General features: G+C 33.2%; 1 long non-coding RNA gene across 1 annotated transcript; it reads left to right on the forward strand.

Moving 5' to 3' along the window:
- Positions 1–1,645: 1,645 nt before the first annotated feature.
- On the forward strand, positions 1,646–36,431 carry LOC117064486. Its single transcript, XR_004429490.1, has 4 exons — positions 1,646–1,685; positions 3,406–3,440; positions 5,193–5,224; positions 36,140–36,431. It is a non-coding gene; the product is annotated as an uncharacterized LOC117064486 (long non-coding RNA).
- Positions 36,432–72,089: the final 35,658 nt, after the last annotated feature.

The raw sequence follows: 72,089 nt of genomic DNA on the forward strand, positions 1-72,089 counted from the left end.
GAAGCCACAGAGTGGAAACTATCATTTTGACAATTCCATGTTTCTGCTTGAGAGTGACATAGATCACTCCCACACTTGTTTCTTTGCTAAAGTAAGTCACACACACATATGACATCAAGGGAACAGGGAAGCACACATTTCTCTTTTACTCAGAAGTTAAGAAGGACCAAATATTACTGAACAGTAGTAATGCTACCATATTAGCCCATATTTATGAGACTATATGCCAAATTAGAAAATAATTACTTAAAATAAAATAATAGATTTATTTAAAAACAAAACAAACAAACAAAAAAAACATGAGAAGACTAAAGATTGCACCTAGCCTATGCTGTGATTGTTTGGAAGAATGGCATTAAAATCCCCAAATGACAGCAGTAACCATTATATTACATATCACTAGAAGATTTTACTACAAAAATCTAGTATCACAGCATAGCAAATATTCCTATAAACTTTCTCTCCACAGATAAGGCATTCTGATTGCTTTGCATTTCCCCATAAAATCTATTTTTCAAACTTCGCACTGAGAAACACTTGTTACTTTGCAAAAGGCTTTACAAAACCTTCAACTTCCAATTCCTTAATTGATGAGATAAATGTAGTGGAGAGTCACAGGTAGTCCACAGAATTATTTAAATTTTCTGCCTTAAACGTATTGCAAGGATGATGACATGTTACAGGTTCTCATTAACTGTCTTCATAGTGTTATAAATTGATATCTGGCAAAGAGCAGTTTCTAATATACATGAATAATTTGAGAAGGATGGTGGAGATGGTATACTGATATGGCTGTACATACATAACTCATGAGCAGAAAAGATAAGGCCCAAATAATGCCTGATTTAGTTTGGTGATGCAAGATAAAGCCACTAAGATTTAGTCTACTAAGAGTGTGGAAAGTGTTCTAATATACAAAGAGGTTTGTTTGTTGAAGTTTTGAACTTTTAGAGACAGAATTCTTGGTGTTAATTTAGGCAAGCAGCACATCCCAAACCTACACTAGGACCTTGGTTAGCTGCATATTCTGGGGGAAGATTGCCACCTACTGGAACACCAGCACCATTCCCTCAGGTTTTATGGACGATGTAAATATGGCTCCTTTAAAATAACATACCTTCTCACATTTATTTCAACACAAACTCCTAGATATGAAATTAGTGTATTTTTCCTCCAAAGTAAGCTCAATATAACCTGCTCCAACAGTCAGCTGCTACTACTTCCTGTTCCAGATATCAGTCCTACAGTGCTTTGGGAGAATGATAGATGAAATTCTGGTTTTCTTAATTGCCAGATAGGCATCAGTTGATATCCTGCTTCAGTCAAACCCAGCTATTACCTGATAGATAACCATTCTAAACAAACAAACAAAAAAGCATGATATTTAAAAAATTTGACTGCTTAGAACACTTCTACTGTCTAAAAAATGTTCACCTTTGAAATATATTTTTGACCACATATTACAAGTTTGTGAACAAGAAAAATAATCCTACAATTTAAAACGTATTCATATAAGCAGCAAAATTGTTGGTGATTTGTCTAAGCAAATGGCCTACAGTCAAAATTATACTTTCCATTCCATTGTCACAGTGTGGACTTTTGTAACATAGCAAGGGATTTCAATGCCATCTTTTGGGTATTGAAGGAAGGGTGGGTTTGAGACCACTCCATCATCAATTTTAAAGGTAAAATTGTTGTGAATGTTATTGGGTTGATAAAACTTAATGGTTTATGAGAAGAGGATTTAAAGACACAGACCAGCAGCATGAAGAAGAGTAAACTGGAGGAGGAGATCCACAATAAGAGAGGTGACTGATAAGAGAAAATGAGATAGGAGTAAGGGATTAAGGATAGCTATTAGAAATTAAGGTAAAAAGCTGAGATAGTGTCTATGGAGGAGGCAATGTGATATAGAAAGAACAAAAGAGCAAAATCAAAACTTCGGAATTGCATAGACCTGGGTCATCAGCAGGTCTGCTTCAACTGCTACAAGCTGGGAATAACAGTTTCCCCATACTTTTACTTCTATTAAGTTAAAGAGTATCTATGAAACACGGAAGCTCTTGAAAGATAGAGTAAACATTTCTCATTTCAATAACAAGTTTAAAAGAAAAATACAAAATTAATAAAGATGAAAAGAAAGGTCAATACAAAAAAACTTTGGAAAGAAGAGCTGAGATGAAAAGAATTAAAATGGCAATAGCGATAAGAAAAATCAGATATTGATAAGAAAATTGATGGGATAATAAAAACAGTAATTGTTCAACACGATGCCAATACTATCAAAAGAAAGTAAAATATGCAGGCAGACAACACTTGCGTTGATCAAACCACACCAAATAACCAATTTAGCTAGTCGCATGACTTTCTATCCATGTGAAAGTAATTTCCATTTATCAGCTGTAAATTTTTAACTCCCCTATCTTTGAGCTACACTTTGACTTTTCAACGACTTTCTGGACATTTCAGTTTAAATACTTCACCAAAATCTTCAAATGCGAATGTCAATAATGAAATTTTGTTATTTTCATTATTAAACTTGACCCTTTCTCCCTGATTCTTTTACTTGATAATTAGCATCACCATTCTCCCAGGACAGTAGCCACTTAATTTAGTACTTCTACTTTTCCTCTTTTTCTCTCTTCACCTTTCCCATGTGCTATATTTATGGTGGTGATAATGATGAAAACTAGAATGTATATATTATTTTAGAATTTATCCAACATTATTTAAACTTTTCCTAAAGATTCTTCTGATGAATCTATTTCTCTATATCTGTTTGAATTTTTTTCCTTAAAATAAATTATATGCTTCTTAACATGTCAAGACCTTCCATGATCTTATACAACTTGGTTTTTAGATTAATTCTCTTTATATCTTTTCAATATCCTGTTCCAACCTGTTTTTTCTCCAAGATAACTGGTTAAGTCTTTCTCCCTGTGTACTGAAAGCTCATTCATATTTCAATACCCTGATTTGATGCTATTTTCTCTATGATCACTTCCCCAGTAGCAGGTCAGCCACCCAGAAGTTGCCAGATGCCAGTTTCTTCTACCACTCAGAACATTACTAGAATTAACTAGAATTGTTTCTGACTAAATGGATACATATACACACACATATACATTCTCAATTACTCATAGTGATTTAAATTTAATGTTATTAAGAAATTCATTACATTGCTCCTTTGAGGCCAAATAATACATAGTGTATCTCTGCTTATTTGAAATTAGTGATCTATTTTATAATAGAGATGTTAAGTCTTCCCAAGTTAGCTATCTATTTAGAGCAGGAATTAAAATAAATAAAAAAAATAAATAAAGAGGCAATAAGGACCACATAGAATTGGTTAACTGTTTTTTTTGTTTGTTTGTTTTATTTTGTTTTGTTTTTAATTTATTTCAGAACAGTGACTCTTCATTGGCCAGTGGAAGAAATTGGTAAGTGAATTTATTTCTGTATGTAATATTTATGAATAGAAAAAACATTTTCTGCCTGTATCCACTGAGTAAATACTGAACAAATAATTAATATGTTTTGAAAGACCTTGGCTATATTAGACTTTTTAATGTTTAGATTCCTCTGAGTTTATGTTTCTTATGATATTTACTCTTGCTTTTTTTTTGTTTGTTTGTTTTGTTTTGTTTTTAGAGTTTATCATGGGTTTTTCTTTTTCCGTAAGTCCCAGGAAGGCAGATTTTCTATCTTAGATAACACTGTGCTAGAACAAAAACATGAACAGTTGAGAAGTGGAAGTCAAGAACAATACTCTCCATGTTAGTTTCGGGGCACAAAGCCTAGTAAAAATTGGCATTTTGTCTTATGGTTATCATTGGTGATATAGATGAAATGAGTTATGAAAACTTAATAATTAATTTGAATTTTAGGTTATTACAATAACACTAATGACATAAAATACTCAGGACTTCTTACACACACATAAACACACAAAAAATCAGATTTAACAGTAGAAATAAGCTCAGTCTGTTTACTCAGTAAAGACTATTGTGTTCATAAATGCAAGTGTTAAAAAACGAATGTACCCTCAAAGCAGCTGTATGAGTTTTTTAGTATTTTTTTCTGAATATTAGATTTATAAAAACCATGTCTCAGCTGCTACCTTTCAACAATTTTATCCTGAGGCAATAAATAATTCAATGTGCTAATTTGACAGATGACTCTCCAGGAGCCTCCTACCATTACTAGCATCATTAGGCCATAATATGCGTGACGAGGACGGGCCATTCAGCAAATGTCCTTCACTTGTTTACCCCTAAAGAGCTGTACTCTGCACAATTAACTAATGAAGCATTATGGGCCTTTTTTTTTTTTTTTTCTTCCCTGCTATTTCAATATATCAATGCAGAGAGTCGAGGGAAAATACAGTCTGTTTTCTTTTGCTAGATCAGTATTTATGGGACGGTTAAGACTGCACTGTAGCTCCCAGATGAATAAGGTGAAAATAATAAGATGGTCAAAATGGATCATCGCCATCATTACTATTGCTTCCTCTTCTTTCCATGATTTGTGAAAAAAATGTAAAAGGAATTTGGTGTTGAAATGCAAAAACAAAACAAAAAATACCCAAATCAGTGCTCAAATTTTCTGCTTAATATTTGCTGATTATGAAGAATTTGTACAGTCTTCATCAAGTTAGGTAATTTTATGTTCACCTAAAACCTTGACCACATGTGAATTTTCTCATATTTCTATTCAAGTTTAAAATTAAATTCCAGTTAAAAAGTTTTGAAATAAGAGTGTGAATATGGGCTTTGGTGCGTATGAATCTCCTCTTACGGTCCAATTCAACAAAGCACGTGCCTAAAAAGGTTCAAATGAAGTCACTAAGTCCACATCTAAACAGTTTCATCCTGCAAAATTGGGTTAAACAAAGCAATATCATCTGACTAGACTGCTGTTATTGTTTCAATGAATTATTTAATTGCCAAGACATTTTGTTGCTCAGAAAAAGTGTCTTAAGGTAAAAGTGAGTTTAGGGACCCCTTTCTTGCATTTACAGAGTGTATTATAAGTTCTTAGTTTAAAAATTATCACATCTTTTACCATTTCTAGTATTGTTTTGTGCTTTAGAGTGAAAAAAAAACTCTGCTCGAATCATGTCAATTGACATAATAGTTGATATATCCTAGGAAAAGGACAGTTACATTTTTCTCTTTCCAATCTTCATTCAGACCCACAATGATGTAGATGCTATTTCCAAGAGGTAAAAGTCACAACTATTCTTCTTAGATGTAAACTATTTTATCCAGTTGGAAATATAGTTTCAACGATAATTATTATCATGGTTCTTTTTCCCCAAAGAAACTAATAATACATAATAAGCATTGTGATATTAATAATAATAAAATAGCTATTTATTAATAGCTAATTTATTAAGTGCCAGTTTAATCTGAGTCCTTTGTTACATGCATGACAAACATGAAAAAATGGTATGAAGGGCTTGTTGGTTCTTTTATGTACTTTGAGGCTAGAAAAATTTTCACATTAAAAGAGAAAGAGAACCATTATATTTTAAGAGTTCTGTAGACAAATTCTGGTAGATTATCAATATCCTGTCACCTTTATGGGAATTCTCAAAATCACTACTACTATATACTATATATTTCCTTATACTATTCCACTTGAACAATCAATCTATTCATTTCTTCTCTCAGTAAAATCAATTTTAAACATGCTAAATCAGTAATGAGCAAATTTAGTGGAAAAACAATTTAAACCCTTTTTAAATATAAATGTTCCCAGTGGTCTTACTATAACCTGGTGAAAATCTGATATTTCTGATATTTTGTATTTAAAACATTGAGTGCTGTTAACGTTTTTAGGTATTTGCTTTTCAATCCACATATAAAAGTGGAATAAAATTAGTAGAGCATGTAAAATGTATTTTTTCAAAATGTACTTACAAATGGAAAAGACTACTTGAATGCCAAGGAAAGCAGTAGTTTCTTTGCTTTTATATTGTAGAGAACGCCATGCATCATCTCTATGGAACATCCTATCCATAAAAATCTGAGGAACATTTGTAAGAAGTGGGAACATTTCCAAAAAACCATGCTGGAGGAATTTCACAAGACTGAGTATATTTAACACAAAATTTCTTTAGAAAACATAAAAATCACCTTTTTGTACCCATTCTTTTCTTTTCCTTACTTTCCGCGATCATCCTTTACATATGAAACCTTCCATATGGTTTGTTTAAATTCTTCAACTGTAATGAAAAATTATTATCATAAAGGTCCAATACATACTTCAAATTACTATTGCTATTTGAACTATGTATTGGACATTTTGGTTTGGTATTTGTAACTCAGATACTTTATTAAGCAGAAAAGAGATCAAAATATGGAATACTTTGTTGAATAATTAAATGCTTTGTAAATACAGAATAGACAACTTCATTTTAAATATTCCATTATTTTATCCAAAAGAGCTATCTAGCAAAAATAATATGGGTCAGAATATTATATAATTAATACAATTACATGAACAATTTTAGGATTTTGGCATTTGAAATGTGCCAAGTATCGCTAACAAGCACTGAAAATTACTTACAAATACTGCATATTAAAGAATATTTAAAAATGCAATTTCCATAACACAAAAGCTATAAATCAGTACTCGATGAGATTCAAAAATTACAAGTACTAAAACAAATGTATATCATTTCCATATAAATTTATCTATAATCAACAACATTTAACCAAAATTATCTAAAATTTTATATTTCTTCTAATGAAATGTGTTCCTGCTTTGTGTAAGAAAAAATTAATATCTACATGTTGTATTTTTCTAGAGCTTTGCTCATTCTTATGTAGTAATTTTCTTTTTTTAGTGTGACTTTGCTAAAAATTCAATAATGTACCATTAAAAAAATAATACTTATACTAAATACATCCAAGAGAGGCACTCTCCCATACATATGCCACTTAACTGTAGGCTCACAGTTCATCGGAGACATTTCTGTTTATTTTGATATCTTTTGTTAAAGAAATCCACAGTAACAATGATGACCAGACAAAGAGAGGAAAAAAAAAGCCATTCATCCATTCATGGGTAATTGAATTCCCTCATATTTCATAAACAGACTGCCTATCTGTAGGGTTGTGTTTTATTTCAATAACTTTCTTTAAAATGCTTTTCCTTATAAGATGGGGAATTACAGTAATGTTTAAGAACTCAAGGTCAAAACAGTTTTTAAGTTAGTTTATTTGATGGATGCATTGCTGTGAGAGGAATCACCCCCTCCCTTTACTCTCCCCTCTCCCCTACAAATTGCCTTTAGACTGGATGTTTATTGCCCAATGTAAAGAACAAAACAGGGAAGTAATTAAACCTAGAATTGCCTGCTGGTGCTTATGATAGTCAGGCCATGGGCCTAAGCCTAAGAGTCTACCCAAATCTGCAAAGAAGGAGCTTTGGTTCTGAAACAAAGCCAAGCAGCAAGACATCATTACTGTTAATTACCTGATAAACAAAAAAGACTTGGTGTTGTGGCAAAACACCAAACTCAGTGTGGCAGCTGATGCTGTAAAAGACAGTTGGCCTTACTTTGTCCTGTTGAGCATTGTACTGTGAGATGATCCACCTCCATAAAGAGCTCAAGTAATTATACTCCAACAACTGTGTTTATACGCTCTGTACTCACTATTGTGCTCTACTAACAACAAACAACCTGTCCTCTGGAAACAGGTGGCATCTGCTAAACATCAAATAGAAGAGAAAAAAACATGCTCTCAAATGGAAATTTATTAATTGATAAGCCAGAGGACAAAGTACGTGAAAGCAGGTGAAAAATATGGAAGTACATTGTTTAGGTCCCTTATTAAATAAATGTGAACTAAATAAAATATGAGATATATTTCTCAAAATAATCATTGGCTTTTGTGACCTACCTTGGAATATAATAGGACAAAAGAAATATTTTAATAAGAATGTTATTTATACATTGATATTTATATTACATATATGATATGTATATATGTATTTTCATTTTGTTTTTATATTTTGTCATTACAATTTTCATTGATTATGAATGAAAATCAACAAAAAAAAGTAGTTAAATGGAGTGGAGTGGCAGACACGATTATGTCAAGCTCAGATGAGATTGTGTCATAGAATCCTATGTCCATACAATTGCAGGACATGGAGTTAATCAAGTGGATTTGGGTGCCTTTGGGAGAGTGATGTAGCATTAATGGTACCATCAGATAGATCTGGTTAGCTTCTTGCCACCTGGGGCATGGCCTTAGGTGAGTTAGATTTCTAGAATCAATTTCTTCATATGTAAAACAAAGTTAATCATATGTTTCTCTCAGCATTGGTGTGAGGAGTCACAGATGTAATGTATACGTTCATTTAACATAGTGCCTAACGCATCCAAGGCTTTCAGTAAATAGTGGTTTTCTAGCCAATTGGAATAAATTAGTCATATTTGAGGCAACTGGCTATTTAAGACAACTAAGAAACACAGAGTGGGCCGAATCATAGTTGATTTGGTAAGTATGGGCAGGTAAACAAGTCATATTCTCCACCAGTAAATACCCTATCAGCTAAGGCAAGAACACTGAAAAGCTCTGAGGCCCAGAATCTTCACCGCTTCAGTCATTCCTCATGTGCTTTACAGGATAATGGGATGGTTAAAAGTAGTGAATTTTGATTTCAGAATGACCTACATTCAAGTCCATGCTTTGTGGGTTGCTATTTCTGTGTGCCTTGAAAGATGACTTAAAATTCATAACTCATGTTCTTCACCTAAAAAGTGATATGTACAGGTCTAATCTCTTTAGAACATGAACTACCTAAATTTGATTCACAGTTTCACGATTTACTTAGTTACTTATCATATCTCTGATTTAGCATCCTCACCTTACACTGAGAACAAATATTATAACTACTTTATAGGACTGTTAGGAAAAATGAGTAACTCACTAGCCCTTAAAATGGTGCTTGGAACATAAGAAATCTGTGCTATAATGTGCTTTTATTACCAGCTATTTAGGAATTTTTGAGCTGCTTTTGAGACCTTACCTACTTGTGATAGTAAATATTATTCGTAGTAATCCCTACCTGTGCATGGATGCCACCACGTAGCATGCTCTCAATCCTCCACGTACTTTTCTGAGAGACTTTGCAGTTTACCTTCATGTTTACTTACAAGACAATGTCACCAGTATGCCCACTACAATTACCACATGACGCTCCCCATGTACTTTCCCTCCTGCTTTGGCTCACCCTATTTTATATAAAGTCTTGACAAAGTAACTTGAAAGGGCTTCTCTGTTGCCACTGCTATTATAAAATCTCAAGGGTCTGTCATTCAAGGCTCTGCAAGTGTCCTGTTCTTGTAGTGAGTTTCTAGCAGACATGGAGAAAAAGATACCTCCTTAATTCTCTGTCACACTTTGTCATCTGGACCTACAACACTCCTCATGCCCGTAACTCTTTATGTCCATAAGAGCTCTTGTGAAATCAGCTCCCAACTCCCACTTCCCTAGGCCTCCAGTCCAGCCCACTCTCAGAAGGGAATAAAGCCCAAGATCATCCTGTTCACTGCCACGGGCTCCCCACCACATGCTTCAGGCTTGTAATGACATCATGCTTAGTGGGTGAAAAATGAAAAATTTATTATTGTTACTTATGTGTCCTCTCATGTAGGCCAGCATAATTATTTTTTAATTTGGAATTCATGGAAGTTAATCAAACTGAATTTGCATATTTGAAGCCTCACAGACTGATTATTTCTGAAGAACCATATGCCAGTGGCTGTAAAATTCTGCTCCTTTGTTATACAGTCAAATGTCTTGCTTACCTTTCATGATAAAAGAATTAGTCTGACACAGCACTCTATTCACTACTATACTGTTGAATAGTAAACTTTTCTGAGCTTTTTATGACTGCCAATAATTTACATAAATAACAAGAGCATTGAAGTGCACACACTGCAGTTCTAGGGTAATGAAAGAACCATTACATTTAGCTTAGTAAGTAAGCATCCTGAATAAAATCCACCAAGAAATCACTAAAATAACAACACACAGATTGTTCTTTATATTTTTGTGTATGTTAGCTCATGTAATTCTAAATTCAGAAGTAATAATTCAAATTCAAATTCTAAAAGGTGTGTATTCTGAAGTTGCCATCATCACTTGCTTAAGAACAATCACAAGCTTTAAGTAAGTTGTTTAAAATTTCTACATCTCTTAGCAGTAACTTCTATCCACTATTCAAAAAGGGGCTTTTCTATGTATTTTCTACCATAGAAACTTTTTGCTACAGTGTGTATGCATACATGATATTACAATAAAACATGTGCCAAATAATATTAATACATTGTAAATTTTGATTAAAATGGTCATTATATTAGTATTTATATGCATTTATATGTTAAACAGAGGACCTAAATGACTTGTTTTAAAATGGGAAAAGTAAAGGTGTTATTCAGGTAATATAAGTGAATTTTCAAGTGTTAATGAAAAGTTGAAAATGTCACTAAAGTGCCAAGATGCTTAAGATGTATGTTTGGAATAGAACAATGGAACCTTGTAGGTCTTGCAAAGCCAGTCTGTAAAATTGAGGTAGATGACGCTGAGTGATTACAGCCAGCCCACCAACCTTGAGCAATACTTCACCAAGACATAGATTATGAAGGCATATTCCTTACTTTCTAATGTCACCTGCACAATATTTTCATCAGTGAATGCAAAGCTATTGCCATTTTCGTCTTTCTCTCACTATACAGTTTACTCATGTTCTCCAAAATACACTGTCTCCTTAAGAAAGTTTTATAGTATTTATAATAATAAAGCACTTGGAAATAGAATAGAAGCTACTTTCTTTATAAGTATTGGTATTATTTAAATCCTAAGCAGGAACTTGGGATTGATATATTCAAAAATCAAACCAAAATTGTGATTTAATATTAACTATTTTTAAAGATTATCATCTAAGATATAGTTGTTCTAAATTTCAACAATTTTAAATATTTTTTATTAACTTAATACATATATTGAAGAGGGCAGGCATTTTTTACACTAACCAAGTTATTTATGCTGACTTATCAAATATTTACTGCTGTTTTTGTTATATGCCTCATTCTATTTGTGTTAAATGACCTTTAGTCTCTAGTCTAAAGCAATAAAGTGAATGCTTCCTGTCCTATCGATTAGGAAAGGCCTATTTTCACACTAATAAAATGGGAAGCCTCGTTTAATAAAATACTTTTTTCTGCCAGTGGCCATAGGTGAACTGGAGACTTGACAATGCTGGCAAAGGGCAACTGAGAGGACAGAGGTCAACTCTGCGGTAAATCAACTTCCAGGAACAAATCACTGGACACTATAAAAATCAAAAGTGGTTCTTTAAGAGACCAACTTGACCCTCCTTAACCAGAAAATAACATCTGACCTGGCAGTGAAATTTATCACAACATTTCAATTAAAACTTGGCAGGCACACTAGCAGCTTACTGTTCTTCTACAGTTGACCTTATTATAGAAAAAAAACAGAGACAGGAGGGGGAAAATGGATATTCTTGATTCATATTACATAACAAATATAATCTGCACAGTAAGATTTTATCAGTTACATGAAGCTTTCTAGAAGCTAGATTAATATGTTATGAGTGAGTAAAATACAACTTTGCGTAAATTATTTGCTGTTCAATTGTTTCAGATATCTGATTTTTTTTATGATATTAAAAAACAGCCTGTCAATGTTATCAGTTAAGCAATAACCTGAAGGTGTTATATTTTACATAAAAGTACATATCTGGAGTTTGGCAGGGCAAAAAACATTCTTAAGTATCCTCCTTTTTAATTTATTTTTGCAATCATCTATGTATTTATATTCTAGATTTCAAGTAACTTAATCATGATTTTCCTCTCACTTCTACCAAACACAAGTGTGATAAAAATCAAGAAAAAAATGTGTCTTATACATGCCAGTCCTTTTGGGTACGGTAATTATGATCTTAAAACCAAGTATTAAAGTACAATATTTAAAAATGAGTTTTGAATCTAAATGACATGTATTGTCTCAGCAGTTCTTATCACAATGGAAGCACTAAGAAAATGTGAATAGATTAACTCAAATGGCATCACATTTTTGACCACAAAGGGCCTTTATAAAAATGTTAAAATCTGAAGTTATCTGGGCGCAGTGGCTCATGCCTATAACCCCAGCACTTGGGGAAGCTGAGGCAGGAGGATTGCTTGAGCCCAGGAGACTGAGGCTGCAGTGAGCAGTGATGATACCACTGCACTCCAAACTAGACAACAGAGTGAGAACCTGTTTCAAAAAAAAAATCTGAAATCATATAAAAAGTTTGTTACTTCCCTTGAATTATTTCACTGCACATTGTGGCTCACATGTATGATAAAAGAGTAATAGGAGACAGGGACATTGGCCTCTCCTTTGCCAATGGTTAACTTTGTGGCTCTTCAAAGGCATATCATCGTACCTTTCTCAGTGGCAGAACAAGATGGCAGAAATAGATAATTTTAAAGATTGTTATTTTATCATTAAATGGCTATAATATCTAAACTTTTCAAATAATAATAATGCAATGCAAACAAGTTACAGAATCAGGATAAAGCTTAGGATTTTATGACTTTTAGGAATTAGAAACATTTAAATGTATAGGTTTTGGTAATACTTTGGAAAAAAAGATACCATGCACATGTTGCCTACTCTATGCAGGCAAAAAATTCTAAAATCAAAGAGATGATGGGGCTACTACTGTTGAGGTAACAGAGGCCAAACATGAGGGAAGTAGGTAAGGTAATGGTATTATTATGATTAGATAGCTATAGATTTTTATTTATATATTTATAATCATTGTATCTATTTAATATTAATCATAACATTAAAATATGTAAATATAATCTAGATCATTCAGTTAGTGACCTTATGATAGATGTTGGTGTTTGTGTTAATAATTTCATTTTTAATCAAATTGGAATTTATCAGTATTCTTTAATAACCACAGGCTCTAAAGTAAAGACCTGAGATAGTGGTATACATGAGGGATTAAGGCCAAACAATAACACAACACTGCAAATGAAAGTTTCACAAAAAATCAAATAAAGCAAAGTCAGGGGCGGGAGGAATCACAGCAACAGAGGACTTACTATAAAATAGTGATGAAAGGAAACTGCAGTGAGAATATTCCCTTGCAAAGTGCTTATGTAATTGGTTTCAGTAAAACATTTTTCATTATTGCATTCATATTTATGTTTGAATTGTATTAGAATTTGACTTTGTTTTTCATTTGTAGTAACTTTTTGCATAATGAAAGCTAACTCAAAGAAGGAGAGGGTGATACAACCCTGAGAGGTTATGTCAGTGTGCAAGGGCTGGGAAAGCGTGTTTTCAAGGTAAATGGAGTAGCCAGATGAAGACTCAAGGAAAGATAGAACTTAGAGTAGTCTCTAAAGAAGAACTGGTAGCTGGGCAGAGAGACAAAGGTGCTGTCTGCCTGAGATGAAATTGGAGATTGTTGGCAATGTTTAAATGTTCTTTGCAACTTTTGTGTCATGTCTTTATTATGGTTTTAAATTACTCAAATACTTAAAATAGAAATTTAAAGGAACTATTTACAACTTACATGTTAATGTTAATAAATATGTTTATATTCTCAATTCAGAATGTTGCCAATCACTATATTGCTGAAAGGATTCTCCTAGGATGAAGCAACCATAAACGTTCCGTGCTCAGAATTCCCCTCAAAAGAACCTTCGGCAGAAAGCAAATTTAGCTGACAGCTTTCAGCTGCCACCATTTTTGATTCATCAAGGTAGTCATCCAGGGCCACATTTACCTTGCATTGCTCTCATCCACCAATTGAATATACTTTGCATATATTATATTTGCAGTAATCTTGAAAAATTAAAGATAATTATTTAAATGTTTAATATTATATACTATGCACATTTATGAAGAAATTTGGTGACAGGGAGCTTACCAAAAAATGTATAATTTACTATCAAATGTTTACCACAAAACACAATAAATCATAAATCTTTATGGTAGATGATCTATAGCTTTTAAAAAGTTCCAAATTGCTGGAAAAAAATTGTCTTTTGAATTTTCTTACAGTATTTTTTTCTGTGTATGTCATCTAAAGAGATGGTTCACAAAGGCTATAACAGAAACTGTAATTAATAATATTTATATTTAAAAAGTAAAGATGGAGAATGAGAAATATTTTCACATTTTATATTCAGTAAATATTTTTATAACAAACTGCATTACCTTTGCATTTAGAAAAAAATTATAAAAGTCAGGCCCTAAAATTTCTGAGTTCTCCATATGTTTACTTTTATACTATTGGTTTTATGAAATAAGTGCCATAGTTATATATTAAAATTATAATTATATAATTACATGATAAACATCGTATTTATACATAAAATATGTTAGAATTAATATGTTCAACATTTCAAATCCCTATAATTTTCTTGACCAGAAAACTGGCTCAGAAAATCAATTGTATTTCCCAAGTTCATGTGTGTACCTTTTGACAGAGCCAGCACTAGAAACCCTGTCTTTTGACTCAGTCAATCTATTAGACAAAAGTCTTTTAATGAGTGTATTCTATATACTATTCTACAGTAGATGCTAAGGATACAACTGTAAGCAAGGCAAATGCTATCTTTGCCTCCATGGGACTTACATTCTATCACAGAAGATAAATATAATCAAATAATTAGAAGTTTTGAGAGATATGCTTAATAGATATCGAATGATTTAGAAATATGGTAACAGGGTTTCCTAATCTAGTTAGAGGGACTGGGAAAGGCTTTCCTATGGAGGTGTCATTTGGGTTAAAATATGGATGGTTTATTTTTATATTTAGTTTTTTTTTTTTTTTTTTTTTTTTTTGAGGCAGAGTCTTGCTCTGTCGCCCAGGCTAGAGTGCAGTGGCTGGATCTCAGCTCACTGCAAGCCCCGCCTCCCGGGTTCCCGCCATTCTCCTGCCTCAGCCTCCCAAGTAGCTGGGACTACAGGCGCCCGCCACCTCGCCCAGCTAGTTTTTTGTATTTTTAGTAGAGACGGGGTTTCACTGTGTTCGCCAGGATGGTCTCGATCTCCTGACCTTGTGATCCGCCCGTCTCGGCCTCCCAAAGTGCTGGGATTACAGGCTTGAGCCACCGCGCCCGGCCTTTTTTTTTTTTTAACTTGACTATCTTGTCCTACGCCATGTAGCAGGTTGTGCTAAAGTGGCAATTGCATGCATGTTTCAAACCATTATTCTCAGTGCCTACTTACCAGGCACTGAACATTCCCTTTACATCTAGTATTTACTATTGCATTATGCGGGGAATCATGTCTATCAACATCATCAGCAATATTTCAGCCATAGCACTTATCAAGCAGGAAAACACTCTCTGCTGAATGCCCTGTGTTTTCACCTGAATTATTTCTGAACCAAACTGGGTCCTTTATATGTAGAATCTCTTTTATCCTTATATAGAAAATTACTGTTGAAATGAGATTAAAGTATTTTAATATGTGGTAATATTAGAGATATAAATTGAGCAATTATGAAATAAATGTGATAAACTTTCTATTGATAGTGATGCATTTAGTTTTCATTTCTGCTATAACAAATTACCCCAAACTTACTGGCTTAAGCACTACAAGTTTTTTTTTTATAGTTTTCCAGGTCAGAAGTTCAACATAGGTCTCACTAAGCTAAGTTCAAGTTGTGCACAGGACTGCCTTTGTTTCTGGAAATTCTGGAGAAGAATCCATTTCCCTTCTACTGCAAATTTATAGAAGCTCCCCACATTCTTTGGCTCATGTCCTGCTTCCTCTTTCTGCAAAGCCAACAACATTATTGTATCTTTCCAACTACTCTTCCATGGCCACATCTTCCTCTGACCACAGCTGGGAAAGATTCTTCCCTTTTAAAGACTTAAAATCATTATACTGAGCCCACTAGATAATTGAGGATAATCCTCCCTTTTTAAAGTCTTCAATTTAATTACATTAGCCATATCCTTTCTGACATGTAAGGTAACATATTGTCAGGTTCCATGGATTAGGATGTGGATATCTTTTGTGGGGAGAGGGCAAGCATTATTTTGTTTACTTCAGGTTGAATATTATGCTTAATCTTTCATGTTCAGCTACTTGGTGAAAATAAATGAAAATTTAATTTGTAGAGAAGAGAAAAAATAGATTAAATATTAGTATACCACAAGTATTTTAAATCCTCCCTTTAGAAATATCTTCATTCAAAATTTGTAAAACTTGTCATGAAGCTCAAACTGTAAACCTTCAGTAGCGTCCATAAAACATGGTTGGCAAATGGCCAGCCTATTATATTTGAAATTACAGAGCTATGATACAAAACTGATAGTAATAACTTCTCTTTTGTAGTAGCAGAAATAAAACTGATAATACCAACCGTATCACATAGTTTTGTACATCTCAGAAATCTATAAACATTGTAAATATAAAATAATATATAATTCTAAATCACATTTTTAAATGCTGTAGCGTAGGACTAACAATGATGGGCTGGCCCTACCTTGAAAATTGTCAAAATTCACAAGGTTTCTCATGAAGATATTTTCCCTTTGGTTTGTTATCAAGTCATGTCAAAGTGGTGCAGGTAAAATACACCAGGCATGGAGACTGGGGAGCAGAAGCAATTTTCCGATTCTTCCCATGTTCCTCATGAAGTCGAGCCTGAAGTTAAAGGGGGAAAGCAACCTGAATGGAGAGAAAAACTCTCCAAGTCAGAAAGAAAAGATCAAAGTGACCTTTGTCCTTTGTACCTTTAGGATGGAAAATGAACAATGTCATCACTCAAGGGGGTTCCTAATATCTTTGCATTCCATTTATATCATTTTTAGTTTGTTTCATGTTTGATTTTCCGTTGGGCCCATTAAGGGCCTATTATTGTCTACCATAATTTTAACTTACATTTAAATAAAAAATGGTCCTTAATACAACCTTTTGGTACCAAGAGGGCACAAATTATTTTTGGAGTGTTTTGCTATATTCTAACAAGACTGTTCTTAATGGAAATAGTAAATGTGATTTCCAAACATAATATACTCCTTTATTCAAAAGCAACAAGTCCACAGTTGCAGAGACTCAACAAAATTAGTTACTTAGCATATTATTTATCTATGCTGGTTGTATTAGAATTATCTAGAGAGATAGAACCAATAGGGGGTGTGTGTGTGTGTGTGTGTGTGTGTGTGTGTGTGTATATATATATATATATGAGAAGGCATTTATTAGGGGAATTGGTTCATGTTATTATAGAGGCTGAGAAGTTCCATTATAGGCTGTCTGTAAGCTGGAGAACCAGGGAAGCCAGAAGCATGACTTTGTCCAAGTTCAAAGGCCTCAAAGTCAGGGAAGCTGACGGTGTAACTTTCAGCCTGAGTTGAATGTCTGAGAAACTGGGGCTACTGGTGTGAGTTCCAGAGTCCAAAGGCCAGAGAACCTGGAGCTCTAATGTCCAAGAGCAGGGGAAGAAGAGTGTCAATTCCAGAAGACACTAGAGAGTGTGAATCTGTCTTTCCTCTGTCCTTTTGTTCTATTTGAGTCCTCAGCCAGTTTCATGATGGCCACCCACACTGGGTGAGAGAATATCTTTTTTATTCAGTCCACTGATTCAAATGCCAATCTCTTCTGGAGACACTCTTACAGACATAACCAGAAGTACTGCTTTACTAATTAACTAGGTATCACTGAATCTAGTCAAGTTGACACAAAATTAATCAATACAGAGTGCATGTCTAAGGCCAATATCCTTAATGAACATAGAAAAAAAAAAACCCTCGATAAAATACTAGTAAACCAAATCCAGCAGCACATGAAAAAGCTAACCTACCACAATCAAGTGGGCTTTATCACTGGGATGCAAGACTGGTTTATATATGCAAATTAATAAATGTGATTCAACACATAAATAGAACTAAAATCAAAATTCACATGGCCATCGCAATAGATGCAGAAAAGGTTTTCACTAAAATTCAACATCACTTCATGTTTAAAATCCATCAGCAAACTAGACATTGAAGAAACATCTCAAAATAACAAGAGCCATCTATGACAAACTCACAGTCAATATCATACTGAGTGGGCAAAAATTGAAAGCATTCCTCTTGAGAAATGGAACAAGAAAAGGATGCCCATTCTCACCACTCCTATTCAGCAAAGTACTGAAAGTCCTAGCCAGAACAATTAGGCAAGAGAAAGACATAAAAATTATCCAAATAGGAAGAGAGGAGGTCAAAATATCTCTGCTTTCATACACTATGACTCTATACCTAGGAAACCTCATAGTTTCTGCGCAAAATCTCCTAGATCTGATAAACAACTTCAGCAAAGTGTTAGGATACAAAAATTACTGTACAAAAATCAGCAGCATTTCTAAACACCAACAACATCTAAGCAGAGAGCCAAATCAAGAATACAACCCCATTCACAATAGCCACAAAAATAATAAAATCCCTAGGAATACAGTTAAATCAGGAAATGAAAGATCTGTACAATGAGAATCACAAAACATTGCTCAAAGAAACCAGAGATGACACAAACATGGAAAAAACATTTCATGCCCATGGATATGAAGAATCAATATTGTTAAAATGATCATACTGCCCAGCGTAACTTACAGATTCAATGCTATTCCTGTCAAATCATCAATGACATTGTTCACATAGTTAGAAAAATATCTAAAATTCATATGGAACAACAAAAAAAAGCTCAAATAGCCAAGGCAATCTTAAGCAAAAAGAGAAAAGCTGTAGGTATCATATTGCCCAATTTCAAAATATACTACAAGACTACAGTAAGTCAAACAACATGGTACTGGTACAGAAACAGGCACACAGACTAATGGAACAGAATAGAGGGCCCATACATAAAGCCACACACCTGTGACCATTTGATCTTCAAAAAGTGGACCAAAACAAACAATGGGGAAAGAACTCCCTGTTCAATAAGTGGTCCTCGGATAACCAGCTAGCTAAATACAGAAGATTCAATCTGGAAATTTTCCTTACACCATATACAAAAATCAACCCAATATGGGTTAGACTAAAATCTAAAACCAAAAACTATAAAATCTCTAGAAGATAGCTTAGGAAATACTATTCTGGACATAGGCCCTGGCAAAGGTTTCAGGACAAAGATGCCAAAAGCAATTGCAACAACAACAAAAATTCACAAATGGAACCTAGGTAAACAAAAGAGTTTCTGGACAGCCAAAGAAACTGTCTACAGAGTCACAGACAACCTACAGAAAAGGAAAAGTTTGCAAACTATGCAGCTGACAAAGGTCTAATATCTATAAAGAACTTGAACAAAATAGCAAAAACCAAAGAACCTCATAAAAATTGTGCAAAGAACATGAAAAGATACTTTCTAAAAGAAGACATACACATGGCCAACAAGCATAAAAACATGCTCAACATCACCAATCATTAGAGAAATGCAAATCAAAACCACAATGAGATCCCATCTCACACCTGTCAGCATGGTTATCATTAAAAAGTCAAAAAATTACAGATGCTGGCGAGGTTACAGAGAAAAGGGAATGCTTATGGATTGCTGATGAAAACGTAAACTAGTTCAGCCATTGTGGAAAGCAATTTGGCAACTTCCCAAGGAACTTAAAACAGAACTACCATTTACCCCAGCAATCCCATTACTGGGTATATAATCAAAGGAGTATAAATTTTTCTACCATAAAACCACATGCATGCTTATGTTAATCACAGAACTACTCATAATTGCAAAGTCCTGGAATTCATCAAGATGCCCACTGACAATAGACCGGATAAAGAAAATGTGGTACATATACACTATGGAATATTCCACAGCAATAAAAAAAAAAATGAGCTCTTGTTCACTGCAGCAACATGGATGGAGTTGGAGGCCGTAACCCTAAGCAAACTAATACAGGAACTGAAAAACAAGTACGACATGGTCTCACTTATAGGTGGGAGGTAAACACTGAGTACACATGGACACAAGAAAGGGAACAACAGACACAGGGACCTAGTTGAGGGTGGAAGTTGGTAGGAGGGTCAGGATCAAAAATCAGATACTAGGTTTATTACTTGCATGATGAAATAATCTGTACACCAAATCGCTGTGCACACAATTTACCTATATAACAAACGTGCACAGGCACCCCTGAACCTAAAATAAAAGTTAAACAACAAATAAACAAAAAAAGAAAAAAGAAAACACTAAATTTCTTCTTCTTTTTACTCATTGATGTGTTGCACAGATAATAGGGAGATCAACTTCAGCTTAGAGGGACTGGCTACATTGGGAATTGCATGCTATTGTGATCAGCTCTGAGTAGAGCAACAAACGCAGGGCTCTCCCGCAGGGTCACAGGTGAAGAGCAGTTTGAGGTCTATATTGTTGAGGAGGGAGGTGAAATTGAAAATATAGTTACAATACTCACAGAAATATTCAAATGTTTCCACAGTGTGAAAAACACATTAAAGTACAATAATAATCTGTCATCCTAATGAATAAATCAAGTACTACTTAAAACAGCAAAGATCAGAAGACTACAAATATTGGTCATGTGCAAACTGAAAATTTGTAATCTGATAAGCTTACTCTTAGACATATAATCATTTCCATGTGAAGATAACATTTCATACTATTCAAGTACAGAAAGCTATACTTCCCATACAGTCTTCCTAAATAATCTAGCAGCAAAGTATAGAAAACCAAAGAAAAAATTAATGAAGAAAATAATAGAAATCCAGTAATACTTCAATACTTTATTAGAGCTCTCTTAGTTATTGATAGATCATGTAGTAAAACAATAAATACAATTATAATAGATTTAATTAACTTAATTAACAGGTATGTGACTTGAATGAAGTGTCCTTCAAGCAGAAAGTATAATTTTGCTGCTAACACTCATAGTACATTTATAGAAATTGAGCATGTAATAAGCCACAAAAATCAAACAGCAAGATTTACAAGATAAGTATGTGGGCACTAGTGACATAAAATTAAGAATTAAAAAGATGAACAAAAATGGTAAGTTATATAAATTTTAAGAGAAAACTTCTCACAGTTAGATCTACTTTCAAGCATTTTTCATCAAGTAAAAAATACACATGAAAACTAATAAGGCCACATAAAATCTATGAGCTAGATACAAAGTAAGACACAAATGTGATTTTTTATCAAGTAAAAATACATGAAAATAAAATAATAATTAAACATCCATCTAAAGAACTTTGAAAGGGAACAACAAAATAAACCTAAATGAAGCAGGAGAAAAAGATGTATAAATTAAAAAGCAGGTTAAGGACAATACTACAAATTGATAAATGCATTTTAATATCATTTTTGGTAAAAGGTAAAACATTGTGAAAGACAAAACAACTAATATAATAAAAAAACACATTAACAAAGAAAATATAAATGACAAAGAGTAAAAGAATATGCTTACAACATAGAGTGATATAATATACTTAAAATATAAAGGGGACTTTTTCAATAGGTAATTTAATTTTATAATATTTCATTATATTACACTCATTAGTTTAATAAAAATAAAATTATTTTATTTTTGTTTAAAACTTTTGGATATTTTAAGCTTTAATGTTTACATTGAGAATGCCTAATATATGTTTTAATAAAATTTACCACACCATAAAATAGAAGATGTCAATCTATGAGACCACCCAAATAAATGCTAAAATGAATTTGAGTAAATTTCATGTATCATTATGATAGAAACTAGATATAGAAGAAAAAATATATATATATTTTGTATTATATTTTAAGTTCTGCGGTACATGTGCAGAACGTGCCATTTTGTTACATAGGTACACATGTGCCATGTGGTTTGCTGAACCCATCAATCCATCGCCGACATTAGGTATTTCTCCTGATGCTATCCCTTCCCTAACCCCCCACCCCTGACAGGCCCTGCTGTGTGATGTTACCTTCCCTGTGTCCATGTGTTCTCATTATTCAGCTCCCAATTATGAGTGAGAACATGTGGTGTTTAGTTTTCTGTTCTTGTGTTAGTTTGCTGAGAATGATGGTTCCAGCTTTATCCTTGTCGCTAGAAGGACATCAACTCATCCTTTTTTATGGCAGCATAGTATTCCATGGTGTATATGTACCACATTTTCTTTATCCAGTCTATCATTGATGGGCATTTGGGTTGGTTCCAAGTCTTTGCTATTGTGAATAGTGCTGCAATAAGCATACGGGTGCATGTGTCCTTATAGTAGAATGATCTATAATCCTTTGGGTTTATACTTTTAACATGGTAAATACTATGTTTTAAATTATCAGCCAACATTATCTTTATAAATGTGACTTTAGCAGTATGGTCATGAAAATCAAATATAGTCATGCATCACTTCATGACAAGGATACACTCTGAGAAATGTGTCATCATGGGACTTGGCTATTGTGTGACTATCATAGAGAGTATTACACAAGCCTAGATGGCAGAACCTACTACATGCCCAGACTATATGGTACAGCTTATTGATCCTAGGTTACAAACCTGTACAACATGTTACTGTACTGAATACTGTAGGCAGTTGTAATACAATGATAAGTATTTTAAATACAGAAAAAGTGCAGTAAAAATATGACTCAAAAGATTTTTCAAGGCCTGGCGTGGTGGCCAGGCTTGTAATGTCAGCACTTTGGGAGGCTGAGGCAGGCGGATCACCTGAGGTCAGGAGTTCAAGACCAGCTTAGCCATCATGGTGAAACCCCATCTGTGCTAAAAAAAATACAAAAAATTAGCCAGGCATGGTGGCATGGGCCTGTAGTCCCAGATACTTGGGAGGCTGAGGCAGGAGAATCGCTTGAACCTGGGAGGCAGAGGTTGCAGTGAGCTGAGATTGTGCCACTGCACTCCAGCCTGGGCGACAGAGTGAGACTCTATCTCAACAACAACAACAACAACAACAACAAAAGATTTTAAAAAATGGTGTATCTATGTAGGGCATTTACCATAAATGAAGCTTACAGGACTGTGACTTTCTCTGGGTGAGTAAGTAAGTGGTGAGTGAATGTGAAGGCCAAGGGCATAACTGTATAGCACTGTAGACTTCGTAAATGTTGTATACTTAGGCTACACTAAATTTATAAAAATAGTTTTCTTTCTTCGATATTAAATTAATCATAGCTTACTGTAACTTTTTATATTATAAAATTTTTAATTTTCTAACTTTTTATAATAAGACTTAGCTTAAAAAACAAACACATTGGTCAGCTGTACGAATATAATATTTTTCTTTATATTCTAATTATAAAAGTCTTTAACTGCTTTACAAATTTTTTAAACATAAAACAAATGAAGACTTAAACATACAAATTAGCCTAGGCCTACACAGAGTTAATCATCAAGATATAACTAGACAATAGGAAGTTTTGGCTTCATTATAATCTTAAGGGATCATCATTGTATATGGGGTCTGTCCTTGACCAAAATGTTGTTATGTGACACATGACTGTATTAGACAATCTTGTCTTCTACCACAACTGTAATTAAACATGTTTCTAAGTATTAGCCACTGCACGTTTGTAAGAAAAATAAAATATCTGCTAAAAATGTATTTATAAATATAATCTTTCATTTAAGAATATTATATATTTTATTACATCCAAGACAATCAACTTAAAATTTAAAAGAAAAATTGAATCCTCAGTAAATTGACTAGCTATATCACTAAAATCCTAAATGAAATAACTTTTCATCATGCTATTAGTCATCCATAAAAAGTGAAAATGAAGAAAACCACATTCACCATAGCTATCAAAAATATAAACTGGGGAATAACCTTAACAAAAAATGGCAGATGTGTATAAATTTAAAACATATTGAATACCGTATATGAAGAAATGCATGTTTTCTCATCTGAGAAGTTAAAAGGCTAATTCTTTAACAAGAGATGTAAACATGAAATACAATATAAAGAAATGCTCAGACATATATACAGATACTTTGACAAACTTATCCTCAGATTCAAATGAAATGTGGAAAAGACAAAAACAATCAAAGATTTGACAAAAATTACTGAAAAGGGACATTCACTTTCAGATATTAAGATGTATTAATACAAAAATTTAAAAATGTGCTACTATATACTAAAGACTTAACATAGCTGGATCAATCACACAAAATAGAAAGCTTAGAAACATACCTACAAATATTTAAATGGTTTATAAATACAATTGTTATCACATTAAATCAACTAAAAATTTGGGGTAGGAGGGAGAAAGATTAAAAATTAAATCAATCAAACAAACGAAAATACTCTAAAAACATGTTGATGACTATTTATGTAATTTCACAATATGATCTTTTTTTTTCCCCAAAAGAAGAAATAGTATACAAGCAAACAAGAAATGATTGGTAGGTGAATATTTTACACATAAAGAACTTATAGAAACAAATAAAACATGAAGATCCCAGGGAACATTGAGCAAATGAGATAAACATCTAAGTCATAAAATTTGAAACACATAGGGCCAGTTGAACTATGAAAATTTTTAAGCATCTTATTAATAAATTAATAAATGTGAGAAATTATTTTTATCTACCGAAATGGTTGTGGAGCTTAATAGTTGAACATATAAGAGTTAAATTTCATATTATAATTGAGCTTAAATTTTGGCTTCACTTTACTAGTTTGATGATTTTGAGTACATTATTTTAATTCTCCATGCTTTTGTTTTCTCATCCGGAACATTAAGAATACTATTATACTTCTGCTTCACAAGTTTTTTGTGACGATTACATGCTTTTGTGTCTATAAAACACTTGTTTCAATGCATGGCACTTAGAAAACACTCAAAATTACTAGATTTAACCTACATACCCAAACATAGAGGAAATACATAAATGAGTTCACCTTTGCAATAGGATAGAATGCAAACATTTGCAATAGAATAGAATGCAAACTTTAAAAAATCATGTTGCCATGGATAAAATAGTCATTATCTCTTGACAAGTAGAAAATGTTCAAATAGTAAATATGGACTTTTGTTTTGAGCTATGACAATAGCTATTATGGGACTAGTTCTCCTACTGAGAAGTATAACATTGATTAACTACATGAGGTATCTGTTTCAATATATTGGACAAAAAAGAACTAGACTATGATCCTCAAGACTCCTCCAGGGAATAATTTCTTGGCCATGTCACAACAAAGTAGGGTCTAAACACGCCCCAACAGTTTGAAGTAGCTTAAGAGGCTGGGCAAGGCTCTAGACGGTAGAGATCTGTGCAGAGAGAAGCATCAGAAAATTTCTGTGAGTCCTTGGCCAAAAGCAGAGCAAAACTGCACAAGACTCAACAGAAAGTGGCTCCTATGACTTGGGAACAGAAAAGCACAGAGGTAGTACAGATTAAATAATTCTAGGAAACTTTGCAGTTCAGGCGCATGCAGTGTGTGCAGACATAGTTAGGTTAACACACTGTGAAAAATCTGGGCATTCAGCTTAGGAACCAGAAAGGCGATGAATTAAAGAGTAAAGACAATGTCTTCAAGTAAGGCCTATTCTACCTCTTCTCTAAGTCTAAAATCAAATCCTGGAAAAACCTTTGGGGAGATGGATTCTGGACATCTAGTTCCTCAAGTGAGAGGGACTTCAGAAAACTTAGATGTCTATAGAATTGCTCTAAAAAAGCATAATTAGGCTGCAATCAGTTCAAGATAATTATCCAGTTGTAGATTTGCCAACAAATGCAAAAAATTCCTTCGGATGAACAAAATAGAGCTAGAATTTCTAAACAAGTCATCAACAAAATATAATGTGAAGTAAGTAACACATGGAAAGAAACAGGAAAATGTGACCTAGAATCAGAAATAAAAAAGTTCATAGCAATATTCAGTAGCAGTCAACAATGAGATAGTCCAGACATTGGATTTAGCAATGAAAGTCTTTAAAGAGGCTATTATAAATATGTTTACAGAAATAAGGGATAAAAATTAAAGGTCTTAGTGAGGAACAGGGAATATCAGCAGAGCTACTGTGTAAAACAACTCGAGGAAATTTCAGAATTGAAAATTATAAGAGAGAAATGAAAAAACAAATCACTGAAAGTGCTTAACAGGAGATTGAAGAAAGCAGGTGGAAGAGTCACTAAACTTTACAAAAGATCAATACAAATACTCCAACCTGAAAAAGAGATAAAAGAGATTGAAGAAAAATTAACAGACAGTTAAGATACAAAAAGAGTCGAAACATATTTTCAAAAGTCTCAATAGTGAAAAGAATAAAAATAAACTGTACTAAACATTTTGAAGAAATAATGGTCCAAATTCTTCCAAAATTTGATGAAAATTTACTGATTGACTCAAGATTTCAGCAAAACCCTAAAGCATAAAGTACAAAAAAAAAAAAAAAAAAGTACTTAAGCAATTCTTAGTCTAACTGCTAAAAACCATGCTAAAAATGTCACCTAAAATCTTGTAAGTAGGGAAAATATCTTTCAAACATAAGAAAGAAATAAAAACATTTTTTAATGAACAAATGTTGAGAAAAAATTGTTGTCATTAGACCGACACTAAATTTATTACATTTGGACAAATGGGCAATGTCAAGTCAGCAGTAAGAACTGAGGGATGCATATGATTAGCTCCAGAGAAACAATTGAAAATTATTTTTAAAAAAGAGGGGAAGGAAGAACACAGTCACAAAAAGGAAAATTCAAATTAAACCCAATATAAGTAGAAGGAAAGAAATAATTACAAGGCAGGAAGCAATGAAATAGAAAACAGGTAATAAGTAAAATTGACAAATCAAAAACTGATAAAGACCCTAGAAAGACCAATGAAGGGAAAAACAAGAGAAAGTATAAATTACCTGTATCAAAAATAAATGAGAAAATATCATTAGAGATCTGACAGGCACAAAAAGAGTAATGAGAAAATGTTATGAACAACTTTTGCAAACAAAGATGAAAAGGCCAAAATCCTTGAGAAGTATAATTTTCCAAAGTTGACTGGAGAAAACTAGGTAATTTAACCAAACCTTTAATATTTATTAAAACGATACAATTAATAATACAAAATCATCCCATAAAAACTCTAGACTAAGCTAACTTCACCAGAGATTTCCATTAAAGAGGAAAATCAAAATCAAAAGTAATTTTATGATTCTGCCATATCCTTGATACCAAAATCTGGCAAAGCCAAAATAGGGAAAAAAAATAGAGACCAATACTTGTAATAATCCTAGAAACAAAGTCCTTAAGAATACATTAGCAAATGGAATCCAACAATAGATAGAAAAGCATGGTGGATCATAAGCAAGTAAGACTTATTCTACAAAAGTTTGTTTAGCATTTAAGATCAATCAATATACTCCATCACATTTATCAAAGAATGTGTTCATTTCAAAAGATGCATGAAAATTATTTGACAAATTTGAACACTTATTTATAACTCAGTAAATCAATAAAAGGAGGGATTTTTTTCAAACTGATAAAAAGAATCTATGAAAACTACATAATTAACATTGAAATTATAAATCTTGCCCCAGTAGTTGGGAATAAGGCAAGGATGTTTGTTCATATTTCCATTACATATTGTACTGAAGGTTTAAACTCTTACAATAAAGAAAAATTAAAAAACTAAATATAGAACTGCCATATATTCCTGCAATCTTTTTACTGGGTATATAACCAGGAGAAAGGAAATCAGTGTATCAAAGTGGTGTCTACACTATTCACAATAGCCAAGATATGGAATCAACCCAAGTGTCTATCCACAGATGAATGGATAAAGAAAACGTATTATATTTACACAATGGAATACTATTCATCCATCCTAGAATAAAATTATATCTTTCTTGGCAACATGGATGAGCTTGGTTGTCAGTATGCTAAGTGGAATAAACCAGGCACAGAAAGGTAAATACCACATGTTCTCATTCATACATGGAAGCTAAAAAGTTGATCTCATGGAAGTAGAGAGTAGACTAGTGGTTACTAGAGGCAGGGGAAGTGATGGAGGAGGGAAAGATGAAGTTTGGTTAACAGATAATAAGTACAGTAAGATAGAAGGAATAAGATCTTCTATAGCACTAAACAGTGACTATAATTAACAAATTATTGTATATTTTCAAATAGAAGAGCAGATTTTGAATGTTCCCAACACAAACAAATGATGGAAGTTTGAGGTGATGTATATGCTAATCAGCCTGATTTTATCATTGCATATTATATATGTGTTTCTATCACACTGTACCCTATAAATATGTATAAATATTGTGTGTCATTGAAAAATAATGATAACAGCAAACAATCAAAATTTGAAAAGCTAGCATTCTAATTTGTCCCTATTTGTAGATAACATGATTGTCTATGTTGAAAATTTTAAGGAATCTATTTTAAAAACTACTAAATTTAATAAGGGTATTTGGCAATGTCAAAGGATATAAGCTCAATATAAAAAAATCAATTGCATTTCTATATCTTGAAAAGAAAACTTTGAAGATAAATTTTAAAATTTATAGTAGTTTTAAAAATATTAAGTAGGAATTGACATAAAAATTCATGTGCAAACATCTACACTAAAAAATAGAAAATATTGGTAGGAGAAATAAAGAAGATCTAAATAAATAGAGGAATACACTGTATTAATGAATTAGGAAAACCCCATATTATTAAAATACAAATTTTCTGGAAATTGATATGCAAAATAAAATCAATCTCAACCTTTAAGTTCCCATGTTGTTTTTTAAAATTTTCTAAATTATGAGGTGGGGGAAGGGGGAAGGATAACATTAGGAGAAATAAGTAATGTAAATGACAAGTTTATTGGGTGCAGCACACCAACATGGCATGTACACATATGTAACAAACCTTCACGTTGTGCACATGTACCCTAGGACTTAAAGTATAATAAAAAAGTGAAAAAATAAAATTTTCTAAATTGACATGTAGATTGTGAAACATATATAGACATTCAAAAGACCGCAAATAATCAACTATTTAAAAAAAATACAAACAGACAGATTGGTGGAACAGAGTAAAGAATTCAAGGGATATGACATGTTGTCAATTAATTTTTGTTGAAGGGACATATCAAAATCAATGAGTAAAGTCTTCTTCACAAATTGTACTGAAACAACTAGATACTGGTATGGAAGAAAATGATGAACCTTAGCCCCTCCCTCACATCATATGCAAAAGTAAGTTGTTTTGAAATAAATCATATAACTAAATATAAAGCAGAAAGTACAAAGTTTCTAGGGGAAAACATAGGAGAAAATCTGCACAACCATGAGGTAGAAGAACATTTCTTAGAAAACAAAAAGTACTAATAATCAAAAAAATGAAAATTTTTGTATATCATCAAAATTAAAAACTTTTGCCCTTCAATAGATGCTATTAAGAAGATGAAATGATAAGCCACAAATTGAAAAAAAAAGTATATATTCTGAAAGAATTACTTCTTTCTAGAATATGTGTATAGTACTTAATAAGACAATGCAATAAAAATTGGCAGAAGACTTTAAAAAGTGCTTCACAAAAGAATCAATGTCCGAAAAACACAAATACTCCACTGGGTCTCAGCAAAATGCATGTTAGCAACATACACATGCTAGAATAACTAAAATTTGGAATATAAAATATACCAAGTCTTGGCCCAATGCAAATGTTTTTCCACAGGTGAATGGGTAAACAACTGTGTTCTCTTCATATAATAGAATACTAATTAACAATAAAAAGAACACACTATTGATAAACACATCAACATAAGTCTCAAAATATTTTGATAAGCTAAAATAGCCAGACATAGAAGGGTGTATATTGCATGATTTCATTTATGTAAACTCTAGAAAGGGCAATCATACTTTCTAGTGAGGGAAATCAGTGGTTGTCTTGGGTAGAACATGGGAGTGGGTGTTAACTCAAAAATAACAGAAGGGGGCTTCCTGAAATTATATCATTGTTCTAGATGTTGATTGGAATGATGGTTATATAAGGGTATAGAATTTTCAATATTCATCAATCTACTTAGTTAAAATGGTGCATTTTAAACATTTCATATATATATATATATCATTATCCCCGTTTTTGTAAGTATAAAATTAAGCTGAGAATTAATTCACTAAAAATGAACATTTATTGTAATTCACGGTGTTCTTATAGATAATTTTGATTCTGCTAGATTTCAGGGGATTTTTCCCAGTTTCCTCTATTGAATCTGTATATCCATTAGATAAAAATAACTGCTATCAATAAATTCAAAACAGAATATATTCATTTATTTAAAGAAGACATGTTACAAAATTTAGGTAAGTAGAGAATACAGGCAAATGTCAATTGCTTGGTAGATTTTGCTTAGTATGAAAGAAAACTTGCTTGGAAAATCATCTGAAATTTCTAAAGATACTAATTCAAGGCTTCTGAAGAAGTTATTCACGATGTTTGAAAAGGATGTTTGACATAAAAATGGAATACAAAAATAATTTTACAGAAATAAATAGTTATTGATCATTGATGGACTTACGGATATTGAAAATGGAGAGCAATTTCAAATAATTCGGGATTTGCAAGTATGATTACAGAAGAGTACTAATACCATAACAACAACCTGAAAAGTGGTCTGACTTATGGCAAAGTGGTAGATTATGGCATTGACTACCAGACAGAGTTATATTAACATATCATAGATACTTAACACATACTTATTTAAATAATATGTGCTGAAGTAGAGTAGAAAAATAGTTCACATATCACAGAGTCTAAAACTGAGACTAAGAGACATACTGACTTGTTCATGGTCATTGAACAGTGAGTTTTTGTTAATAATGACAATATGCTTTTTCACAATAACCTTTTATAATGTAAGATTTATGAGGGTGGAGACTGTGATCTTTACCTAGTACGTGGAAGAGTATCTGAGGTTTAGGCATGATATAAGTATATATTAAATGAATGAATACATAATGCTAGTGAACTCCCATCAAATATTTCACCAAATCATCACACATATTAAACATTATAATTATATTAAAACAATAATAAGACATAATAATACACTGGAAAATATCAGTTGTTGAGGTTTTTAAGGCAGAATGATCGCTTTTCAGAAGTAAGAGAACATCTGGAATTTCACTTTACCCTAGCATCATACCTCCCTACTCTGACCCCCTGCACTATTCCTGCACTTTCCACTTCTTTTCACTTTGTCTTAATCTCTAGAGATCCAAGGAATAATAGATCTTGTAGGGATTTAAGCCTACATAGCTGTCACTTTCCCTGTTGGAAGCAGAGTTTGCTTTTCTTTTTCCTTTCTACAGAGCATTTATTTTTATTTCATATTTAAAGACAAATTCTGTCTTTGCATGTCACATCAACCTTCTAGTGTACATGGAACCAAATCCCTAGAATAATAAATGATTTTTCATGAAAGGTGGAATGGATTTTAATCTTGAGTTATTCTAATAGCTCTCTCAATATCAGTTTTCTGGGAGGTGTTAGTTCCATTTTCAACATATACACGACATCAACATGGTGTCAAAAAATGTCTTTGTCACAGCTTGTATCCCAATGGAACTATTAATTTCATTTGAAATCATGCTCCCTTTGTGATACAAGCAGATTATAAAGAAATTTATTGGAAAAAATATTTTTATTATTTTAATATCTTGCCTATGTTCATTTAAGGGCCATGATCCAACATGTTCTCTTTTGATACACCAGCTAGACAAATTATTCATAATTCTTTTGGATGCAAAAATCTAAGAAATATTTAAAAATCATGAACACCCACTTCAGGATTGATACTGCATAAGGTTACTCTAATTTTCATGTGAAGTCCAAGTGTTGTAACAATTATGGCTCATTATGTTGTCAAAGAGAGACCTGTATTCAGTAACTATTTCCAACTCAAGACAGACTGTGTTATTGCCAACAGGCTTTTCAATAACCTGTGACAATCCAGCTTGCAGAGGTTAGAATTTAGCCATGACACTGTCATCGTTTTGTCTCAGTTCCTAAATTATCCAGCTTTTTTTTTTTTTTTTTTTCAGAGGTCTCAGATAAATCCCTTATTCTTGCTTATTCTTTAAGGGTTCTTCCTTAGTTCTCGGCATAATAAACACGTTTTCCTAATGATTATATTCTTCAAATTGCCTATGACTTTCATCTAGCAAAGAATATGAATGGAGGAAACAGAAGAAGAGGAAAGACAATCCAAATGGAATACACTGTTTTTACTTAGCTTCTATGTAGGAGCAAAAAGGTCTTTCATTTAAGGTATCTCATTCATCTCCTTGGCTGTGCACCTTGTCCATTTACAGCCACCTCCTATGACCTTGTTTACTCTGGAACCTACCCCTTTACAGATTATGGTGAGGCAGGCACTAGTGAATAACTGCATGACAGTCACCAATTCATATGCTTCTGGTGAAAGCATAATAAGCATCCTGTTTTAGAAATACAAATAAGATGGCTGAATGATAGACAGTGTTTCTAATCTGACACACAAGACTTGAAATATAAGACTTCAATTTAAGCTTACAGGCAAAATTGCTTAGTTTAAAACTGTTTTCCTCTTCTCCAAAGTGAAAATGCAATTCCATAAAAGTTTAAGGGTGATGATCCATTTTTGTATGTAGAGAAGTTTTAAAAAAGCAAGTAAAATTTTGTCAGTTATTTGGATTACAATGCAGTCTACTTGTTTCAAATCCTAAAAAGGGCACTCAAAGAAGAAAAAAAGAACAAGGATGAGTGTTTCTCTTCATTTACCCCTGCTCTCTGATACAAATATTTAATGTTTTGGGATCTAATGATGTCTCTTGAGTTGGGTTAATTGACATGTGAGAAAATGTATAAAAAGATAGCTACAGTCCTTCAAATGAAATCACCATCCTTATCATTAAAACTTTAATCACATTGAATTTATAACAATAATTATGAGAGTGATGGTGTTAATGGAATAGGGGTAGGAGATGAAGTAGTGGCTGTTGTGCGAACATTATTTTATAACTTGATAATATCATTTTTGTATTTGCTATTAACTTTTCAGTGTAAATGTAGGGGGAATAAACTTTTCATTAAAATTTGTCTTGTCTAAATAGTCTTAGTAACTACTATATGAATATATGTATGTATATGTGCATACATCCAGTTAGTGAAATATTTATCTATATACATATACCCAAATACACATATATGTATACATACATACAACACATCCACATGTATGTTTAATTCATTTAGATTTAGGCTTAAAATAGTGTTTTTGTTTGTAAAGGGCTCTCATCAATCTGAGGATAAAAGAGGAATGAGTTTGATTTATTGAATACCGCATGCATAAATGAAAGAAATAGAGAGAGGGTCCAGCCAAAATCTTCTGATGGCAAAGACTGATGGTCGGATCTGGCAGAATTTGCTTTTTCTTTGCTTCAGGAGTCCACATTGTTATTCACTGATCAAAATGAGGAGGAATGTTGCGGTAATTAAAGTTAATTTACTGGCTCATAAACTTTAACACATTTGATGATGTGTAAGGCCCTGATTAACACAAAAACCAAGTCAGAAATTATTTTAGGCAAAAAGCACTGCACACATTTGTAAGTAGCTTTGATCAATAAAACAGCAACAGTATATATATATATATGGGAGATATATATATATATCTCATTAAAAACTGACATATTTTAGTTTCCTGCATACTTATTTCTATTATGTTTGGTTGTAACCTTCTGAATACAATCATCAGTGTTCTTACTTTTAGAATGCCGTGAAAACTTAATAGTTTGTATGTAAAATGAGCCTGAAAAATTCCAAGACGTCTATGAGAGATCTAAACTTTCAGTATTAATGATTCAACTTTTGACATTAGGTTTCAATATTTACTAAATCTTACTGTGCTTAGGAGAGAAGACATTCATACTTATCATGAATTAGTTTATCATGCTCTGTCCTAAGAATCTATAAAAAAGGAGACAGGAGAGCAAAAGCACACCATAATGCATAATGTCAGGGGTATTACAAACCGCCATAGGACAGGGGAAAGGAAACTGGAAATGAACTGTTTTTTGGTTGTTTCCACAATTTTTGCTGTTATTTAGTCCATGCTGCAATGCAAGGAAAGACCCTGACTTACTCTTTAAACTAGAAAAAAACAGCTTTATTTTCTGAGGCATTTAGAAGGTATTGACAATGTCTGGTTGACACTTTGGTGCTTTTCTTTGATATTTGTCTCTGTTAAGCTTGAGAAAGGTATCATTATCGTCAATGCTCTTCCCCACCCTCAACACCTATCCCCCTTTCTATAAATCCTGATAAAATAAAAAGATTTTTACTTGGTATTTTCTTGACTCTGTATTATTTCACAATAGTATGTATGAGTGAAAGTCCTATTCTTGTAAGAGTGTTTGTTTATGGTGTTATTTATTTATTTAATTAATTATTCATATTCCAGATAATGGAGGATCAACTGGTAGAATTGAGGTCAAATCGAAATATACCATAAATGTGTGATTTTAGAACAGGAGACAGCTCTACAGATATAGGTTGACTGTCACTGACTATGGAACTGTCATCCCCATCATGGTTAGGCCTATTAAATGACATGACTCTTTAGCAGGGCATGTCAAGTCAGTGAAGAATGATAAAGACTAAGCTACATGCATGCTAATCTGGAAAGTATTATGAAACTGCTTTGCTGCCAAGGTTTCTAGTTTGAGACACGGCAATGTCCAGTTTATTACTATGACAAAAGAAAAAGGAGAATTGTTCACAAAATTGCAGGCCTTATACAGAAATGTCTGCCTTTTTACTCTTTGGTTTATTATTAAATATGAATTTAAAAGGTAGGATTTAAGAATAGACATGAAAATGTTATCCAGAGTGGGAATAAAAATGAATACTAAGAATATATCTGAAAGATATATCCAGCCTAGAATTCAAGATGTCAAGAAAAATGAGATTCCAAAATCAGGGTTGTATAAAACTGAGCAACAAACAATAGAAGTCAGCAATCACAAAGCAAATGTGCAAGAACAAATATAACAAGTTAGCAATTCTCCTTGTCTGTTAGGAGTATAGACCATTTATTTCTCTCCAGAGGGAAATTGAACATTTTTAAAGCCATAATTAATATTTATGTGTTTTTAATTTGTGATTTTTTTTAACAGAAATGATTGTGTTCTTAGGAAATTTGCAGTCTGATTATAACATTGATTTATAACATTGTCTTACTTCTACAGGTAAGTGTTCAAAATATATTCAGAGTCAAAAATCTAATAATATTCAGAGAAGGAATGCAAATTCCACCCAGATTCTGTAATGTCAGACCATTTGGAAAACACCTGTGTTTCGCCCATATTGGGGCAGCGTTGCTCACTGAGATCATACAAATGTAAAGAATTTGGCAAGTCAACCAAATCTATCTTTTTTCTTAAAGTTATAAATTTTATTGTTAATTCTCAGAAATTAATATAGTTAACTGTATTGTGTACAATGACTTTTGATAGGTCACATTTTCCCTAGAAAATTTATCATTTACCCTTAATAATTTTGACTTATCTCATTTTGTAAGGAAATAGTCCATTAAAAACTTGTATGGTATTTTTAAAATTAGCATCTTTTGATTCTTAGATTTTAAGCCAGGTCTTGGACAACTAATCAAGTGACTTTGATCAAAATCTTTGGAAAATGCAATGTTTTAAGGACAAGTTTAATTGAATCACAGTTTGAAGTGGTAGCAAAGTGAGTTTGCCCTTTGTCATAACGTACCTAGGAATCCTGATCTATATTCCTGATTGCTATTGATTTTTCTAGATTTCATTATAAAATCAATAACTGTTGCACAGGGTAAAATAGTTTACAAGGGTTGCAACATACTGTGGACTTCTGAAAACATACTGAGCTCGGTGAAGCCACCCAGGCAGCCAATTAGGAGAAAACATCTATTAGGTAAAAACAGGGCAGTCCCATTGACTGCTATTGATTTTCTTAGCCCTGTGAAAAGACAATCAATTAGATAAAGAAGGCTAATGTTACAGCTGCAATTTAATAACCCCTAAAAAAAGAAGGAGGGCTATTGATTCCTGACATGGAATGTTGAGGCTTATTGAAATATACTGAACTTCACCTGTCTTTTAATCAGGCCTGTGGAGAAGAGAGGAAGCCTGCCATTGTAGCCTTGTGGTATAGAATCCCAATTGTTAAAGAGCTTTGGTGACGCCAGACCTAAGAGATGCAAATGAAACAGAACTTTAGAAGAAACATAGGCCCAGATTGAATACGAAATCATGGAAGCTATTGACAGAAACTGTCTTGGTGAAGGTTGTTTCTTTCTCCATACAGAGCTCACCAGAGTACCACCTGTCATTTTCAAAAGCAAAGTCAGTTTTGCCAACCAGCCGTGAATGACAAATAAAGCTTTATATGAAACACAAGGGCATATTATGTGCTATTGTGAGTTCTGCTAAGTGCTAATTTATCTGGCTTGTTCTCTTCAGCAAACACAGGCATAGACACATGAAATAATCTACCTCATTATGTAGCTATTTAGGAGAAAAACAAAGCAAGGTGTTTTTGTGTGTTGCAGAAGGTACATGATACAAGAAAGGTTTTCACAAGCCCTAACATAGCTAATGAAAATAAATGAAATGCTGTAAGCTGCAACAATTTTAGAACAAATCAACTTTTGCTAGTTTTGGATTTAGGGAGTCCCAGCTGCTTTTCATAAATAGATGAGTACTTTCATTCATTTTTTTATAGTCCCTAATTGGAAATGGCTAATAGGCCTTGTCCCTTTCAAATATAAAATCTGGACTAAAATACCTCATATAGATATGTTCTTTATGCTTTTCTTTTCTATTGCATGTATTTGATCCTTTCTCCCTCATTACATATATGCCTTTTTACCAGCAGACAGCTGCTATTCACAATAATTGCTAGGGCAGTCAATTATACTTTAAATAGACCTACTTGAGGACAAATGGTGGTCTAAATTGTACTAAAGACACACCATACACAAAGACTATGCCATTTCTACTATCTGAAATATTCTAAATATTCCTGAGCGGCAATCTAGTTTATACACCTTACTGCAGCGTGTCAAAGCTTTTCTCCAAAATATTTCCAGAATACAAGTGAACTATTCTGTGAGCCATTACATAATTACTTAAGGTTATATTGTGCTAATTCCCCCATATGTATTTAGGTAGTATAAATCAGCATTGTACAAAATATATTTTTGCTGAGTGCTTTCCTTTTTATTTAAAAACATGCATATTCAATATGCATATATTTCTACTTATTAACATGGATGTCTAAAATATGTTCTTTAAAGAGTACACTTTTCTTTAAGAATTACACATTTATAAAAATAACTTGTGATTTGGACAAATAATTAGATTTTAGAACTTAAGATCCAAGTCAAAGGTGGTTAAAAATGTCCCTTATTACAATGTATAGTGCCTTGTTTACCTACACAATGTACATTTTATAAATAATATTAGATATAGTGATATAAGTGAGTGTAGCACATTTCTGTTTATAACAGTATTACATTGTCAGAATAATCAACACATTATTAATTGGCAAGAGAAGTACACTCCATACAAATCTGAAATGCCACGTTTATAAGTAAATCACAGTAATATTTTTAAAATCAAAATTTGGGGATGTAAAAATGTTTATTTAATTTAAATATTAGAAACTACAATTCATTCAGGCTCTTGGAACATTATACCAACACGTCAAGTATTCTCTTTATTTTTCAATGTATTACACATAGGTCATTTTTTCTCAAACTTGTGCTTTGCCATTAAGTATATAAAAACATATCTGTATCTGGGGTAAAATACCAAGTCTCTTAGGCAGCTTAGATGTAGGTGTTTGGAACTGTATTTTGACCTTAAAGATTTAAGAGAGCCCTCCCACTGTTAGATTAGCATAAATGAATTTATAGCAGAAATAAAATCTAGCTTATAAAGGATAAGAATCTGTCAAAAGAAGAGTAATGAAAGTGCATATTTAAACATCAAGGAATGAGCTTTTCGACACTTACACCTCTATTAGAGACATTGAAGTAGCATTTGCCTGTACAACATGCAATAGAAGAGTCCTTCACTAAGACATCTTCCCTCAATTTTCCAAGACTGCAAAGATAAAAACTTCACTTTAAAGCATATGACGGGTGTGGAAACAAGGTCAAGCTCTATTTTCAAAACCTTACAAATAATTTGTGAATAAATGAGGACAAGTGAATCAACTAAAAAGATTTTTACTGAGGGTTTTGTGGAACTCTTCTTAATAATATCATCTCTAAAGCCAGATTTGCTTGGTTCAAGCTCTATCTCCCCCACTTTATAAGTGTGCAATTCCTGGTAAATATTGTCTTGGGGATGCTGTAATTCCTTTTGGGGATGGAGTCTCTCCTTAGCTCTCAGAAGGCCTTGTGTGAGAATACAGAAGTTTTCAGGAAATCATTGTGTATCTTGATTTTTCTTCTTCTTTATCACATTAAAGAGCATGAGAGAAGAGGCCGGCAAGGGAAATTGTCAACATGTGGCTGATAATTATTCTTTAAGAGTTCTGTTGTGGAAATAGAAATTCTATTAAAATATCTTTACTTTGGTATTCATAGAAGCTACATCACGTCCAAAATTTAAAATCAAGCCCAAAGCATTATCATTTTCTTGACATAACCAATAACACATTGTGTAACAAAGAACCACAAAATTAGGTTTATGGATCTAAGTCTAAAACCATTTTACAGTTATGAAAAAGAAGACACATTTTGTAAAAAATTCTTATTTTTCTCATTCTCAGAATGTTAAACATCCTATTCTTTTGTTGTTAATTTGATAAATACTGTTCTTCAAGACTAAAGGGCTGACAGGTTAAATAGTAAGTCCTGTGAAACTTCCCAGCTAAGCTCCAAAGCATGTCACTTGAAACACTGAACTTTATCAGTCACTTCATTGGTAAAGTTTTAAGCAGCTAACATATTAGTGAGAGTAGTTTTAAAAAATTTGATCCGGCCGGGCGCGGTGGCTCAAGCCTGTAATCCCAGCACTTTGGGAGGCCGAGACGGGCGGATCACGAGGTCAGGAGATCGAGACCATCCTGGCTAACACGGTGAAACCCCGTCTCTACTAAAATATACAAAAAATTAGCCGGGCGAGATGGCGGGCGCCTGTAGTCCCAGCTACTCGGGAGGCTGAGGCGAGAGAATGGCGTAAACCCGGGAGGCGGAGCTTGCAGTGAGCTGAGATCCGGCCACTGCACTCCAGCCTGGGCGACAGAGCGAGACTCCATCTCAAAAAAAAAAATAATAATAATAATAAAATAAAAAAATAAAAAAAATAAAAAAATAAAAAATTTGATCCTAAAAATTAGTATAAGTTGTCCTCAAAAATTTTATTTTTTAAAGCTTTGAATTGTAGAGTAATATCAGAAATAAATAACTTAAGAAAAATGAAAATATAAGCATCTACTTGCCAGTTTGTGTAACTGGAAGAATAAAATATCATTGCAAAACTATTTCCATTAAAAAATAAATTAAAATGATGAGAGTAGAACAAAGTGAATGTAAAAATCACCAATATTGGGGAATCTTTTCAAATGTTTTTAGAAGGGTTTTTATTTTATTTTATTTTTATTATTTTCTCATATATTAAAAAAGAAAGAAAAAATGACAAATGAGAGTTATTTTGACCCAAACAGTAGAAACAGTGAAGATTTGGTGTATATTTTCCTGAAATTACTTTTCTTCAATTTATTATTGGTTTTTGAGCACTTATGTTTATAGTTCTCTGAAAAGACCTTTCAGAAAGAACAATAAACTTTAAGATGTGTAAAAAGGCAGTGTATCACTCGAACCCAGGAGTTTGAGACTAGCCTGGGCAAGATGGTGAAATCCCATCTCTACAAAAAATACAAAAATTAGCCGGAGCTGGTGGTGAATGCCTGAGTCCCAGTTACTTGGGAGGCTGAGGTGGAAGAATGGCTTCAGCCCAAGAAGCAGAGGTTCCTGTGAGCCATGATCTCACCACTGAAATCCAGCCTGAGTGGCACAGCAGACCCTGTCTCAATATATACTTACATACATATAAAATATATATATTAAAAATTCTACCTACAAATAATATGGAATCTATTTGGGAATCATCTAATAAATGTAACACAAGACAAATCAACCTAAAATTATGCTATTATTTTTTTCTTAGACTTTATTTCACTGACTTTCTCCTCTTTTGGCTCATTTACCAATATGTTCAGTTTTGTTTTATGTAAACTCATGACCTTTTACAATTCAATAATATTTAAAGTTGTTCAGTGAATGCATTACTATTAGATTTGTTGATAATACAATAAATTAATACAATAAATCAATAAATCAGTTAACAGTATTTTGGAAAGCTTGTCATTGGGGAAATATAAAAAGTGTGAGACAGTGCTATGGTTTGACTGGTTAAGTGGGAGAATTTTGCTTAGTGGATACCAAACATTTATTCAAAAGAATTAATGCCATTTGTCATATTTTTCCTTTTTCTATGTGATCTCAGATTTTCTTGACTATGTAATAGTGTCACTATTCTGCCACATTTACTTTTCTCTTTACTATTTGAGTTAATTGCATTCCTGTTCTAATAGGAATGGTTAGACTCTAAGCTTCTTGAAAAGCAGAGTGCATTTCTGGTTTATCTTTGCACTTTTCTCTAGGTGCTTAATATATAATTGGCATTCAATTAATACTTGTTGAATAAAAAAATAGAGCTGTCAATGACTGAATGTGTGGCCTACTCATAGTTCCTTGATGTTTATACATCATTCAGGCTATTGTTCACATCCTTCCTGAAACTCTGTCTTTTTTACTTTACAGAAAGTACACCATCTCATTCACTTACCTTACCAGTTCCCTCTTCTTGTCTTAAATGTGGATAATCCCTAAAGTTTTCTCTTTGTCCTTCTTCCCCTCTGTTCTTTCTCTTCCCTTGCCTTCCTTGAGTTATCATGTCACCAGTCATGTGGTCTATCATGTGTATCTTGCCTTTATTTTGGTAACTTTAGCCTATATGTTTAATGGTCTTTTGGCCAAATCTTCTTAGCTCACGATAGCTGCAATATCATTAAACAAAATTAATCATAATTTATTAATTTGAATAATGTACATGAAATTTGACTGTACAATTGTCTTTTTGTGAAATTGATATGTGACCACAATAAAGATGTCATAAAATATAGATACAACTAGGCTTTCTCACATATATTTTTAATGTACTGAAAACAATGCTTGTGGAACACGTTTACTCCATTACATCTAGGCAATTGGATATAGTATAGCCATAAAATAATGATATTCTAAAAGTCCATTAATTAAATTAAAATTATATTCAAAATATTATTAAATGAGAAAAAAAGATGAGAATGCCAGTTATTGTCTTATTTTTAATAAACTATGTAAATCCAGTCGTGCACCTTACAAAGACCAGTCAATGACAGACTGCCTTTATGATGGTAGTGCCATAAGATTATAATGAAGCTGAATAATTCTTACCGCTTGGTGATATAGTAACTATGATAACATCATAACATAAAATATGGCTCACATGTCTGTGGTGATGTTGGTGTAAACAAACCTATGGTGCTGCCAGTTGTATAAAAGTATAGCACACAGAATTATGTAGAGTATATAATACTTGATAATAAATTACTATGTCACTGTTTTATGTATTTATTATACTATGCTTTTCATTGTTATTTTAGAGTGCATTCCTTCTATTTATTTAAAAAAAACAGTTAACTATAAAACAGCCCCAGGCAGGTTCTTCAAGGGATATTCCAGAAGAAGGCATTGTTATCAGAGAAGACAACAGCTTCGTGGATGTTATTGCCCCTGAATACCTTCCTGTGGAACAAGATGTGGATATGGAAGACAGTCCTATGTATGATCCTGACTTTGTAAAGACCTAGGTTAATGGTTGTGTTTATGTCAGTTCTTAACAAAAAAGTTTAAAAACTGTAAAAAATTACAATAGATAAAAGCTTATGGGGATAAGAATGTAAAGAAAGAAAATATTTTTGTACATCTGTAGAATGTGCTTGTGTTTTAAGTTGCGTTCAATCATTTCAGGCTAATTTATTATTGAAGAGAGAAAAATTGTTTTTTAGAAAGATAGTATAGCATAAGTTTTCGGTGTTTATAGTATATAGCAGTGTACAGTTATGTCCTTGGCCTTCACATTCACTTGTCTGTCACTGACTCACCTAGAGCAACTTGCACTTCTCCAAGGTTCGTTCATAGTAACTACTCTATACAGGTGTACCATTTTAAATATTTTACTCTGTACCTCTACTGCACCTTTTCTCTCTTTAGACATGTTTAAATACATTAATACATACCATTATGTTATAATTGCCCATAGCATTCAATATAGTGACATGTTATACAGATTTGTAGTTTAGGAGGAATAGGCTAAAACATATAGCCTAGGCTATACCAGATAGGTTTAAGTATCCTTTATGTTGTTCACAGAAGGACAAAATTGTCTAAAGATATATTTCTTAGACTACTTCCCCATTGTTAAGGAGCACATGACTGTAGTTATATCATCTTCCACATTAATCCACATTAACAATGCATATTAGTGTTCTAATTACAACAACTCATTTTATCTTCATTTTGCTCCATTTTCATTTCTGATTTTTTAAGTCAATACACATGTGGATGTATGGACTTTGAAGAAAAATATATGCATATAGACATACATATATGTAAACAATAAAATATTTTTTTAAATACATTAAGTTCAATAGTGTTTCCTTTCTTCAGAAAAAAAAAATAACTTACTGGGATTCTATTTAAAATAAACAAACACCTAACTAGAGAGTGAGAGAGAGTTGAGAGAAACAGCGCTCGTGAAGAATACCACACTTCTGAGGCTTTCACTACCTCCAAGCCAGGATAGAAGGTCAGGGAGACTGGCCAAAAAAAAAAAAAAAAAAAAACATGCAAAGACGCTATTGTGGCTATAAGAATGGGAACCGGATTCCTGTTTCCCAGCTGCGTTCTTTCTGAGCTGCTCAATCTACAGTCCTGTCAGGTGGTTTTATCCTAGTCAAATATGTTGACAAATCATTGAGAAACTTTTGCATAATCTTTGTAATTTGGGGTGACAAATGAATATATATTATATAATATACAAATTATATATAATATATATGTAGTATATACATTTTATATATGTATGTGTATACACACACACACACACACAGATGCAAATCCTATTGGATAAACAGTTATGTATTACTTAACTATGGGGATATATTCCGAGAAATACAGTGTTAGGTGATTTTTGTCATTGTATAACCATTATAGCCTGTACTTACCCAAACTCAGATGGTATAGCCCACTTAATCACCTAGGATGTACGTTATGGATATTGCCCTTCGACCACAAATCTGTACAGCAGGTTAGTTTACTAAATACCATAGGCAATTGTAACACAATGGTAAGAATTTGTGAATTTAAACATATCTAAACATAGAAAAAATATTTTAAACATATTGTATTAAAATCTTATGGGACCACGGTTGTATATGCAGTCCACCACTGACTGAAACGTTGTTATGAGGCACATTACATGACTGTATATATGATTTTGGCAGATGCAATCCTGAAGGCTGACAAGTCTGAAATCCACAGAGCAAACTAGCAGGCTAGAAATTCCACTAGGAGTTGATGTTGTAGTCTTGAGTTTGAAGACAATCTGGAGGCAAATTCTTTTTACTTTGGGATACCCCAGGCTTTGTCCTAAAGGCCTTCTGCTGATTAAATGAAATTCATCAGATTATGGAGGGTAAACTGCTTTACTCAAAGTCTGCTATTGAAAGGTTAATCTCGTTTGAAAAATACCTTCACATGAACACCAGACTTATGTTTGACTGAACAACTAGGCACCATAATCCAGCCAAGTGAGGATGCTAAATCTTTGAGTGATATTCACTCTTTCTTTTCTTTGTTATCCTATAATTTAATAACTATGATGTAAAGTTAATTAATCTTATGTTACATGGTAAGATAATAAGAGAAAACAAAAATTTTTCTTATACACACACATACACAAACACGTTCATAGCAAAATTGGAAGAAAAACTGGTGACAATTATAGTCCTCATTTCTGGAGCTGGTCATGTTGTCATAGCTGATATTTGTTAATCATCATCTTCTACTGCCCTTGTTGTATTTCCCTTGTACTCGGCATGCACCGCCATTGGTTGTGGTTTTTTCCTTGGTAAGATGACCCAAACCCTCATTTGTAAAGTGATATCAATCTGTATATATGTGTGTGTGTATATATATATATACACACACACACATACAGAGTGATAGATATATGATTTTCCTTATTTATATATGTTTTTCTTTTTCCTCAGTTATATTCCATATATATATGATCTTTGAAATATATATATATGATCTTTGAAAAAAAAAGTATATTTATATATCTCACATGCCTGTGGTCCCAGCTGCATGGGGGGCTAAGGCAGGAGGATCACTTGAGTTCAGGAGGTTGAAAATGTAGTGAGCCATGTTCATACCATTGCACTCCAGCTTGAGCAACAGAGCGAGATTCTGTCTCAAAAAAACAAATATTAAAAAATAAAGAGTAAAGTCATCAACAAGATATGGTGTTCCTTAATATGTATGAACTTAGTAACAGATATCCAAAATACCTGAAGCAAAAATGGATTAAATTAATAGGAGAAATATATCAGTCAGCAAATATGTTTAAAATTGAAATATGAGTTGACATTTATGTTTCAACACTCTTATCTCAGTAATTGATAGAATCAATAGACATAAAATCAGTAGGTGCTTAGAGGACTTGAACAACATAGTTAACCATCTTAATCAGGTTGACGTTTTTAAAACACTATACCCTAGAATAGCAGAGTAGACATTCGTTCAAAGTGCACAGGAGTATTCACCAAAATGGACAAGATTTTGGTACATAAAACAAGTTTTGATATATTTACTAAGTTAAAAATCATACAAAGGACCTTGTCTTAGCAAAATGACTAAAATGAAATTATATTAGTCATTGAAAATCAAATAATTTCCAGAAAAATACCCAAATATTTGGAGTCTAAACAATATTCCCCTAAATACTTAACAGTGAATGATAAAATTATAATCAAAATTTGAAAATATTTCTACTAAAATAAAATTTACCACACAAAATAATAAATTTTGTGAGATGTAGCTAACCCAGCACTTGGAATGAAATAGACTAAAATCAAAATCTAAGTCTATGTTATGACACCAGAAATATAAGAGAAAAATCTTAAATTCAATAGAAAAAATACCAAAAATAAGATTATAAATTGTTTTAGTCTGTTTCGTGCTCCTACAACAGAATACCTGGAACTGGATAATTTACACAAAGCAAAAATTTATTTTCCCACAGTTCTGAAGGCTGTGAAGTCCAAGATCTGATGAGGGATTTTGTTTATTTGTCTGTTCATTTGTTTTTGCTGTGTTCTCACATGGAGGGAAGTCAAGAGAGAACCAACCCACTCCCACAGCCCCCTTTTTATAATGGCATAAATCCATTCATGATGGTGGATTGCTCATGACCTAAACATCTTCTAACATTTTTGCATTGGGAATTAAGTTTCCAACACACAATTCTGGGGGTACATATTCAAATCATAGCATTAATAAAATAGAAAATGAGCAAACATTATAGAATGCACAGTAAACCAAAAGCTTATTTGAAATGATCAATAATCAAACATTACCCAGACTGATCGAGGAAAAAAATCACATTATCAATGTTCAGAGGTAAAGAATATCATTATAGTTCCTGTAACTAAAATCTTCCAACAAAATAAACTTTTGTTTCAGACGTTGGACTATATTCAGCGGTGGATTTTACCATACTGTTTAGCAAGAAATGAAATTAGTCCAACCTGAACTCTTTCAGAAAATGGAAGGTATTGAAGACTTCTTAAATAATGTCATAAGGCTGCCTTACCCTCATACCATACCAAATAAAAGCACTATAAAAATCAGAAAACAGCAGATATATGTCTTATGAAAATATATACCAGCATCCATAAGTCCAGCAAAATAAGACAATCATTTACATCATGACCACCTGGGGTTTGTTGCAAGAATGAAAATTCATTTAACATAGAAAAATAATCAACAAAATTTACCATATTGATTAAAAAAGAGAAAAATACAACACAATCATGTTAAAAAGGAGACAAAAAATGTTAACTGTCATTGCCCATATACAATAACATCTCTTAAAAACTAAGAATAGAAGATAATTTCCTCAATTTGATGAAAGGCACCTACAAAAACCTACAGCTTACCTGACATCTAGTGATGAAAGACCAAATGCTTTCCTTCTAAGCATGAACAAAGAAATGATGTCCAATTTCACCATTCTTATTTAACACAGTACTGGATGTTTTAGCCAGTGCAAAAAGTCAAGGAAAAGAAAAAGTAGAAAGATAATAAAAAGACATAAATCAGTCATATCTACAGAGGTCATGATTATCTACATAGGAAATTCAAAGGAATCTGCTAAATATACATCTAGAGCTAAAAAGTGACTTTATCAAGGTCACAGGATGCAGGACCAATGCAAAAAAATCAATCATACTTCTGTATATTAACAAACATGTGGGAATCAAATAAAAACTTGAATACCATTTACAGTGTCTCCACAGAATATGAAATGATAGGTGAATATCTAACCAAACATGTAAATGTGCATTCTGAAAATCATAAAATGATGTCGAAGAAAATTTTTTTTTAAATCTAAAAAAAATGGAGAAACATATCACATTTATGGATTGGAAGACTCAACATAGAAAAATAATAATTACTCATTTCTTTTTCTAATTTTAATGCAATGTCTATCAAAATGTCAGTTGTTTTGTGGACTATACAAATCTATTCTATAATAATTTGGAAAGCCATACAGCATAAAATAAAATGATTTTTAAAAGCAGAATGGGAGAAGTTGCCTTCCCTTATGTTAACATTTGCTACATACAGTAGTTAAGACAGTGTAGTATTGGTGAAGTAATAGACACATAGGTCCATAGAACATAACAGAGATCTTAAAAATAGAACCACAAAAATATGTTCAATTATTTTCTTACAATGGTACAAAAACAATTTAGCAGAGGAAAAAATAGCCTTTCCAGTAATCGGTGCTGGGACAGATTGGCATACCTAGGTCAAAAATATGAGCATTGATCTAAACCTCACACCTTATACAAAATTAATTCCTATGGATCAATGACTTAATGTATAATTATAAAATGTTTAAGAAATACAGAAGGCAATATTCATAATCTGGGGCTAGGCGTAGTGTTTAGGCTTAACACTGAAAGCACAATTTATAAAAGTAAAACTTGGTAAGCTGGACCTCAGACAAATTAAAAACTTTTGCTTTGTGAAATAATCTGTTTATAGATCGAAAAGACACGCTTTAGTCTGGGAGCAAATATTTACAAAAACCTATTTGCAACAAAAGACTTGTATCTAGAGTATAAAAAATAAAAACAAATTTGTATATGTATGAGAAAATTTGTCAAAAGATACAAGCAGAAATTTCATTGAGGAGAATATACAGATGAGAAACAAATATGTTAAAAGACTTCAACATCATTAGTCATTAGATAAATGCAAATAAAAACCACAATGAGTTATCAATGCGCTTCTATATAGATAACTTTAAAAATAATGACACAGCCAAATGTTAGTAATAATGAAGAAAAAAACAGATCACTTGAACAATTCTGGTGGGAATGTAAAATGATTCAGCCACTCTGGAAAGTAATATGTGACTTCTTACAATCCAAACACTTCCTTATCATACTATCCAGCAATTGCACTCTTGAACATTTATCCCAGAGATAAGAAAACACAATAATCTGTACATGCATTTTCATGGCAGTATCCTGGAGATAAGGAAACACAATAATCTTTACAGGCGTTTTCATTAATAAGAGCAAGAACTATGCACAACTAATGCTCTTCAACTTGTGAATGATTAAACAAAATGTAGTATTCGGCGATGTTAAAAAATGAACACAGCAATTTGAATGCATTTTAAGGGAATTATGCTGAATGAAACATAAAGCCAATATAAAAGTATGGACTGTATGGTTTTACTTATATAAATCTTGAAGTGAGAAAATAATACAGATAAAGAACAGCATAATGGCTGCCAAATGATTAAACAGTGGTAGAACGATAGAGGAGTCTGTACTTGTGATGGAACTGCTCTGTATCTTGACTGTAGTGGTGTTCTAAAAAAAAACTTTGCAAGTCTTATTAAGATGTTGAAAAGGAATAATAAAGGCATTTAAATAATACCTATTTCAATGTATGAAAGAACATTATGTACAACATTACACAAATGAATCTCCATTATTAGGTTTATGTTTCTCATAGGTGCAATTTTGAGGATTTTTTTTTGCTTGTTTGTGTAAGGCTGTCCAATATATTGGATCATGTTTACTGGGCCTTCTATACATTATTGGTATCTAGCGAGTCTACCTAGTTATTGTAAAAGTCAAAAATACCATCATACACTTTCAGACATCCTTTGTGGGTTGCCCAAGTTGACAACCATCAATCTGGATTAATCATCTACTTTTCAAAAAATTAAATTGTCAAAGTTCCCTCAAAAAAAAAAAAAGTGAATGGCTTACATTTTTTGAAGATATTGAAAGAAGAGTTGAGTATATACCTCTTAAAAAGGTGCCAGGACAAGGATATTTTATAGGTGAGTTTTAACAAACTTTGAAGAAAGAGATAATTCCTTTGTTATTGAAGTAGTACCTATCTGTCTTTGTCTACACAGGCTGCTAAGACAAAATGCCTTAACCAGTGTAATTTATAAACAACAGAAATTTGTTGCTCACAGTTCTAGAATCTGGGAAGTTTAAGATCAAGGTGCCAGCTGATATGGTGTCTGATGAGGACTCATTCTTGCTAGATGGCACCTTCTTTGTATCCTGAGGTATCAGAAGGAGAAAGGAGGCTCTTCAAACTTCCTTTATGAGAATACTAATTCCATTCATGAGGGTTCCCCACTCAAGACTTAATCACTCTTAAAGGCCACATCTCTTAATACTATCACATTGAGAATTAAGTTTCAACAGGTGAATTTTAGCAAGACACATATATTCAGACCATATTACTATCCTAGGAAAAAGATGGAAATATTTTTTGACTGGCTACCAATCCAAAAATGTAAGTATGAAATTTTAAAATGTAATGCAAGTTATGAATATTAATGCAAGTAAAATATAAATAACTAATAATAAACATAATAACCAAATGTACTTTATCTCAGAAATACAGGAATACTTATATGTTCAAAAATATATCAATATTTTTTGTTATTAAAATTTGAATAAAATAAAATTTGTTGTTATTATTATTATTATTATTTGAGACAAGATCTTGCTGTGTCACCCAGGCTGGAGTGCAGTGGTGGGATCATACCTCACTGTAGTCTCAAAATTTTGGACTCAAGCAATCTTCCCAACTCAGCCTCCAGAGTAGCTGGGACCACACGTGTGCACCACCACACCATGCTATCTTTTTTTTTTTTTTGGTAGAGACATGGTCTCATTTTGCTCTGGCTGGTCTGGAACTTCCGGGATCAAGTTATCTTCCCTCATTGACCTTCCAAAGTGCTGGGATTATAGGCATGAGCCACTGCACCCAACTTAATATTATTTAATTGATGTTGAAATGCAAGTGAAATAAAATGAAATATTCCTTATTTAAAATTATAAATGAAGAAAAAATAATAACGAGCAGAATAAAACAAACTTGGATAATTTTTATTTTAATTTTAGTTTAGGTTCAGGGGTACATGTGCAGGTTTTCTATATAGGTAAATTGCGTGTCACAGAATTTTGGTGTACAAATTGTTTTGTCACCTAGGTAATAAGCATAGTACCTGTTAGGTAGTTTTTTGATCCTGCCCCTGCTCCCAATCTTCATCCTCAACTAGGCCCTGGTATCTGTTGTTCCCTTCTTCGTGTCCATATGTACTCAATATTTAGCTTCCACTTCTAAGTGAGAACATGTGGTATTTGTTTTTCTGTTTCTGCATTAGTTTGCTTAGGATAATGGCCTTCAGCTCCATCCGTTTTGCTGCAAAAGTCATGATTTCATTTTATTTTATGACTGCATAGTATTGTATGGTGTATATGTATCATATTTTCTTTATTCAGTATACTATTGATGGATAATTTAGGTTGATTCCTTGCCTTTGTTATTGTGAATAGTGCTGTGATAAATATAAGCATGCCTACATCTTTATGGTAGAATAATTTATAGTCCTTTGAGTATATACCCAATAATGGGATTGCTGGGGTGAAAGGTAGTTCTGTTTTAAGTTCTTCGAGAAATTGCCAAACTGCTTTCCACAATGGCCAAACTAGTTTACATTCCCACCAGCAGTGCATTAGCATTACCTTCTCTCCATAACTTCTCCAGCATCTGTTATTTTTTGACTTTTTAATAACAGCCATTCTGACTGCTGTGAAATGGTATATCATTGTCATTTTAAATTGTATTTCTCTAATGATTAGTGATGTTGAGCATTTTTGCATACGCTTGTTGGCCTCGTGTATGTCTTCTTTGGAAAAGGATCTGTTCATGTCGTTTGCCCACTTTTCAATGGGGTTGTTTGTTCTTTGCTTGTAAATTTAAGTTCTTCATAGATTCTGGATAAAATACTTTTCTGAGATGCATAGTTCAAAAATATTTTCTCTCATTCTGTAGGTTGTCTCTTTACTCTGTCGATGATTTCTTTCACTATGCAGAAATTCTTTAGTTTAGGTCTCATTTGTCAACTTTTGTTTTTTGTTGAAATTGCTTTTGGCATCTTTGTCATGAAGTCTTTGCTGGGTCCTATATCCAGAATGGTATCTCCTAAGTTATCTTCCAGGGTTGTATAGTATTTGGTTTTAGATTTAAGTCTAATCAGCTCATGTTGAATTGATTTTTATATATGGTATAAGGAACGGGTCTAGCTTCCCTCTTCTGCATATGGCTAGCCAGTTATCCCAGGACCATCTATTGAATAGGGAGTCCTTTCCCCATTGCTTTTGTTAACTTCATCAAAGATCAGATGGTTGTAGGTATGTGGCATTATTTCTGGGCTTTCTATTCTGTTCCATTGGTCTATGTGTGTGTGTTTGTAACAGTAACATGCTGTTGTGGTTGCTGTATCCATGCAGTATAGTTTGAACTTGGGTGACATGATGCCTCTAGCTTTTTTCTTTCTGCTTATGGTTGCCTTGGCTATTCGAGCTCTTTTTTGGTTCCCTATGAATTATAAAATAGTTTTTTTTTTTTTTTTTTTTTTTTTTTTTTTTTTTTTTTGAGACGGAGTCTCGCTCTGTCACCCAGGCTGGAGTGCAGTGGCCGGATCTCAGCTCACTGCAAGCTCCGTCTCCCTGGTTCACGCCATTCTCCTGCCTCAGCCTCCCGAGTAGCTGGGACTACAGGTGCCCGCCACCTCGCCCAGCTAGTTTTTTGTATTTTTTTAGTAGAGACGGGGTTTCACCGTGTTAGCCAGGATAGTCTCGATCTCCTGACCTTGTGATCCGCCCGTCTCGGCCTCCCAAAGTGCTGGGATTACAGGCTTGAGCCACCGCGCCCGGCCTATAAAATAGTTTTTTCTATTCTGTGAAAAATGTCATTGGTAGTTTGATAGGAACAGCATTGATCTGTAAATTACTTTGGGCAATGTGGCCATTTTGATAATATAAAATAATTATTCATTTATTAACATTGAGTGTAATATTTTAAGATGGTTTTATGATTCTGTATTATACAAAACATTCTAATTACAATGATTTCAAAAATTTAAACAATGAGTAGGAAAATTAAAATGGCCTAAAATTTCACTACCTAAAAACAAATTATAAAGAACATATTGGTAAAATCCACACATCTCTCTCTATATATATCCAAAAATACACTTAACAAATAGACTGTTAATAAATACATATGTTTTTATTTAAAGATTAATACATTGTATAATCTTTATTTATTTTCTGGATATTTTTATTTTCTACATCTTTCACTCAATACTGAAACTGATGGTATTGATAACTTTCCTTCTCTCAAGTCTCACTCTAAATACATAAGTAGAATTGCATAAAGATAATATGAATTTGTTACTAAATGGGAAGATTCAACATTAAAAAACTCTTTTTCCTAAATTTATCTATAAGGCAGTACAATCTGAATCCAAATCAAGACACTTAAAATTTAACAAGCTTTTCACAGAAGAATAAAAGAAAAAATTGAAGAAACAATTTTTTAAATAAGTAGAACAGTTATCAGTTCTCAAGCTATTTTATAAAGTATAGATATTATAAAAAGTGGCATTAGCCTGAGAATAAACCCCGTAGGGAAATTGGTCAGTAAATTATACTAGTAATATTATGGAATGCTGAGTAGCAGTAAAATTTTGAAACATAAAACCTCATACCATGAATAAAGTTTTCCTAAGCCTCTTAAAACTATGAAGTTGCAAGATAGTGTAAAAATCATATAATGGCATATTTATAATTAATGTCAAATTCTCCTCAAAGACCAATGGCAAATCTGTAGGGATCAAACATCAAATTGAATTCATAAGTAATTTGTCACCGATCAGATGAATGTATTCACATGAAATTCTGAAGTAACTTGAGTACTTGGGTTTTAGAAAGTTTTGTCGTATAGGATTAGGCCACGGGGTACTTAATTTCAGGCAAGGATTATTAAGGAAGATTCTGCCCAGACAGGGCTTGTATAGAGTTGGCAAACAGGATAATTTCATTGGTCCAGTAGGGAGTTGAGACTGGGCAAAATTGTCCATGTTTAAACATTTTACACAGTTTGTCAAGGATCTTGTTTTTCTGTAGTACATGGAACAGACACAGAAGATTCACCTGGTTATATGGACATATATCTATTGTTCTCCAGAAAACTAATAATCCCATTTGATACACAGAAAGAAAAGTAATCCTAAATTAAACCTCAAACTGAGATAATTTTTAATATATTTCAAACATGATTACAGGTATCAAGGAAAATAACTCTTATCTGATCCGTTTTCCTTGTCAATGTAATAATATCTTGGAAATGCTTACCAATAAATGACATCATTCATAAGCAGAACTGACATGAAATAGAATTCTTGTCCAACCCATAAAAACATTATGAACATTGCCTTTTTAAAAAGTTATTTATTACTTATTTGAAATAGAAAGTTTATGTCTGTGTAAGAGTAGAATGATTCTCAACCTTCACATACTCTTTTTATTTTATTTTATTAGGGATATTGCTGATGGTCTCTAGTGTTTTCTGTTGTTGCTGTTCTTGTTTATTTGTTTTTTGGTCTAAGTCTGTGAATCTCAATGAGGATACTCATAAAATGTTAAATTGATGGCACACTGCAGAATAGTGAATATTACTAAGCTTGCAGAAGTGTACTCAGAATGTAAATAACAACCCAAACGCAGGTGCCAGAGACCTTTCACTCTAAAGCTTACCCTTTCACACTTCATCGCTTCCTCCTTTTCTCATTCACTATAGCAAAGACCGCTAATGTGAGGAACAAGTGAATTCATCAGACTGTCAAGAAAACTATCAATGTGAAGAGTTTTAACACAGTCAATGACCTGATGAATCTCAGAATGCAGTCAAGTGAAGGGTTCAGAGGAAGTATTTCTTGGGACTAGAGAGTATAGTAGAAAGGGTTAGTGCAATCAGCTCTCTCCGTTATATCACTGATACATGTAAGAATTAAATAAAACTAAAATTTCAGTCTATATCCTATCCTAGTCAAGGAGCCAGAAGCCTGGGCTAAATTTAGAATGCCCAGGGTGACAGATTCCTGTGCTTAGCATGAATAAGACATAGCTCACAAAGTAAGGAGCTGAAAAAGTATTTTTAAAAACCTACTTTAAAATTAAATGAGGTTTATTATAAATAAATAGACAATATTTTATGTTTAAAAATAGGAGAATGCTAAATATTGTTAAAATGTCAGTTCTTCTAAACTTCATCTGTAGGTTCAACACAATCCCAATTAAAATTCCAGCAAATTATTTTGTGAATATCAACAAACTGATTTGAAAGTCTATATGGAAAGACAGAAGACCCAAAATAGCCAACGTGGTGTTGCAGGGGAAAATTAAAGTTAGAGAACTGGCAGTCCCTAATTTCAAGACTCCTAGGAGACAACATAGGAGAAAATCTAAGTGACCTTGGGTTTGGCAATAAGTATTTAGAGAAAACACTAAAATCACTGTAGTGTGATGGGCCCTTGACTAGCTTACTTACAGATGTGTGTCTTCTGCCTGAACCCTGAAGGCTATACAGTGAGCCAAGGCAATTGTGCCCAGGTGTGGACAGGTGTCCCTGAGAACCTAAACATCTTGGAGGGTATCTACAAAGGAAAGTGAGTTTCCTGGAGTGAACCTACAAAGGAAAACAGTTTCATTGTTCGAACACAGTGAACAGAGAGCCAGAAAATTAGCTCAAAAACAGTTTAGAGAAGGGAGGCGGCATAGATGTCTAGAGCTATCCTACCATTTTCTGGGAGTGTCCTATATGTAAATCCTAATAAACTCATTTACTCATCAAACCAAACTTGTCCAAGTCATTCTTTGATCTCTTAGCACCTTCCCAGTTTGGGCAAGGAGGGGACATTACAATTCTAAGTTATTCTCATAACAAACATGATCTATGAAAGAAAAAAAATTATGAGTTAGAATTTTTTAAAATTAAAACCTGTTCCATAAAAGAACACTGAGAGAAAGTTTTTGCAAAATATGCATCTGCTAAAGGACTTATACACAAAGAACTATTAAAATTCAACAATAAGAAAATGAACAACCAAATTAAAGTATTATTAAATATAAGAACAGACACCTTATGCATAAGACACCTTATACATATGTATGTTCTATGATACACACACACACACACACATAAACATATGGAAAGATATTCATCTTATGTCACCAGGAAAGAGCAAGTTAAAAGAACAATCATATACCACTACATTCCTATTTGAATGACTAAAATCCAAAACACTGCCAATATTAAATGTTGGTGAGGATGTTATGTAACAGGTACTCTCATTCATTGCTGGTGGGAATGCAAAATGGTACAATCACATTGTAAGACAGTTTGAAAGTTTCTTACAAAATGAAACATACACTTAGCATACAGTGTAGCAATTGTGTTCCTTGAGATTTACCCAAATGAGCTGAAAACTTATATTTACACAAAAACCTTCATGTCAATGTTTACAGCAGTTTTATTCATAGCTGCCAAAAGTGGAAGCAACCAAGATGCCAATCAATAAGTGAATGGATGAACTGCGTTACATCTATGCAATGGAATGTTATTCAGTGATAAAAAGAAATGAGTCATCAAGCCACACAAAAGACATAAAGGAACCTTAAATTCATATTACTAAGCCTGAAAAGCAATGTACTGTATAATTCCAATTATATGACATTCTGCGTGGGAAAGGCAAGACTACGGAGACACCAGAAGCATCAGTGGTTGCAAGGGACTCAGGAAAAGAGAGTGAAAGTGTGACAAACAGATGGAACACAGGAGATTTTTCAGTCCCTGAAATTATTCTGGGTGATCCCATAATGGTGGATATATGCCATACATTTGTCAAAACACATAGAATGTATAACACAACGAGTGAGACTTAGTGTAAACTATGCAGGAGAGGAGAAAAGAAGAGTATATGGGAATCCTCTATACTCTCTGCTCAATTTTTGTGTAAAACTAAAAGTAGTCTAAAAAATAAAGTCTCTTAATTAAAAATTTTAAACAATCCTACTCAAAGAAATAGTAAAAGGGATGTCCATGGCTCAAGAGCAGGATATTTTCCTAGAAGTTTCCTGGCTGATGTGCTCTTATCTTCTATTGGTAAAATTTTTGTCAAATACCAAATTATATACCTGGCAAGGTGATATGGTTTGGCTCTGTTTCCCCACCCAAATCTCATCTTGAATCACAATCCCCAAGTGTCAGAGGAGAGGCCTGGTGGGAGTTGATTGGAACACGGGGGCAGATTTCCCCCTTGTTGTTCTCTGATACTGAGTGCATTCTCATGAGATCTGATACTTTAAAAGTATGTGGCACCTCCCCATTCTCTCTGCCTCTCCTGCTTCACCATGGAAAGACGTGCTTACGTTCCCTTTGCCTTCTGCCATAATCATAAATCTCCTGAGACCTGCCAGTCATGATTTCTTTTGAGCTTGTAAAGTTGTGAGTCAATTAAAACAGTTTTCTTCATAAATTACCCAGTCTCAGGTAGTTCTTTATGGCAGCGTGAGAACAGACTAATACACAAAGGTAAAGAAAATGCCATTGTTGATTTAGGCTAATCAGAATTTTCCCTCTGGATCTCTGACGGGGCCCTGGGGTATGTCTGTTTTGTGGGTAACCAACAGTGTCTGCCATAAATTGGGGTGTTTGAAATACAGTTAAACCCTATAGGCTTCTAAGATACTGGCCAATTAGAATAATAAAAATGGAGAAGTTACAATGGAACATATAAATAGTATTTTTTTTTTTTACTCTTTAGATAATCATGTAAAGATATATCAACACAGAACCTAAAAGACTGCTTTTAAAAATAGCATATAAACTTCTAAACTTAGTTTGATTGATCAGGGAACAATTAGCAACATGCATTTGTCTATACTCACATGCATATACACTGATGCAAAAAATTATTCAAATAAAGCTGTGTGTTCAGGAATATTTAGTATACTAAAATAGAAAAATGAAATGCTATCAGGAAGTCTGTAATGTAATTTATTTTGTTCAAATCATGTGGGCACAAAAAATCTGAGCTGACAGATATTTAGCAGCTTCTAATACTAAATACTCAAATACTATGATTGAAATATATAAAATAATGGCAGTTCCAAAATGTCAATGAATATAATAAAAATGAGATTACTCTGTATTCCCAAAAGAAAGAAACCAGTGGCTAAAGGAGACATGGAAAGGAGTCATTGCTCATTTCCCACTGCCTTTGCTGAAATTAGACTCTGAAAGTAGGGGATTTCTAAAGGTTGTTTATTTTGGTCAACAGTTCCAGAGATCTGGACTAGGTAACTGATAATGAATCAACAAAAGGATACATTGTTGAGTGGTCACAAATCTGTGCAACTGAGACCATCCTCTAGAGATCTTTTAATAAGCCACGTAGCATGTCATAGATTAATCACCAGATAATAAAAGTTGAAGAACATTTTACTTCTGCCTCCTCCCCCAATTATCAAGGGTGCCTCATAAGTCCTTTCTACCCCCAGGTTGCACATGAATGACTACTAAGCCTATTCCCATAAGCACGCAACATCAGTTTCAGAGGTAGCCTGATTCTGAAAGTGGAAGGCAAGTAGTTGAGAAAAGGAGCTGTGAGTTTATACCTATGCAAATCTGATTGCCATAGCAATAATAGGACTAAGCATTGACTAAGAACAGGGCATAAGAGATAGCCAATACATGTACCAAGAGGCTGCATTGTGCATTTGTTATTTCTTATTGTTGTATAACACATGACTATAAATGCAGTGAATTAAAACATCACCTATTTATTAGATCATAGTTCTATAGGTAAGAAGTACACATGGACTTAACCAGGTTCTTTGCTTAGGATCTTACGGTGCCAAAATCAAGCTGTGCTTTTTATCTGCAGCTTCTGGGGAAGAATTTACTTCTAAGATTATTCAAGTTTTTGGTAGAATTAAGCTCATTATCCTTGTAGGATGGAAGCCCACTCTTGGTTGGGGGTTGATTTAACTCCTGGCATCCACTCTCAGAGACTTGACACATAGTCACCTCCAGTACAGCAATGAAGAGCCTCCATTGTGAAATATCTTTCATGCTTTAAATCTCTAACTTCCAGTTCTGCTAACATATATGACATTCCATCCTCCCAGATTATTTCCCTATTTGAAAATCTCTTGATTTATAACTTTAATTACATCTGCAAAATCTCTCTTGCCATGAAAGGATCACAATGGAAACCATCTTAAAATCCAGCCTACCACAGTGGTGCAGAAGTGTTCAATACTCATACACTGAAACATTTTATAGTGAGGTTTCAGGGCATCACAATAAAAATAGAAAACTGAAAGTTTCTCCAGGGAATAAACTAGATTATTTGCAAAGGAATGAGGATCCTTTTAACATCAAACTTCTCAAAGCAGGATTAAATACTAAAAGAGGAGAAATGCTTGCACATTTGTGAAGAAAAATAATTTTGAATATAGGTGTCTATGCCCAGTTACGTATGAAAACCAAGTAAACACTTTAGACATAACAAAAACTCAGAATGCTTTAAAACTACTGAACTGTTTCTAAAAATTTTACCAGAGAATATATTATACAGACAAAACATAATTAGAGTAAGAAGTCAGACTCAGGGAGAAATGGAAAGGGGAAAAAATAGTAAAACATTGTTATTTACCAATAATCTAATTACATAAAGGTAACATGGAACCAAAATACCAAATAATTATCTGGTGATTATTACCAGATTAGAAAACTTTATTTTAGTCTAGTAGAAAGATAATTTCAAGTATCAATGATAACAATAGATAACCACAGAAATAACAGAACTAGAAAATAGATGTAACTTCAAAATTACTCTGAACTGGGCTATCTATAAGAGACTTGCCTGAAGCCAAAATGGAATATTGAATATAAAGAAAATGAAAAAAAATGTGCTATGCAATTGCTAACAAGATGAAAACTGGTGGTACTTATATCAAAAATAGAATTGTGCGTACAAAGCTGTGAAAATGTCAAAGAAGAATAATCTATAATAATATTGTCACCATTTATTGAGAGCTTAGTAAGCCCAGGTAATGCTCTAAGTATTAACTCTTTCAATATATGTTACAAAACTATGAGATAAACACTGTTATTACATTCATCCCATTTTAAAGAGATGGGAACTGAGGCTCCCAAGGGTGTAATGGGCATTCCCAATCACACAGCTAATAAATGGTAAAGTCTTGATTCCAATCCAAGTATTCTGATTTTAGAAGTAATACAGTTAAATGTAATAGTATCCTTTCTTATCTTTTTAAATGTTCATAATAGGGACGTTCATTTTCTGTATCATCTATCTATTCATCTGTCAGTCAATCTGTCTGAATCTAGCCACAGGATTAACAATATATAAAAAGCACAATTAATAAAACTGAGATAAGTAGACAAACACATGAAGTATACATTTTAAACAATTTTCCCCAAAATAGATTGACATATGTCAACAAAATATTAATGCATCTGTTGAAAGTGTCAGCAAATTAGTTATGAGAAAGTTGACATTTTGTAGTGAATAAAATAATAGGTGACAATGAATTATCAAAAGAACTTCTAGTCAGAAAATTATAACTTGTTAAGTTAAAGTTAGGTAGTTAGAAGTAATCACGGCATGACATTCAAAAACAGGTAAGTATGATATAGTTTCAAAATTATGTGACTCAAGAAGAGTTAATTTACGTGGAGAATGTATGCAAGAAACAATAATTGGGGAAGTAAATGTGTTAAGAAAAGAATTTGTAAGTAGGCAGCGGAAGAAAGTTGTAAGTATGCATACAGACAGCTTCTATCTGTAATTACAAAAAGAGATTTTAGCTTCTTAAATATGAAACAAATTATTTTCTATTCAATTCTCTTATGTGTTTAACCCACAAAAAGCATCAGACATGAAAAAGATAAACACCATTTTTATAAAAACAAGAAAGTATTCATGATGGTGAGTATAACTTATAGATTACAGAAACAATTATTAGTAATGAGGGATTTCTAAACAATGGAATATATTTTATAATTTTTAAAATAAATGTTGATAAACATAGATACAAAAATCCCCAACAAAATGTCAGCAAATTGAATTCATCAACACATTAAAGGTATCATTCACCATGATCATGTGAGTTCCTTTCAGGAATGCAAGGATGGTTCAGCATACACAAATCAATACATGTGATACATCACATTAACAGAATCAAGAACGAGAACCATATGATCATTTTAATACATGCTAAGGAATCATTTAATAAAATTCAGTAAACTTTATGATAAAAATCCTTAACAAATTGAGTATATTAGGAACATATCTCAACACAATAAAGGCCATATATGACAAATATACAGCTAACACCATACTAAATGAGGAAATATTGAGACCTTTTCCTCTAAGATATGGAACATGAAAAGGATGCCCACTTTTACCACTTTTATTCAACATAGTACTGAAAGTTCTAACCAGAGCAGTTAGCCAAGAGCAGGAAATTAAAGGCCTCCAAACTGAGAAGCAGCAAGTCAGATTGTCCGTATTTTCAGATGATATGATCATATATATAGAGAGAGAAACCCTTGAAACCCCACCAAAATAAATAAATAAATAAATAAATAAATCAGTAAAATTGCAGGATAGAACATCAAAATACAATAATCTATAGTGTTTTTAATATTCCAGTAGTGTACTCTTGGATAAAGAAATCAAAAAAGCAATTCTATTTATGGTAGCTACAAAAAAAAAATAATAAAATACCTGGAAATAAAGTCTACTATGAAGGTAAAAGATCTCTACCCTAACAACAATGAAGCATTGATAAAAAAAATTGAAGACGGCACAATTAAATGGAAAAATATCATGTTTATGGATTGAAAGAATTAATATTATTAAAATGTTCCTATTACTCAAAGTGATCTGCAGAGTCAATGCAATTCCTATAATAATACCATTGACATTTTTCACAGAAATATAAAAAAATTAAAATTCATATGAGATGCAAAAGACCACAGATAGCCAAAGCAATCTTGAGCAAAAAAGAATAAAGCTGGAGGTATCATGCTACTTGACTTCAAAAATATACTACCAAGGTATAGTTACCAAAAATGCACGGTACTGGCCTAAAAACAGACAAATAGATTAACAGAACAGAAGAGAGAACTAAAAAATAAATGCATATATTACAGTCAAATGATTTTTAATGAAATGCCAAGATCACATGTTGGGGAAAGGATAGTCTCTTCAATAAATGATACTGGCAAAACTTAGTATCCACATTCCAAAGAATGAAACTAGACCCTTTTCTTTCACTGTAAACACAAATCAACTCAAAATGAATTAAAAATTTAAATGTAAGGCCCCAAGCTATAAAACCACTAGAAAAAGTCATAGAGAAAATGATTCATAAAATTGGCCTGGACAATAATTTTTGAATAAGACCACAAAAACACAGGAAACAAAAGCAAAACAGACAAAATGGGATCGCAGAAAACTAAACAGCTTCTTCACAGCAAAGGAAACAATTAATAGAGTGGAGTGATAACTTACAGGATGGAAAAAGGTATTTGTTTATCTCCTATCCATTTGACAAAAGGACAATATCCAGAATATGTTAAGGAATTCAAACAACTCAATAGCATGAAACGAAAAATTCCTATTGAAAAATGGACAAAAGACTTGAATAGACATTTATCAAAAGAAGACATATAAATGGCCAACATATATAAAATATTCAACATCACTAATCATCAAGAAAATGCAAATTGAAAGCACAACAAGGTACCACCTCACAACAAAAAGAAGGGCTACCGTGAAGAAAATAACAAATGCTGGTGACGATGTGGAGAAAGGTAAACTCTTATGCATTGTTGTGGGAATGTAAATTAGTACAGCCACTATGAAAAAGGTGTTTCCTCAAAAATTCAAAATACCACATAGTACAGCAATTTCATGTATGAATATATATCCAAAAATTTGAAATCAGTATGTCAACGAGAAATTGTTTTGAGGTGGGCAGGTCTAGGCAAACCTATACCAAAGTCCCATGTTTACTGCAGCACTACTCACAATAGCCATATATGGAATCGACCTAAATGCTCATCTACATATGAATGGATATTGCAAATGTGGTACATATATACAATGAAATACCATTCAGTCATAAAACAATTAAATACTGTCATTTGCAGCAATATGGATGAACCTGGAGGATATTATGTTATGTGGAATAAGGTAGGCACAAAAAGGCAAGCACTAAATGATCATACTCACGTGTAGCATCTGAAAAAGTTGATTTCATAGAGGAAGAGAGTAGAATGGTGGTTACCAGAAGTTGAGGAGAGTAGAAGGGAGAGCAGTACCTGGAAAGGTTGGTCAATGGGCAAAAAGTTACAGTTAAACAGGAAGTACAAGTTCTGGTATCTTAAGACTCAGTAGGGTGACTATAGCTAATAACACTGTAGTGCATATTTCCAGATAGCTAGAAGAGAAAACTTTCAATGCTATTACCAAAAAGAATAATAAATGTTTAATGGCATGGATATGGTAATTACCCTGATTTGACATTAAATAATGTATACATGCATTGAAACACCGAAACATTATATGGAATCCCATAAATATGTATAATTATTGTGTATCAATTATAAATAAAAATAATAAAAATGGTGGTCTGCAGGTAACATGAATAGACTTTATTAATGTAGTAATAATGGTATAATAATATTATCAAATTATGTTAATATAAAAGTAGATTCTGATTCAAATCTATATATTTGCCTTTTCTCATTTTTTAATTCTCTACTATTATGTATATCTGCTTTCACCAGACATTATTATTATCAATATTTATTTTCATTTAATCCTTTGAACTAATGGAGCATTTTTTTCTTTCTTGATATGTAGAATTTATGTAAGAGTTTTTTATTTGTTTGTTTGTTTTGTTTTTTGTCGAGCTTGCTGCTACTGGATGTGGAAGAAAACTTGAAGAAGTGTACAATGTATGTCCAAGGTGGCCAGAGTGTCTTGATGGATTCATGTGCATGCACTGTTTCACAAAATTTGAAATGTCCATCAGAAGATCTTATTGAAAATAAATTTCAAGGAGAAACATCTCCAATGCAAAAGGTTTCAATCTTACTTTTCTGGTATCTCTCATAACAACCCCTTTATGGGCCACTAGTTTCTAAGACATGGGTAAGAGAGGCAAAATTTTTATTTTTTCAAGAGAAAAATCCATAAAACTAAAAGTTTACTCTTTCCATTTGGCCACATGACACCTTAAGCTACCTATCCTATAATGCCAGATATCATTAGGAAGACATGTTTTCATGATTATTTGAGAACCAGACTGATTTCTATAGTATATAGCAGCCGAAAGGAAAAGGCTATCAAGCCTGGCTCCCAGAACCAATAACACCTCCATAATAATAAGGTTGGAAAGGACAAGAACACATTTTGATAAATTTTGATTGAATTAGGGAGGACTAGCTGGAAAGCTTCAAGGTGGCTGTTGATATAGGTTGATCATCTGCAGAAAGGACAGTCTGTGGTCTGCCATTAAATTAGTTCAGTCTCTGCATCATTTTACTGAAAAGCAGCTCAGTTTCTGATGGATGAGAAATAATCAAGGGTTGAAAAAGAGTTTGGAAAACATATACATTTGAACATAGTTATTCGTTCACAGAGTCCATTAGTGAGCTACCTTTGAACACTGGAGAGATGATTTCCCAGCACTTCTGTGGTTGTGCTTTAATAAAAGATAGATCAACTATTATCGAGGAAAAAGTCTGAGGATATGAGGAAGCTATTGGAAGGCTGTTCATCTGACAAAAATGTAGAATTTGATTACTTCAGGGAAATTCCGGATTATGGAGATGTACCTTTCAACATAATCTAATTACACCTGAGAGCAGCAGAGTGACAGGGCTTGTTCATGGCCAGCTCTGAAAGAGTAGTGCAGAAAAGCCAAATTATATTCTAATTTAGGTCTTTTATGAACACAGGAGGAAACTTGTGGAATTAGAATTTCTACAAATATAAATTAAGAATAATATCCTTAAAGAAGAAAGCTTTTCATAAAGCTTGAAAAGAAAATTTGATGTCCAACTGAGACTTGGAATGTCCACCAAAATGGGAAAACTGTTCTATTATAGTGAATATGGTTTTGGCTGCAACATAGAAACTTCAAGTTCTCATTGTTACTTATTTTCAAGAGTCTGTAATCAGTTTGTTTTTGGTTTTGATACAAGTTATTTGATATTTTTAAATTAATAAGCAAATAATGTTTAGAAAACTTAATTTCTGTACTATTTCTCTTGTAGGCATAAAATGTGCCCTGTATAATTTATCACTTTCTAATTTATTTATGGTTTTGGGGCTATTTTTAAAAAAGTGTTTGTATTTAATGAATGCTGAGAAAAGGGTATAATATTTGCATACTTTTGAGCAAATGTATAAATACGCGAATAGGCAGGAAAAAATTTTGAAATTTAAACTGTGTTTTTCTCTTTTCCAATTTGTTTCCATGAACCTTGTGTTCATCAGTTGGGCAGCAGCAAGACATTGTATACTTAGTCTCTTTTGGCAGGGGTATATAGCAAAAACACATGGGAAAAAGAAAAGGTTCAACTTTTGCATTTCATAACCTGATGTTAGTCTGTAGCGTGAAATTAGATCCTATCTCTGTGGTCCACAGAGATAGGGCAGGTGGGATGAGGCTACAAAGGAAACTTCATGGTTTAGAGATATAAAGAAATCAGTGACTGGGAGCCATAAATATGCTTTATTTAATAAATGTTAGAACAAAAATCCTTCCCTGTTCTTTGCCCTGTATGTTGATTCTGAGATGACTTCACAGAGTTATTCTTAGTCATTGATATCACTTCATGCTGGGTTTAGTGAAGTTTTTTGCTACCATTTTCCCACTGTTTCCTTTTCTCTGATCAGTCAAAATACGCTGCACCATGCTTTGGCAAGAAACATCCTATATCTTACTCTTCAAAACATTTCAGTGGATCCAAAGAATGAAGGCTTGTTTCTTGCTAAAGCTACTAATCAGTCGGCCAGAGGAATCTGTTCATCACCATCACTCAAAGATTCAGGCTTTGGAGGGTTCAATAATTGCCCTGTTTCATCTAAACTGGTATTGAGAGTCAAGAGCCAGACATTAAATACTTCTTTCTGGAAGTGACACATGTCGCTTTCATTCATAACTAATTGGCAAAAGCAAGTCACATTCTTTTTTTTTTTCCCCTTTTCATGTAAAAAGTTTTATTTCAAAGGAAGACTAAATATTTCTCTTATTCTGCCTGAATGGCCAAGTTTCCAAGTTTTTCTCAATCAGCGTGCAATCCTGTTAATCTAAAATGCTTGAATTTCTTGCCACTCTCTGCTTTACAGGGTTCCGTAACTTTTTTTCTTTTTTTTTCTTTTTTTGCACTTTGTTATTTTTTTATTTTTTTATTTTTTTATTACACTACTATGCAGCCATAAAAAAGGATGAGTTTGCGTCCTTTGTAGGGACATGGATGCAGCTGGAAAACATCATTCTTAGCAAACTATCACAAGAAGAGAAAACCAAACACCGCATGTTCTCACTCATAGGTGGGAACTGAACAATGAGGAAACTTGGACTCGGGAAGGGGAACATCACACACTGGGGCCTATCATGGGGAGGGGGGAGGGGGGAGGGGGGAGGGATTGCATTGGGAGTTATACCTGATATAAATGATGACTTGATGGGTGCTGACGAGTTGATGGGTGCAGCACACCAACATGGCACAAGTATACATATGTAACAAACCTGCACGTTAAGCAAGTCACATTCTTATATCTAACTTTAAAAAGTCATGGGGGTCCAAGTTTTCCAAAGTAAGGGAAAACCAGAAATTAGTGAATAGTCATTATTCCCGTCACATCACTCTCAGTAGGAATTCATTCACAGATTCATCAGCATTCTGGATCTATAAGCCTGTTGTTACATACTTGATTTGTATCCTGCATTCTCAGAATCTGGATAGAGAGGACATTCCTTGTTTGTCTTACCCATCTCTGTTTCTCTTATCCTCCTCCTGAGGCCATTGTAATAGCAAACACTGATGCATTAATGTGAGCCCAGTCAAGGTACAGTAAAACTAGCAAATGAATTATATCCCAAATATCTTTTCTGGAAAAAGCAATCAAGTCAAAGATTATTGCCTTTGAGCCCTCCTATCTTTGTCTGTTTGGGCTGCTATAAAAATACTACACTAAGTAATTTACAAGGAAGAAAAAATTATTTCTCACATTTCTGGATGCTAAAAAGTGCAAAATCACAGCTACAGTAGATTTGGTGCCTGATGAGGGTTTATTTTCACAGTGGTATCACCTCCTAATTATCTAAAGGCCTCACTTCTTGGTACTATTGCATTCAGGATTAAGTTTCAACATGAATTTTAGAGGGACACAAACATTCAAACCATAGCACTTCTCTTCTTTATGTGACTAGGCCGCTGACAATAACTGCGAAGGTCACTTATTTCCTAGATTTGTCCCTAATTTCTACAGATTCCCATTGTTATCTCAAAACAAGTCTGACTTTAGGATCAATTGTTTGAAGCAGGGAAGAAGGTACCAAAATTTGGTTCCAAATTAGCAAAGTACATCAATCCTTGTTTGACGGCAGAGAAAGCTTTTATTTTATTGTGAGTACATTTTTATCTTGAAGTAAATACACTTTTCAAAACATAACTTAAATATGTCTAGATCTATTCACTGGACAAAAACTAATTGCACACTCTGATATGACTTAGAGGAGTTTCAAAAATGAAAGAAATAGGAGTAATTCCTACATGCATCACATTCAAGAAGTACAGGCGACAGGCAAACATTAAGAACAAATAATACATTTCAGGGAAAAAAATATCCTGTCAGCGTAGATGTGAGAAGAGTCACTTTAACTGGGGAAATAAGAAAAGCCTATGTAAATATGTCATTTCATAAATCTTGTTACATCCATCAGAATCCAAGATTCCCATCACTGAACCTTCTTTAGCAAGCTGAAGTCAAGGAGGAGTTTTATTAAGATTGAGGAATAATTTCCAGAATCATACTTCAAACTGCATCTGTAAATTTAGGTGACATTTCCCCCAATCATGAAACCATGTAGAACTGGATAGGACCAAGATTGTGGCACTACCAGCATCAGAACCATTCTGCCTTTGGCGGTGTCTGGAACCTACCCTTCCCACTCTGTCTCCTCCCACCAAAACACATGTCTACTGTTGCCAGTGCCACAAGATGGATATCACATTTCCAACTTGATTGCCCAATAGATTGCTGTATCAGACTCTTATTCAGATTCATGTTGTAAGTGAAACCTATACTGTGCAGCAAATAATTGCATATGGTAATTATCTTAGCTCTATGTAAATTATGAAGGAATTGCAAAGCAGAAACATTTTTCCAAACATTGAAGGAGGGTTCCAAAATGTTGGAGCATATAGAAATGACAGGTATCTATTAAAGGCTATTCCTTGACTACTAATATCAAAATCCTTCTTCTGTTTCTTTAATATTGAGAAAAACACAGAAATTAATTACCGCTTCTATAAAACATGAACCAGTTGCATTACAAATAAACAAAAATACATCAATTTTCTCTCAGAATAGGAAGATATAAGTTATTATCAAATTTGCTTAATTCAGTTATTATTTCTAGTAGACAATTTTATTAAATAGTTTAGGATTTCCAACATACACAATCATGTTGTCTATTAATACAAGCAGTTTTACTTCTGTCCTTCAAATCTTCAAATTTGTATGTCTTTCATTTTCTTTTCTTGCCTTATTAAACTGGGTAGAAAAGTTTAAGATGAAGTTGATTAAAAGTTGAATAGAAGTGGGGAGTATAAAAATATTTTCCTTGCTCTCAATCTTCAGAGCAAAGCATTCTTTGCTTTGTCATTAAATACACTGTTTTTGCACGTTTTTATAGATGTAGTTTCAGGTTCTCTTCTATTTTTAATTTTTGAGAGTTATATTATGAATGGATGTTGAACTCTTTTTCTACGTTTATGAATATGACCATATGCTTTTCCATTTATTCTGTAAATGCACTGAATTATGCTGATGCCTTTTGAATGTCAGTTTTGCTTTCCTGGAATACATTCCACTTGGATGTGAAGTAGCACCTTTTATATATTTTTCTACTTGCTAACATAATCATATTGTTTGCATCCATGCAATGACACTGGTCTGTACTTTCTTTTGTTATTATATCTTTAGTTTGAGTGTTAGAATAATTCTGGCTCAAAAATCTTTGAGAAATGTTCCCACTTCCTCTTTTTTACAAAGCATTTGTGTATTATTGGTATTATTTCTGTATTAAATGTTTGATAGAATTCACTAGTGACACTGTGTGGGCTTGTACTTTTCTTTGTTGAAAGCTTTCAATTACAAAGTTAATTTGCTTAGCAGATGTAGGAGTGTTCAGATTTTCAATATTCTAGAGTCATTTTTGATAACTTGTGTTTCTCAAGAATTAGTCCATTTCACCTAGATTGTTAAACATGTTGACATAAAGTAAATCGTAACAGTTTCTTAATTTATTTTAATATCTTTAGGATCTGTGGTGGTGCCCCTTTGTTAAATAGTGGCAGTGGTAATGTGTGGCATTCTTTGTTTGTTTCCCCACCTTGATCAGTACAGCTGTAGATTTGTTAATTTTATTAACCTTAAACAACAGCATTAATCCCTAATTAAAAACTATCTCCCACAAATTTTGTTTTTGGTGTCATTTTATGCAAATACCGTTGCAGCTGCTGACATCTCTGCTGCAAATGCCTTGCTCATGTACTGATTAACTCTTAGTTTTCCCCTGCAAATTTATTATAGGCTCCTGTTTAGATACAATTTTTATAGAGTTGAGTCAGAGAGAAATCAGCAACAGATATGGTTTTAATCTGTAAACGATATAAAATTTTGGATAATGGTTTATTGTCCCTCAGCTCAATTTCAGCCCTACTTTTATGGTAAATATTACTCAGAAATGTCCTTAATTAATCATGAAATAGAGTTTTAGTGAACATAACCCAGCATCCTTCAAAATGACCTACATATGCCTGAATTCTAGAATCAGACTCAGACTTCCACTGCTGAATGTTTTTAAGACAGCAAATTTAGATACATCACGATATTAGACTCTCATGAATTTAAAAAATAAGAATGTTGACAAAATTATTTTATAATAAATTAAGTAAATTATTTAATTGTATTAGATATTGTCATATTTATAAATGTAAGTGACCATATTCTCTTATGTGGATATCATAAAGTTTAACTTATTTTATTTTATTTTATTAATTTTTTTATTATTATACTTTAAGTTCCAGGGTACATGTGCAAAATGTGGAGGTTTGTTACATATGTATATATGTGCCATGTTGGTGTGCTGTACCCATTAACTCGTCATTTACATTAGGTATATCTCCTAATGCTATCCCTCCCCCATGTTCCCTCCCCACAATGGGCCCCAGTGTGTGATGTTGCCATTTCTGTGTCCAAGTGATCTCATTGTTCAATTCCCAACTATGAGTGAGAACATGCAGTGCTCGGTTTTCTGTTCTTGCGATAGTTTGCTGAGAATGATGGTTTCCAGCTGCATCCATGTCCCTATAAAGGACACAAACTCATCTTTTTTTATGGCTGCATAGTATTCCATGGTGTATATGTGCCACATTCTCTTAATCCAGTCTGTCACTGATGGACATTTGGGTTCATTCCCTGTCTTTGCTACTGTGAATAGTGCTGCAATAAACATACGTGTGCATGTGTCTTTATAGCAGCATGATTTATAACCCTTTGAGTATACACCCAGTAATGGGATGGCTGGATCAAAGGGTATTTCTAGTCCTAGATCCTTGAGGAATCGCCACACTGTTTTCCACAATGGTTGAACTAGTTTACAGTTCCATCAACAGTGTAAAAGTGTTCCTATTTCTCCACATCCTCTCCAGCACCTGTTGTTTCCTGATTTTTTAATGATTGCCATCCTTTTTTATGGCTGAATAGTATTTCATGTTGTATATGTGCCACATTATCTTAATCCAGTCTGCCACTGATGGACATTTGGGTTGATTCCAAGCCTTCACTATTGTGAATAGTGCCACAATAAACATACGTGTGCATGTGTCTTTATAGCAGCATGACTTATAATCCTTTGGGTATATCCCCAGTAATGGGATGCCTGGGTCAAATGGTATTTCTAGTTCTAGATCCTTGAGGAATCGCCACACTGTTTTCCACAATGGTTGAACTAGTTTACAGTCCCTCCAACAGTGTAAAAGTGTTCCTATTTCTCCATATCCTCTCCAGCACCTGTTGTTTCCTGATTTTTTTAATGATTGCCATTCTAACTGGTGTGAGATGGTATCTCATTCTGGTTTTGGTTTGCATTTCTCTGATGATGAGTCATGATGAGCATTTTTTTCATGTGTCTGTTTTTTCATGTGTATGAATGTCTTTTTTTGAGAAGTGTTTGTTCATATCTTTTGTCCACTTTTTGATGGGGTTGTTTGTTTTTTTTCTTGTAAATTTGTTTGAGTTCTTTGTAGGTTCTGGATATTAGCCTGTTGTCAGATGAGTAGATTGCAAAACTTTTCTCCCATTCTGTAGGTTGCCTGTTCACTCTGATGGTAGTTTCTTTTGCTGTGCAGAAGCTCTTTACTTTAAATAGATCCCATTTGTCAATTTTGGCTTTTGTTGCTGTTGCTTTTGGTGTTTTAGACATGAAGTCCTTGCCCATGCCTATGTCCTGATTGGTATTACCTAGGTTTCCTTCTACAGTTTCTATGGTTTTAGGTCTAACATTTAAGTCTCTAATCCATATTGAATTAATTTTCATACAAGGAATAAGGAAAGGATCCAATTTCAGCCTTCTACTTATGGCTAGCCAATTTTCCCATCACCATTTATTAAATAGGGAATCCTTTCCTCATTTCTTGTTTTTGTCAGGTTTGTCAAAGATCAGATGGCTGTAGATGTGTGGTATTATTTCTGAGGACTCTGTTCTGTTCCATTGGTCTATATCTCTGTTTTATTGCCAGTACCATGCTGTTTTGGTTACTATAGCCTTGTAGTATAGTTTGAAGTCAGGTAGCGTGATGCCTCCAGCTTTGTTCTTTTGGCTTAGGATTGTCTTGGCAGTGTGGGGTCTTTTTTGGTTCCATATGAACTTTAAAGCAATTTTTTATAATTTTGTGAAGAAAGTCATTGGTAGCTTAATGGTGATGGCATTGAATCTATAAATAACCTTGGGAAGTATGGTCATTTTCACAATATTGATTCTTCCTATCCATGAGCATGGTATGTTCTTCCATTTGTTTGTGTCCTATTTTATTTCACTGAGCAGTGGTTTGTAGTTCTACTTGAAGAGGTCCTTTACATCCCTTGTAAGTTGGATTCCTAGGTATTTTATTCTCTTTGAAGCTATGGTGAATGGGAGTTCTTCATGATTTGGCTCTCTGTTTGTCTGTTACTGGTGTATAAGAATGCTTGTGATTTTTGCACATTGATTTTGTATCCTGAGACGTTGTTGAATTTGCTTATCAGCCTAAGTAGATTGTGGGCTGAGATGATGGGGTTTTCTAAACATACAATCATGTCATCTGCAAACAGGGATAATTTGACTTCTTCTTTTCCTAATTGAATACCCTTGATTTATTTATCTTGCCTGATGGCCCTAGCCAGAACTTCCAACACTATGTTGAATAGGGGTGGTGAGAGAGGGCATCCCTGTCTTGTGCCAGTTTTCAAAGGGAATGCTTCCAGTTTTTGCTCATTCAGTATGATATTGGCTATGGGTTTGTCATAAATAGTTCTTATTATTTTGAGATACATTTCATCAATATCGAATTTATTGAGAGTTTTTAGCATGAAGGGCTGTTGAATTTTGTCAAAGGCCTTTTCTGCATCTATTGAGATAATCGTGTGGTTTTTGTCTTTGGTTCTGTTTATATGCTGGATTACATTTATTGATTTGCATATGTTGAGCTAGCCTTGCATCCCAGGGATGAAGCCCACTTCATCATAGTGGATAGGCTTTTTGATGTGCTGCTGGATTCGGTTTGCCAGTATTTTATTGAGGATTTTTGCATCGATGTTCCTCAAGGATATTGGTCTAAAATTCTCTTTTTTTGTTGTGTCTCTGCCAGG

This window comes from Trachypithecus francoisi, unplaced genomic scaffold, assembly GCF_009764315.1.
Source record: "Trachypithecus francoisi isolate TF-2019V2 unplaced genomic scaffold, Tfra_2.0 Lachesis_group2, whole genome shotgun sequence".
Lineage (NCBI taxonomy): Eukaryota > Metazoa > Chordata > Mammalia > Primates > Cercopithecidae > Trachypithecus > Trachypithecus francoisi.